The 72,089-nt window shown below is 42.4% G+C and overlaps 1 protein-coding gene, 1 non-coding gene and 1 pseudogene across 2 annotated transcripts; 2 read left to right on the top strand and 1 right to left on the bottom strand.

Annotated features, from left to right (window-relative positions):
- Nucleotides 1-37,754: 37,754 nt before the first annotated feature.
- On the top strand, nucleotides 37,755-38,182 carry LOC120248484 (annotated as a pseudogene).
- A 9,962-nt stretch (nucleotides 38,183-48,144) lies between these two features.
- Nucleotides 48,145-48,302, bottom strand: LOC120248494. The gene has a single exon (XR_005532586.1). It is a non-coding gene; the product is annotated as a U1 spliceosomal RNA (small nuclear RNA).
- A 4,344-nt stretch (nucleotides 48,303-52,646) lies between these two features.
- On the top strand, nucleotides 52,647-61,371 carry NRN1 (neuritin 1). The gene is made up of 3 exons (XM_039256861.1): nucleotides 52,647-52,880; nucleotides 56,970-57,114; nucleotides 60,316-61,371. The coding sequence occupies exons 1-3, from the start codon at nucleotides 52,826-52,828 to the stop codon at nucleotides 60,542-60,544; spliced, it is 429 nt and encodes a 142-aa protein (XP_039112792.1). The 5' UTR covers nucleotides 52,647-52,825; the 3' UTR covers nucleotides 60,545-61,371.
- Nucleotides 61,372-72,089: the final 10,718 nt, after the last annotated feature.

Genomic DNA, 72,089 nt, shown 5'->3' with positions numbered 1-72,089 from the left:
CCCAGGGAGGCCATGTGCTGTATCTTAGCTTTATAAATCAACCATCACATGAAAATGTTGACTGTCCTAAGAAGCTTGCGCCTGACCAAGGTCAAAGATGATGAGGTAACCTCCTTGGGCAGTGGTTCTCACTTTGTAATGAATATGGGGATCCCACTGGTAAGTCTATGGCAGGTCTCAAGTCCATGGCTGCTCAGAGACTCAGGTTCAGTGGGTCTGAAGATTGGCCCAAGAATCTGCATTTGAGCAAGTCCAGAGGACTCTGGTATAGGTAGTCCTTGGACCATATGTTAGAAAGATTGCCTGAGGAAGTGAAGAAACGTATTTAACCAAATACACTGACATCTTCAGAACTTCTCTTTATGAGCCTCCATCTTTTAATGAGATCCTCATGGAATAAGAAGTCCCTTGTACTCATTTTTGTCCTTATGTAAACAGTATTATAATTGCTATGGCTATTACTTTGAGGTTTAACCACATGACAGTATACATGACAGTGCAGACACTCCCTCCCCCTCCCCCTCAAGACACTTCTTGGGCCCAGGCTATTATCCTGCTGTGCTTTTTATTTTATATGCCGGCTGTAGGAATTGGGTATTCTGCTCCTCTTAAAACTGTCTTTGCCTATTCCTTCTGACCAGTCTTCTCCCTGTAGCACTGCAAAATAAGCCATCTCATTGCTTTTCCCCACCCATCCTTTCTCTTCAGAGGTACACGAGACATTCTGGGTTTTTCTTCGAGGTTTCTTACAAGCAACAATGAGGAAAAGACCAGGGGAAAATACATATGGACATAAAATTTTAAAGAAATCTCAGTCTCACATAAAAGTCACTCCCAAAATTCAGTTTTCTTTTTTAACAGCTATTGACTCTACAACAATGCCTGTTTTCTTCCTTCCATCTTCCTTTCCTTCTCTCCTTCCTTCTCTCCTCCCTCCCTTCCCCTCTCTCTTCCTACCTTCCTTCCTTTCTTCCTTCCCTTCTCCCTCCCTTTCCCCTCTTCCTCCCTCCTTCCCTTCCTCCTTTCCTTCCTCTCTTCCTCCTTTCTTTCCATCCTTCCTTCTCCCCTTCCTTCCCTCCTCCCTTCTTTCTTTCCTTCCTTCTTCCTTCCTTCTTTCCTCCCTTCCCTCCTCCCTTCCACCTTCCTTTCCTCCTTCATTCCTCCCTCCTTCCCTCCTTCCCTCTCTTCCTTCCTTCCTTCATTATTTTCTTCCTTTCTTTTGCCTCCTTTCTTCCCTCAGTCCCTTGCACAAACTTTCACTGAATGCCCACCATGTGTTAGGCACTCTGGGCTCGATGGCACAATCCATCTGTACTCCACAAGTGCCCCAAAATGCAATGAAAGCACCAAATAATGACAATTTCTGAATAAGGCTTCTCTAAGGGCTAACATGAGAAGAGCCTGGAAGACAAGAGAACTGACAGAGAAGATTGTGGAGCAAATTAATTCTCTTCACCAGAGAGAACAACCACCATACAAAGCCAAAGAGAAAAACAATATGTCATATTCTGAGAAGTCAATAGTTCAGTAGAGTTGGAACACAGGGGGTGTTGGAAGTTGCAGTGGAATCGTCAGAGGGGACAACTCATGAAGGGCCACATAGATCACGATAGTGAGCAGAGAGTTTATTTTATAAACCATTTATAAATGACCATATAGTGACCTTTGCAACCTACGAAGTTGGCAGTTTTATAAGTCTGTTAATTTAATATCCAAACCAAGTGGAGGGAAAAGAAAAGACAGGTCAAGTAATTATTATACCAGGATAGCAGACATAAACGTGAGCTGTCTGGGGCAACCCAGATGGCCACTTTACCCACAGGGTGTCCTGGCTCAAGCACAAAGACCCTTGAGTCATATCTTCCTCACATTGGTGAGAATGTCTTCATCTTAAGGGTTTTACCAACTTTAGTATCTAAATACCATTAGTAGATATACTTGGGGGAAAACCCGCATGCACTGCTGCCTTTAAATTCTTTTCTTTTCACAAAGGAAAGCTCTCCCAGGCATTTCCTCCATTTAAAAAATAGTGGCTTTTTAAAAGGAGGGATAGAATCTTCAGACATATTGTTAGTGATATTGACCACAATATGATTAGCGAATCAATCCTTCTTTTTCCAGTTCTTCAATAATAAACAATAAGGACTGAGTTTCTACATGATCTAAGAGATACAAGGTATGTGATTTCATAAGAACAACAAATTCTTCATTTCATATTAAATAAAAAATTCTATAATATATTACATTGGGGCTCTAATGGTTCTTACCTAATATCAATATCACCATGAAAGCCAATGGAAAAGTCAGTTCCTAGGTCTGCTGGTGAGGCTTCAGGGACCTGGGTCTGCTGGTGAGGCTTCAGGGACCTTGAGTCATTCTTGAACTAGAATGGCGCATGGGACCTTCCCGCTGCCATGTGGGCTCAGTCATTTTCCTACGTATGAACAACAACAAAATAACAAATTAAGCAAGTATTTGGTATTGCTTGAGGATTTAGAGTGAAATATCTTTATCCAAGGACTAAAAAGTCTCAGTAGCAGACATATTGTGATGTTTCCCTTTTGAAGCTCTTAATCCTTTTTGCCAGTCAGGCCAGATGTACACTAAATGAACGACATTAGCCAGATCCCACTCAGGGTCGTGTCAAGGAGGAGTTCAGCTCTGGTAATGAGAAAATACGACCTTCTCCAGCTCCCTCTACAGAGGTCATTTGGTCCTGCTTTAACAAATACTTTTTGTAAGGCTGATTATAAGAGGTGCTCCAGAACAGTGATTCACAAACTGGGGGTCTTGTTCATTTGCATTCATTAGGTCTGGGTTGGGACCTGAGATTCTATATTTGCCAGCAAGCTTCTAGGTGATGCCTATGCTGCAGGTCCACAGACCTGCACTGTTAGTACCAAGGTCCAGAACATATTCAGAAACTAAAACAGCAACGTTTCTGAGATATTTCAGTGGTGACAGAGATATCAAGCCAGAAAAATTAAGATGTTGAATCATTCCAGAATATCTGAGATGTGTAGTTATCTTCTGTGCACCCAGTAACTCTTAGAACCAGATGTGGATTACAGTCACAATTTCTTACACAATTGTTCAGGCTAATCTTATTTTGGATCCTCCCCAACGCTACTCATAAGGAAACTGATAACAAAAGTGGCTTATTTATAGAACTGTATGTGTTCATATTCTGTATACATTTTCCATTCCGTGGTACCCATTTTCCTTCTTCAATATCTCTTCCCCCCCATCCCACCTCGCCTTCATTTGAATTAAGTACATCTCAATCAAGTTTCCTAATCCTCCTCCCCATAAAAGCATTCTTTCAGAAGGAAAATCTGACTGACAGCTTAATGGGGTGTTAACCTCGGCCAAAAGAATGACCCTCCAGTGGTAGAATTTCAAATACAATTCAGAGGGGAGAAAACACTACTTGGGAGCATTAAGACCTTTCCAACAGTGGTCTGTGGCTGACCTTAAAGTCCATCCCAGCATAGCCGGAGTACACTTCCAGACCCTCCTCTAGCCTAGGATCCCTCACACCTACTCTAGTAGAAGCTTCTATCCCCAGAGTGGTCCTAGAAGCTAGCTTTGGGCCACCATAGTTTAAGCAAGTCCATGGGCAACACCTCAGGATTGGTTTTATGAAGGCATTTAATGCCCTGTTGGGTATTATATTCCTGTTCTTTAACTCAAATTATCTAAATGGGGATTTTCAATATCTCATTTCTTTTCTTATGTTTATAGAGGCAATAGATGGAGTTAGGGGAAAAAATCCCTCTGAGTTGAAATCTAACTGCTCTACAACATCAGATGTGCTGATTGAAAGGGGAGCCCTCTATTTATTCTTCATCTTCAGGTGTATTACATTTGTCAAATGCCTACAAATTGGGGGAAGCAGGAACAAAAGGAAAACCCCTGTTTCCTCACTTCTCTTCCCTTTCTGTGTCCTAAAGAACACTCCTCTGTCTCAGCTCAATGGAAAAGTACAAGGATTCTTGTATCACTCAGGCTGGGTTTCTTGGGTTAAATCGCTGGGGATGAGTCACTGGGGCCAAACTGAAGATGCTTGCTGCCATAGACTATCCGATCTGTCCACCATGTCATTTATGAAGTAAAGAAAATATTGAATTAGATTATAAGAGGACTGTGAATCCAGATGTCCAGCCGGTGGAAAGATGGGTAATGAGAAAACAGAGCTGACCTCCTTCAGCAAAGCTAGGAAATGGCAGGGGAATGGAAGAAGCAGCTGTTCACTTTTGGCAGCTGCAGTGAAGGGCAATGTTACGGAATGTCAAAAAAACAGCATATTTCATTGCAGCTTCTCTATTGCCCTTTAATGATTCAGGAGCAGAGCCATCTTTAACGACACTTGGCATGCTGTCTGCTTTAAAGGCAAATAAAATGTCCTCATTTCATCCGGCATTTCCAGAGAAGGAGCATTTGAAACACTGGAGAGGAAGAGATAATGGTCAAAATGTGTCTTTCTCGTGGACCACCTGAATAACGGTTTGTTACCTAAAAGGGCCACTTTGCCTGTGAAATAATTTCCTGGTTTACTTTGAGAACATCTGATAAGATATTTTTAGATCCCAATTCTACCATGGCATCTAAATACTCAAAATAATCTGGATCCTAATTTGAGCATATAATACCACGTTAAAGCTGAGAGAATTTTCATAGCCAATAGTGTTAACCAAGACTGTCTTAGTTGAACAGTGAACAAACTTTACTACTAACAATTGTAACATATTCGTTTAAAATGAGTTTTATTCTTAAAGGTTCCTCGCCACAAAATTCATTAAATGAGACATGCAAAGATGTTTTTTTATAGTTCAGCTTTGTGCACATAGCATGAATAAAGAAGACGACTTAGTGATTATCCAGTTGGCTCAAACTCCAAGAAAGCCAACTGATGAGTTTTGTTATATAAGGAGCAACTTTTGGTTAATTGTTGACTAGACTCAGGTTCAACAACAAAATCCCAAGGGTTGTTTAATTGATGGCATTTATGTCATTACGACACTAAATATAAAATGTAGGGTATGGGGGCACGTGAGTGGTTCAGTCAATTAAGTGGCTAACTCTTGGTTTCAGCTGAGGTCACAGTCTCATGGTTCATGGGATCAAGTCCCACGTTGGGCTCTGCACTGACAACATGAAGTCCGCTTTGGATTCTCTCTCTCTCCTTCTCTCTCTTTCCCCTCCCTCACTCATGTGCTCTCTCTTTCTCTTTCTCAAAATAAATATACTTCAAATAAATATATTTAAAATGATAAACAAATAAAGCGTGTTGTATGATATGCATTGTGATATATGAAATCATTGATTTTCACCCAAAATATGGTGACTTTGAGACTCCTGACTTGTCAATATCAATTCTGAGGTGCATCACACATCATTTGTGATATTTAATTATGAAAGTACTTGTGCTTTTAAATAATTTGCTTTTTATAGTGGTCACATTTATAAATTGTCATGTGTGGGTGAGTGGGAACAGATTCAAGATGACCCCTACATATTCCTTCTGAATTGTTGGAGAGAAAGAGAAAAGGGTGATATTAGAGAAATAACTGTTGAGTCAAAACTGAATGATAGTAAGCAAGCATTGTACATGCCATCAATAATTATGTTTAAATGGGCTCTTCTAATTACCCATTTCATTCATGAGGGACTCTCCCACCAGTCTGTTCCCAGCTGGTTTATCCCGAAGGAAAGCCAGCTGTGGAACTGCTTTCACAGCCCACCATGTCTGAGGGAGAGTCAGACAGTGGGCTCCAGAAGCTTCCAGCCACTGTAGAGCAGAGAGAGGAGAAAGAAGCCCACCAGGAATCCAGACAGTCATTCATATAATTATTGATGGGGACCATGCCATCTTCCAAAACTTACCAACCTAGATTTTAATTTTAAAAAGACAAACATAAAATATATGAGTCACCAAAACACCTGACTCCCACCAAAACTGAATTAAAGCAAAAAAAGACAGAACTTCTAAAATATTCCAGATTGGACACTTAGTGAGATTTGAGAGTTTGGGGAGACAAAACAAGATCATCAGAGGAACAATATGAGGACAAGAAAAAACCTCTTGGGAATACAAAATTTAAAAAAAAAAAAAAAAGATGGTATGGTTTTTCTACCTAGAAAAATCTATGAGGGCTGAAAGAACTTTTAAAGTCATTCATTTTGGCAAGTTGTTAAAAGATAATTATAGAACCCACCCCCTGCCCTGGCATTTAAAAAAAAAAAAAAAAAACAGAAAATAGAATTGAAAAACCAAAAAGCCACACGTAACATCTAGAACAAAACTAGGTAACATGATATTCCCAGGAACCTCAAGCAAGAACTGGCAAGAACAATTGGGGCCACAAGATTCATGTGTTATTAGCTACGGGTCAGGAAAGAGAGGGAGACAATAGGGTGTCCGTCAGCCTCAGAGCCCGACAACTGCCAAAAATTTTACATCAACTATACTGACCTTCACACACAAGCTGTTTTGGACATACAAGAACTCAGGGCATGTGTTCCCAGAAGCCCTTCCTGGAAATCCACAAGACAATGAGCTGTAATCCACTAAATGACTCAAGACCCAATGATAGCACTGGAAGGAACACAGGCAACAAAGGAACATAGTAAATGACACCATCGAATTCAAAAAGGAAAAAAAATCAGAGTATGAACAACAAAAGACATGAATTCATCAACAAAATAAAGGGGGATGGGGATAAACATACAGGTTAAAAGACACTTACATCAAATAATTACAGTGTGATGGAACTGATTTGTATCCTGATTTTTAAAAATGTTTTAAATAAAGACAATAGAGAAATGGAAACACTAGATAGTTAATGATGTTAAGAGATTGTTGTTCATGTTATTTACATACAATAATGGTATTATAGCTATACTTCTTTTTTAAAAGAGTCCATATCTTTTAGAAATCTATAGTGAAAACTGATGTCTGGTAGTTGCTTCCAAAGAGGCTGGAATTGGTGAGGAGCATGCGCATGCTACACACGCCTGGGGTTGGCTGACACAAGACGGCTATTGGCTCTGGGTGGGGAGAGTACGAGGATGTGTTGTATGTTGCCTTTGTTTGGTGTAGGTTTGGAATTTTCTATAGTAAAAACTAAAACAAATAAAAATAGATGAATTTATAAAAATCAGTGCAAGGGGCGCCTGGGTGATGCAGTCTGTTAAGTGTCCTACTCTTGAGCTCAGCTCAGATCACGATCACATGGTTTGTGAGTTTGAGCCCCACATTGGGGTCTTGCTGATGGTACAGATCCTGCTTAGGATTCTCTCTCGCTCCCTCTCTCTCTCTCTCTCTCTCTCTGCCCCCCCTCAAAATAACTAAATAAACAAGAAAAATAAAAATAAAAATCAGTGGCAAACTCTAATCTACAAATAACAGGTAATGTAATGCAAGAGGGAGACATCCTTCTAAACAACAATACAAAATGTACAAAATACCTAGAAATTCACTTATGAAATATAAAAGACTCTATAGAGAAAAAAGATAAATTACAAAACTTGACTGAAAGACATAGAAGAGTTTAATCGATAGACATTTTATGCTCCAAATGCCAACATTTAGAGATGTCAGTTTCCCACATATTTATCTATAAATTTAATGCAACACCAATCTTTCAACAAGATTTTTTTTTAACTTAACTAGTTATAAAGTTTCCCCAAATAAGAAAACATTAGAAAGCAATGAAGAAATTTTGGAGAAGAGATCAAAAGGGAGGATCCTTGCCTTCCCAGTTAACAAAACACACTGCAGTACTGGAGAAATTAGAACAGTGCTGTGCTGTTGTGGCCCAGACAAATCAATCAGTGAAACAGGATAGAGATTTTGGAAACAGATACAGGCATTTATAAGAATTTATTATAGGGTAAGATGGCATTTCAAATCAGTGGAGAAAGGATAGAGTACTCAATAAGCACCTGCTAGGACAATTGAATCTTTTTGGAAATAGAAACAATATTCAATTCAAACCTCGTGAAAATTTTTAGATGTTAAATATATAAATGTAAGAATTAAAGCTATAAAAATATAAGAAATACAAGAAATTATTTTTCTAATTTTGAAAGATGGAAAGCCTTTCTTAATCAGGACACAACCACTTTAATAGAGTGATAAAGTTGCTAGGTACTAGTAGGGAAGGAACTCCGTAAATGTAATGCAAAATTTTTTTAAAAAAGAAAAAAATAGATACAAACAGAAAGGAAGGGAGGCAAACCACAAGAGACTCTTAAATACAGAGAACAAACTGAAAGTGGACAGGGGGTGGGGGAGAGGAAAAATGGGTGATGGTCACTGAGGAGGGCACTTGTTGGGATGAACACTGGGTGTTATATGTAAACCAATTTGACAATAAATCATATTTTTGATTTATTATCATAATAAATAATAAATAAATAATACAGAATGGTGCCTATAACTTTCTACCTTTTGTATATAAAAGAAGGAAGAATAAACATCTACATTTGCAATTGTTTCTATACTCAAAAATGAACTCTGGAAAAATACACAGGGCACTAATAACAGAAGCACCTGTCACAGCTACAGAGCACGGGAACTGAATGGGGGTGGGGGGGGATGTAAAGCCCTAGAGTGAGAAGATTTTTCACTCCACAACTTTATTTTCTTTATTTTCTTTTAATTTTTTTTCATTTTCTTTAAGTTTTGAATTATGCAAATGTCTCTTGCACTTATTTCAAAAGTGAGAGAAATAAATACAATGAGGAACTAAGGCATTTTCACAACAGTATCATAAACAACCTGAATAGACAAGTACTCTCCACTTGAGCCGCCCCTGTTAAAGCTGCTAATAACTCTCATGCACTAAAATTCAGGACCACTTTTCAGTACATATCCTTCCGGCCACACCTTTCTGGCTTTAACATGCAGGACACCATGTTTCCATTTATTTATTCATTAAAAATATTTGCATACTGTGGCCTCTGGCTGGCTCAGTTGGTTCAGCGCCCCACTCTTGATTTCTGCTCAGGTCATGATCTTGAGGTTGGTGAGATTGAGCCCCTACATCAGGCACCATGTTGACAGCCTGAGACCTGCTTGGAGTTCTCTCTTCCTCTCTTTCTGCCCCTCCCCACTCACACATATGTGCACACTCCCTATCTCAAAATAAAGAAATAAACTTAAAAATTATTTACATATTTCTAGGACTTGTGAAGATCCCTAGAAATAAAAACGTGAGCCAAACGAGGGCACCTGGGTGGCTCAGTCAGTTAAGCATCTGACTTTGGCTCAGGTCATGATCTCACAGTTTGTGGGTTTGAGCCCCACATCAGGCTTTCTGCTCTCAGGACAGAGCCTGCTTCAGATCTATCTCTTTCTCTCTGTCCCTTCCCCACTCGCACTCTCTCCAGTTCAAAAGTAAACATTTAAAAAAATAATAAAATTAATTAATTTTTAAAAAGTGAGCCAAACCAAACCTGGCCCATAACCACAGGGAGCTTCCTATCTACATGCTTCCTCTGTGCCCTGGCTTCTTCTCAGCTGCCTACAGCAGCCTCCACCCAGCCTTTAAACCTATTTTTCTCTGGCCTAAGCCTTCTCTTCTCATCTACTGTCTCTGCTGGGGATGTCTACTTCCTTAGCATCCAGCATCCGTTCAACCTAATGCAGAAACCCCCTCTTCTTCCTGGTTTCACTTTCCAGTTTGTTACTGTCTCGCGCTGCAGTCCAGAAGCAGATGATTTTCAAGTCATCATGATATGTCAGAAGGTCAATACTAGCGTAACACTATGTCACATGCCTATGCCATTCCCCTCAATCCATGCCCTCACATGGGCCTTTTATCATCTCACAGAGTCACAAGGAGAAAGGTAAGAACAGTAGAGTAAGATATGTTGAGGAAGCGAGAGATCACATTCACATAACTTTCATCACCGTCTATTTTTCTATTTTATTATTTTATTCTTCTATTTTATTATTAGTGACTGTTGTTAATCTCTTATGCCTAATTATAAATTAAACTTCATCATAAATGTGTACGTATAGGAAAAAACATAGTATGTATAGACTCTGATCCTATCCATGGTCTCAGGCATCCTGTGGATAATGGGGGACTGCTGTACTCAAACCGCTTCTCTGTACTCGATTCATGGATTTTCACTCTGATGTTCCACAGGCACTGCAAATTTGACAGTCATAATGAACTCATGATTTACTGCCTCCTCCAGTGTGATCTGCCAATACTCCCTCGCTCAGCAAACAGAACTCCCTAAATTTAGCCCACCATGCCCGCCTCCAAGACATTCTCCACACCCGCCTCTTCCTCAAACCTATGATCAATCAAGACTCAGGTTGTTCCTACTCCGCCTTGTAAATGGATCTTGAATCCATCTACTTATTTCCTCCTCCACCACCGTCTCCCTGGTCTAAGGCACCATTATCCCCAGAGTGGAAATAGCAATAACCTTGCACCTTCCCAAGACTGTTCTTGTCCCTTTCCATCCATTCTTCACACCACAGCCACAGTGGTCTTTTGGAATGTAGATTTGATCATATCACTCCTCAGATTACATTCCTCCAATGGCTTCTCATTGCTCTTAAGGTAAAATCCAGACTTATTACCAGGCTCTGGAATAGCTGGACCTTGCCTGCCTCAGTGGCCTCCTCTCAAAACTACTCTTGAATGGCAATCATTGAAAGGATACAGTAGATTTATATGTATTGACATGAAGACTTATCTATGCTCTCTATGCTCACTATGCTCACCATGGTGGGCACTGCATAATGTATTGAATTGTCGAATCACTATGTTGTACAACTGAAACTAATATAACATTCTGCCAACTATATGTCAATAATAAACTATTTTAAAGTAGGTTACAGGCTGATCCTATTTTTTAATGTATATATGTATATAAATATATCTAAATATTATACATATGTATACATAGTTATGTATCTATATATAAACATATTTTTAAAATTTTTTTAAAGTCTCAGATTCTTCTTTTTTAATTTTTTTATTTGGGAGAGAGAGAGAGAGAGCACACATGAGTGATGGAGAGGGGCAGAGGGAGAAAGAGAGAGAATCTTAAGCAGGCTCCACATTCATCTCAGAGCCCAACACGGGCTCAATCCCATGACCCTGGGATCACAACATGAGCTGAAATCAAGAGTCGGGAGGCACCTAGGTGGCTCAGTTGGTTGAGCCTCTGACTTCAGCTCATGTCATAATCTCATGCCCCACTTTGGGCTCCATGCTGACAACTCCAGAGCCTGGAACCTGCTTCTGATTCTGTGTCTCCCTCTCTCTCTGCCCCTCCCACACTTGTGCTCTGTCTCTCTCGTTCTCAAAAATAAATAAAAACATTTTAAAAATTAAAAAAAAAGAAATCAAGAGTTGGACACTCAACCAACTGAGCCACACAGGTGTCCTTAAATGTGTACTTAGATACACACACACACACACACACACACACATATATATATATATATACATATCTATACATCTGGAATGACAGCCTCCAAACTTTTATTTGTAGTCTGTGCTTATGTAAAGGAGAAGTCAACTTTCATCATTATACACTTTGTCTTTAGATGATGCAGTACACATGTACTACTACTTCTAATAAAAACAAAACAATTCCACTTAAAAATTTACTTTGGAATTCTTAGTTGTGATTTTATAGTCCATTGTTTGTTTTATCTGTTGATCTGATTATCATTGCATATTTTACAGCAATAAGTAAAGAAACACAGTGGCAGGTGCATTTAGATCTTCTGGGCACGTGAGTGAGAGGAATGCTGTGAACATGCTCAGTAGTCACATGCCAACAGTCATTTCAGTTAAAGATAGACAAAATGATCATACAAATGAAATTAGCAATAATATTATTCATAGGAATAAGAGTCTGTTGAAAAATTGCTACATCTACATGTTGTAATTTTTGCATGAAATAATTTTGTTTGTTCTTATTCTGCAACAACACATACTTTCTAGCTTGTTAATATTACTTACAGAGTTACAACCTAGAAGCATCAAGCCTCTTTTTAGAAATTCAATTGTTTTTCCCAAATTAAGTAAGTCATATTTTCTTTGTAAAAGGACAAGTTTTGAGATCTCAAAAAGGCTGATTCATTATTCACATGCTTATACAATATATTTTATGAATCCCATAAAAATTGTAATGTTATTTGCTTTATTTCTCTGCCACATATGCTAGGGATACATCAAAATCCAGGAATATTCATGGAGTGTGTGGAGCCCATGAACACTAGGCATCACGTGAGCATAGTAAGAGATGGAGAGGGATTTAGGATGCTGCTGGTCTAACAGAGGTCAGAGCTATGCATTTGACATCTCAGCCTTAGTAGCCATGCAATCGCTGACTTCTGGAAAGCCAAAATTCTACAACCCCTTTCCCTACATCCAAATATGATTATAATGCCAACATTGCTACCTCAATAATCTTCAAAAAGAAGACATGTCAGGAAATTACCTACAGAGAGGTAGAAGAATTGTGCCCAGAAAGGGTCCCTGGATCCAACCTTAGTGAGGAACTTGGTGTCAGATAGCTCCCTATAGACAGGGTAGAAAAGGCATCATAAAGGTCTCATTCTCCAGATTCTGAGACAATTTGTCCTCCTGTTGGAACATCCACAATGATGACAATGATTGTCCTGATTGCCTATTATCATAAATCTTAAGTAATGTGATTTCAGAGGTTAGGAAGGGCACAGAGTTATTTTTTAAAATCTCTGCCTGCTGCTATTAAAAATACGTTTATGAAATAAAATAAATATTTAGCATGCATTTTCTCACAGCTGTCTATGTCATTCCTCAGCTAATATCCCATTCCTCCCAAAAATGTCATGGGCAATTGTTTTGTTACCAACACAATCTATTTCCTATCTCCTCCAGCTGCTTGTAACTCCTGAGAGAGAACAGCATAGGGAGAATATATTTTGTTTACTCATGTGTGTGTGTGTGTGTGTGTGTGTGTGTGTGTGTGTGTGTTGTTTTTTAAAATGAGGCCATTTCAAGCAGTGATGGTGTGTGGGGGGGGTTGTTTATTTGCTTGGTGGGCTATTCACTTATGGGTTACTCTTGTTCCTTCTGTCTCAGCTTGCCCTCAACATGTGTGATGTGTATGAACAGTTACCCCTTGTAGCTATCTCAAATCTGCTAATATATGGACTCCAGTCTGCAGCACCCTGTAACAAGTGCAAATAAGGGATTCCCAAAGTTAGGATTCGTGTTAGGTCTACACACAGTCCCATTCAAGACCTCATTTTTATCTTCCTCAGTCTCCACTCCCTATCTGGCTCAGCTCTCTTTTAATGACCTCTGAACATTCCAAAATATTTTGGTCATTGGAATGGGCCAGGCACAAGCAGGTCGGAGGAAGCGTGGCATGGTCTGATGCACAGTGCAGTGATGTTCCAGCCCCAGGGCTCTGCTCAGCACCCACCCACAGGGTCCTGTGAATCCCACCCAGCTACATCTCCCCACATCTTTAAGAAGACCTTTTCTCCAAATGGAGCCACTGGAGATATTCAGTCTCCTTGCACACAGACCCTTAAAAATCTTAATTCTGACCCTTTTCCACATCTCCTGACCTCTGAAATAATGATAGGTTCCTCTGAAACTGAAAGGAGGGGAAATTCTATCATCAGCATACCTTCCCACCATACCCTCATGGCAACAGCCAAAACACAAATCTCTCCCTTACTCCAGCATACTTTCAGCCTCCTATGGGCTGTCTGGACTAGCAGTGCCACAGCTATCTGAGCATATCTAGAACCAGCCCAAATCACAGCTCGCTTCCCCTCTCATGGCAACACAGAACAACTTGCTTCCCTTAAACTCCAGAAGATAGAGGAAAGCATTACCTCACAACCCTGGCTCATTTGTACCCTCACCAGTGCAGGACAACTCAGTAAGAGCCCCTTGCAACCTTTCCATCTGAAGGCTACAGTGAGAGAAGCTATTGCCTGGTTTTTTGTTCTTTGTTTTTTAAGTGTATAGCTTCAGCCACTCCATTTTCCAGTACTAAGTTTCTTCATCTGCAAAATAAAATAGGTGAATTAGAACGAATGCTTTAATATCATTTCCAGCACCAACCATACTGGAAGGTTCTGGGTTGAGGTATTGTATGTGGTGACAGGACCCATTTGAGGGAACCTATTGGCCATCATGTAACCTGATCAAGTCAACTCAGTTTCTGCATTGACTCCAAACTCTGTTATAACACTTTGTAATAAGTAAACAATTTCTATTGTTCAATGTTTTGCTACATATCTTTCATGCTAACAGATGTTCATAATTTCCAACCTGAAGCACTACAAAATCTTGGTATTGTCAGAGGGAAAAATACACTCAGTATAGTTTAATCAACTTGAATATAGTCTTTGGAAAATCTATGCCACTAGAATATCATATTCCAAGCATTATGGAAAACAGATCATTTACCACATTTAAGTTAAACCTGTACTTCGTCGGTGATACAGTTAGAACATTCTGGGCTTATGTTTTTAAGGATATTTTTTGTTAATATTCTTTTCTTTAGTCGAATGTCAGGAATGATTAAGCATTCATGAGAAACTCATTTTGATCCTTATAAACTGATAAGTCTTGATAAGTCTAATAACATCCAAATCTAAAATACTAAAATATGACCTGTCTTTTCCAAATGTGAACAAAGTACAAAAAGCAAGGGAATAATACCTGCCGAAGGTTACAATGGATCTGAAGACTCATGTCGGTTGGGGCCCTTATAAGAAGAGCTCTGCAGAGAGGCCTTGGTTTTGTCCCATATGTGGGCATTGATCATGTTCATATTCATATTCTGGTCAATAATGGCCTCATAATTGACCAGGTCCACCATACTATCTGCCTGACTTGGTTTTAGTATAAGTCTAGTCCCAGAGGGGACAGGGATTTTTGTACCTGTATCAGTCAGTCATCAACGGCAGAAGGTTATCTAGCAGGGAGGGCAGGTATAACCTGCCAACATCTATGGACAAGTGGCTCCTGTTAATGAAGAGGAAAGCTTCAGAAAAAGCTGCAGCTGTGTGCTGTTAGCAGACAACAGGAGTTGGAGGCACCAGCCCAAGTAGAGATGGTGTGGGCAGAGCACCACCTGCATCTACTCCACAGATGCAGCCAACCACTACCTCTGGTGCTGGGAGAATAAAGGGACAGTTATTCCCAAAGCCAAATCAAACATTGTATGTGGCATCATGGGAGAGTTGGAATACTTCATAGTTTGGCATTTTTGGAGGGAATGTTTTGAATGTAGGGAGACTGAGTAACAATAAATTGTCACCCTTATAAAATGTCTAATTCTTCCTTTGGTTTGCTGATTTGGAAAATGGGTATTGAATGCTTAATATTTGCTAAGCTAGACTTTGGAATTATTTAGATGAATGTATCTTGCCCCTGCCCTTAGGTTGCTCACCATCTAGTGATAGGATATGCTTGATTTTTATAACTCCTGATGAATTCTCAAGTCCCTGCTTCTGACTACCCCAAGTGCATTGCCCATCAAACTGGGAGGCAGAGAGAAGAAGTAGGAAAATAATCTTCTAATAATTTAACCTATAAATTCCAAATTTAGAGAGTCAACTGGGAAGAGAAAATTGGATGATTTCTGGGACTGAGTACAATGAACATCATTTTTTTCCCACATTCTAAGCAATTGGTATATTTTATGAGTAATCTCATGAACTGCTACACTATGGTTTTGAAGAAGAAAAATAAGATCATATGCCAACTTGATATGTCTTATCTGCTGAAGCAAGGTAAAACTCTTATCTATATTTTTTCTTTAAAATAAGAGAGATGTATTATCACTATGGCTATCAAAGTGTCTGTGAATGCAGAAATGCTCATTATTTATATAGCAACATAAATGCATGCAGCAATTGACTATACATAGCACCTGCTGAACAAACAACTCCCTTCCCCAAACTGCTGAGAAGAGTACAATACAATGCAGGGAAAACATAATCTAGAAAACAGAAAGTAGTTTGTGGTCTTTATGGGCAGAAAGCTTCATAGAACAAATATCATTCTTTGTTTAAAATATTCAGTGATGAGACCCTATGCATTGTATTTGTAAAATATGCATTTGTCTGATCAGATCTATCATTTTTATGGACCTCAGGAAACCAATGAAACTATGTTTCATAATAAAATCATTAAGAATCAAAGTCGAAGAAATGGCAGTGGTTTAGGGAAATGTCATTGAGTTATGGATAAAAAAGAAAAAATGTGAAAAAGCTAAAATAAACTAGTGGGACTATGTCAAACCAAAGAGCTTCTGTAGAGCAAAGGAAATCATCAACAAAACAAAAAAGCAACTTGCTGAATGAGGGAAAATATTTGCAAAGCATACATCTGATAGGTTACTATTCAAAATATATAAAGAACTTACATAACTTAATAAAAAAAAAAAACAGCCAAGTTAAAAAATGCAGAGGACTTGAGTAGAGATTTTTCAAATGAAGCCTTACAGATGGCCAATGAATACATGAAAAAGGTGCTCAACATCACTGATTATCAGAGAAATACAAATCAAAACCACAATTAGATATCACCTCACACCTGGCAGATTGGCTGTTATCAAATACACACACTCAAAAAAACAAATGGTGGTGTAGCAAAAAAGGAACCTTCATTATTGGTGGGAAGGTAAATTGGTGCACCCACTATAGAAAACAGTATGGAGGTTCTCAAAAATTTTTAAATAGAACTACCATACAATTCAGCAACTCCACTTCTGGGTATTTATCTGAAGGAAACAAAAACACCAACTCAAAGAGATATATGCACCCTTATGTTCATTGCATTATTTACAATAGCTAAGATATAGAAGCAATGTAAGTGTCCATCAATAGATAAATGGATATCATATACAATAGAATATTACTCAGCCATAAAAAATGAAATCTTGCCATTTGTGACAATATGGATGGACCTAGAGAGTATTATGCTAAGTGAAGTAAGTCAGACAGAAAAAGACAAATACCATATGATTTCACTTATATGTGGAATCTAAAAAACAAAATAAACAAAACACAAACAGACTAAGAGAACAAACTGTTGGTTACCAAAGGGGATATGGGGGCACAGTGAAGCAGGTATAAGGGATTAAGAAGTACAAATCTCCAGTTATAAAATAAATAAGTCATGGGGATATAATGTACAGCATAGGAAATACAGCCAACTATATCATAATAATCTTGTATAGTGACAGATGGTAACTAGACATCGTGGGGATCACTTCATAGTGTTTAAAAATATGAAGTCACTATGATGTACACCTGAAAATAATAGGACATTGTATATTAATTATACTTCAAAAAAAGAATAATGTATCAACACTGCTCTAGCAATTGTGACAACTGAACCATACTAATAAAGGATGTTAATAATAGGGAATCATGACCAAAGGCATGTGGGAACTTTCTGTACCATTTTCACAATTTTTCTGCAAATCTAAAACTATTCTAAAATCAAAAGTTTATATTTAAAAAAAAGACAAAACGGGATGTAGAAGTTAATGTCATGATTAATAGATATGATTTAGAAACATTTTGCATAAGAGGTTAGAGAAGGTCTGTCTCATAGAAATGTGTGGATTGAGCAATGGATTGGATTAAGGTCAATATGGCTTGATGCAAGTTACTTAGTTTTATCTGGGGCCACATATTCAATCTCCATGGTTTACAAAAGCAAGTCACAAATGTGGGTTGTGGATCACAAGAGGAAGTAGCCCAAATTGTGGCTTGAGGGTTAGAGGTCATCACCATTCTGGAAAAGTCATTCAAATTAGCTATTGCAGTGATAATAATAAATCAAATTAACTCTTATTGGGAAGTTATTTTTAAACTGATAGCACTAAAGTTAGGTAATATATATTATTTTAAATGGTGTCAATGTATCATCAAAATACCCATTGGCCAATAAATCATACAACTTATTGTCTAAGCCAGGACACTTTTGACATTAAGAAGAGGTACTATTAATAATCCAGTACAATATGGGCAAACCATGACTGTTTCAGGCAAACCTAGAGCCAGGTACAAAATGAGGAAATGGCCGGGTTGCCAAGAAAAAATGTGCAAAACTTAAATCCTCTTTATTCATCTTCAGTCTTCAAGAAAGTCAGTTAGCCTCCAGGAAGTATTATAAATACAAGACTACATTCCACAGAGTCTCCTGGATAGCAGCCAGAGTTAGTTTTCAAACAAGTTCGAACAGTAAGTTTGTCCTTATCACCTACTGCATTTCTTAACCAGTTTTACTGGCTTCAAAGGAGCTTTGAAGAAAAAAGAAGAAATCTTTAATATGTGTGTGAAAACTACAACATAAAGGGCATATTCAGCAGTATTTCTAACTCATAGCTTAGGAAAATACTACCCAGTGAATGTGTGACAACCTATATCCATCCAGCAACTCTCTCCACTCTTTCATAAAGAAGTCATTGGATTTGTGAAACTATACACCGAGATTTCTCAACTTCACCGCTACTAACATTTGGCGCCAGATAATTCTTTGTTGTGGAGGGCTGATCTGTGCATTGTAGGATGCTTAACAGCATTCTTGCCCTTGCTCCTAGAAGTCAACACCACTATCCCTCTAGTTTTGGCGACCAAAATGTCTCCAGACATTGCCAAGTGTTCCCCAGGGGACAAAATCACCCATATTTGAGATCCACTGGTTTAGACCATGACCTTTTTTCTTTGCCATTACACTTGCTACAAGTTGGATCATGCTCTGGAGATCTACAAATCTTTGCAACTTTCAGCTGAAAAGGATCTCAGAGAAAATAAATCCTCTCTTCCACATATTTGTTACCATATGTTTGCACATATAGGTGGATTAGAAGGAACTTAACGGAGGACCATGGGGGAGAAGAAGGGGAAAAATAGTGGGGGAGAGGGAGAGAGGCAAACCATGAGAGACTCTTGAATGTTGAGAACAAACTGAGGGCTGATGGGGTTGGGGGAGAGAGGAATCGGGGTGATGGGCATGGAGGAGGGCACTTGTGGGGATGAGCACTGGGTGTTATATGGAAAACAACTTGACAATACATTATTTAAGGGAAAAAAAGCTTCTATAACATCCTGGCACATAATCACCAAGATTCTGGTTGGCTCTGCCAGCATCAGGGAGCTCATTTCCTCATGAAATAATCTATTTAATGCTTAGGCAGTTTGAATATGAGGAAGTGTATTAATGCTGAGCCAAAATCAGCTTGCCTGTGATTACCTCTCTCATCCTAACTTTACCCAAGGGAACCCCATAGAAGGTGTCTCTTCCCTCTTCCTCTCCTTCCTCCTCCCTCTCCACACAGCCCTTCTTTTCTTCCCAGAGAAGTTTTTCTATTAAATACTTCCCTTAAACAACTCACCAGTTTATCTCTCTGCCTCAAGACTTTCCAAACAATCAAGATGATATGAGAATAAGGATAATAATTATGGTGTTGATGATGAGGATGAAGATGATGATGGTGGTGGTAGTGGTAAAGATAATGATGATAGTAATAGTAATGTTGATGGTGACGGTAGCGGCAGTTGTGGTGGTGATGATGGTGGTGGCAGTAAGGATATGGTGGTGACGATGATGATGATGGGGATGATGGGGATGGTGATGATGGTGGTGGTGGTAATGATAGTTGTAGTGATGATAGTGGTGGCAGTAATGAGGATGATGGTGATAGTGGTGGTGATGATGGTGGGAGTGATGATCTTGGTCATAATTTGTTGAGCTCCTTCTATGTACTATATGCTCTTTATCCATCACAATGCAATCCAATATACCAAGCATACTAACTACCCATAGTTGGCAAATTAATCTAAAATATAACTTCACAACACCTGGGTGGCTCAGTCAGGCAACTCTTGATTTTGGCTCAGGTCACCATCTCATGGTTTGTGGGATTGAGCCCCGTTTTGGGCTTGTGATGACAGCACGGAGCCTGCTTTGGATTTTCTCTCTCTCCCTCTCTCCCTCTCTTTCTACTCCTCCCCTACTTGCACATGCATACATTCTCTCTCTCTCTCTCTCTCTCTCTCTCTCTGTCTCCCTCTCTCTTTCTCTCTCTCTCTCTCTCAAAAATAAATGAACCTGTAAAATAAATAAATAAATAAAATAAAATAAAATAAAATAAAATAAAATAAAATAAAATAAAATAAAAAACTATGACATCTACCAGCTCACTCACTACTTCAGGAACTTACCTTGGCTTTTTACTACACAGTTCTCTCCCAGACTTCCAGAGCACTTGTTGAGCTGTCTCTCTTGTTAAATGGCAATAAAATTCTTCTCCCTTTCCCACTGAGAGGCTCCAATGCCATTTCTCTAGTCTTCTTCACAGCCCACCACACACATATAAACTCAGAACTACCCACACACTGATTCTTATTTCCATGGGATGTCCTACTACTGCCTCTACACCTACTCAAATATCATTATTCCTTCAAGGCTAAATTAAAATCCCCTTTGATTCACTTCCATTCACTCACATTTTTTAATACATTTTGGTGCCAAGCATTGTGCTGCCCACAACGATGCAGAACTCCCAGCCTGAATCTCAGGTACCTTGTGACAGACATTAGATTTAGTGATGAAAGTTAGTTTTGTTTGAAAAGCTTTAGAGCAACCACTGCTATCAGGAGCACTTAGGGATGAGGGGAATAGACTACTAAAGAATATCACTGAAGGTTATGATGTAGATCACCTTTCATGTTCTTCCTGAGATACAGAAATATTTTTAATTATTTTTAGTTACTAGATTATGCTTATTTGAGTGCAAAAGCATAAAAAAATCCTGGGCCATGTGGTCCTCAGTTAATATTTGAATTATATTTATAATCTAAACTGTGACTCAAGAGCAAAAATAAACTGTTGGGACCTCATCAAGATTAAAAGCTTCTGCACAGCAAAGGAAAGAATCCATAAAACTAATAGGCAACCAACGGAATAGGCAAAGATAGTTGCAAATGACATATCAGATAAAGGGTTAATATCCAAAATCTAAAGGAACTCACCAAATTCCACACCTGAAAAACAAACAACCCAGCGAAGAAATGGGCAGAAGATATGAACAGACACTTCTCCAAAGAGGGCATCCAGATGGCCAACAGACACATGAAACGATGCTCAGCATCCCTCCTCATCAGGAAAATACAAATCAAAATCACACTGAGATACCACCTCACGCCAGTCAGAGTAGCTAAAATGAGCAAATCAGAGAGCTCTAGATGCTGGCGAGGATGTGGAGAAACGGGCACCCTACTACACTGTTGGTGGGAATGTAAACTGGTGCAGCCACTCTGGAAAACAGTGTGGAGGCTCCTCAAAAAGTTAACAATAGAACTCCCCTATGACCCAGCAATAGCACTGCTAGGAATTTACCCAAGGGATACAGAAATGCTGATGAATGCCCATTACACTGACCACAACCTTCCTCCCTCCACCCACATCTGCTGCTCCAACAGATCTTGAGTAAACAACTTCAAATGCTCTTTTGCAACTAATAGTCAAGGTTCAAGAAAAAAAAATGGCTGATATCTCTTGTTCACTTTAATTCAGTGTGATGAAGAACACAAGACAGACTTGAGATACAAGCAAATTTCTGGCAGACGGGGGAGCACTTTGCTGCAAAGTCATCTCTTTGGGCTCTCCCCAGTACAGATGGCATCGGAGGATATTGAAAAAACCTGACAAAGCATGTTGTTGTGAAGGTCTGGACTCAGACAGGAATGCCACAGGCCGGGAAGGGAACCTAGGCTGACCAACGTGGGTCTTTGGATATGAATGTCAGGCTAACATTGACTTTTTGCTGATGAGTACAAAAATGTTCTCTCACCTGCCTGACCTGAAGTGGCACCTCACTGCCTGGTCAGCTCCATTATAAAATTGTTTCTTAGGCACCCAATTTCATGACATATTATCTAAGATATATTTCTAGGACATAACCAGTTTTCTTCAGACTAATGGCTATTTATTCATCTATGTATATAATAAGACTCAAACATCATATTAAAAAAGGAAGGGAGGAAAAGAAGATGTTTCCTTACCACCAATCCCAGGCTGACGGAGCATAGTCAACAATTCATTGGATGCCACAGAATGACAAAAACTTGGATAAACTCTGGTCAATCATGTCATGCCCACCTTCTTTCTATTCCTTTAGAAACATATTTTCCAATAAGACAGACCCTATTTTCCAATGCCAATATCATTAAGGAGTTCTACTTTAAACCAATAAAATATATATATTAATAAAACCACCTTCCTATTTTTCCATTAAAATACCATCACTACCATCATTTAATGGGGACTATAAATGTCACTCCAACTTCGGGTTCAATTCAAGGCAGATTATAACAAGGAACAGTCTGTCACAAGGTTTTGGTACATTTTATCCTATTTTGTGACAAAACACCAAACAATTAGGCCACAGGGTACAGGATGTAAAGCTCAATAAAGTTATAGGAGTCTAAAGAGTAGTCTGTCTTTTTAGTTTGCTGCTAATAAATATTTTATTGTTGTTTGGAGAACACGTAAGTGGAAATAGCAATTTCCTTTCTGTGACTATCCTAGAAATGGTATTTACTTCTTGATGAGCAGAGAAAGAATTTCCTTTTAGGGACTTGTCTATAAATAAAACTTCGCTTAACTATGCATCCAGTATGCTCCTAAAAGACTGGGTAAGAGATGATCTCACACTAGCTACTTTGGTCATATATCTAAAGAAATAAATATTATACTGGACAGCCTTTGGGAAGAAAATATTGGTTTCCATAGCTAAAGTTTTCTGCAATTTATGGGTTCTCATAGTGTTATAATTTAGAGATCAGTTCATGGGGAAAATACTCAAATCAATTTTTAAAGGCACTTATAATTACTCAGATGCCTTGTCTTTCCAACAATATGAGGAAATACAGTATTCTACGATTATTAACTTCCCTGAAAATAAGAGTTGAACACAAGCTTTGTTTTTTTAGGATTTCATTATATTTGTGAAAATACCTTTAAAAAATATTAAACCAGGGCCCCTGACTGGCTCAGTTGGTTGAGTGTCCAACTCAGGCTGAGGCCATGATCTCACAGTTCAGTTTGTGAGTTTGAGACCCGCATTGGGCCCTTTGTTGTCAGCACAGAGCCCACTTCGGGTCCTCTGCCCTCTCTCTCTCTCTGCCCCTCTCCAACTTTTGCATGTGTGTGGACATATTCTCTCTCAAAATAAAAAAAAGAAACTTAAAAAATGTATTATACATTTGCCTCCTTTCTCAAACAGAATACGATGAGCATAAACAACAGTCCCTAGTTGGAAAGGCTGCCATGACTGATTCTATGTAGTTCCAGGGGGAATGGCTAAAATCAGAAGCAAGAGACATATTGAGTTCAGTAGTTTAATTGTTATGTGTGCATCACTCAAACCAAATGTGGGATGTGCCATACTTCTTCCAGTTCAAGTTAATAAATCTATGCAGAAAAAGAATCCCAAATACTCAAGGACCTGCCCACTGCTACACAAGCTCACAAGAGAAATATGCAGTCACCCAAAGCAGAACCACTCTGTTTATTATAATTAGGCAGAGGGGCAAACTCAAGCCCCACAGGAGCTATGTAGGTAACATTAAATAAGAGAAGTACATTGGATGTAGATCAAAACGCAGTCATAGACTGAGACACTTGGAGAGCACATTGTCTGTCTAGAGGGGGAAGATGTTACTCAACTCTAGCTCATTGAACCAAACAAGATTATAGGTCTCGTTGTCATCTTTCCAGACTGCAAGAGCAGCTAGGAATCTAGATTTTTATGTCACTATGTAGAATACACAAAAGCTATCTCAAGTCAAATGTAACCTGAGAGCCATCTTTTGTCAATACCTAGTAAAAGGCATTGGATTAAAGCTTTATGTGGATACTACTTAATTCATAAAAATTAAACTGCTGAACAGAGTTAAGCAATGTGCAAGGCCATAGAAATTCACTGTGTGCCTCTGGATCAAGACCTATATTAGAAATCAATCTATCCAGGGGCACTTAGGTGGCTCAGTCAGTTGAGCATCCAACTTCGGCTCAGGTCTTGATCTTGCAGTTCAAGAGTTCCAGCCCTGCGTTGGGCTCTGGGCTGACAGCTCAGAGCCTAATGCCTGCTTCAAATTCTGTGTCTCCCTCTCTCTCTGCCTCTCCCCTGTTTGCACTCTGTCTCTCTGTCTCTGTCTCTCTCAAAAATAAATAAACATTAAAAAAAAGAAAGAAAGAAAGAAATCAGTCTATCCTAATCAGTCCTGTTGATTCAGTCTCTTAATGTCTCAGGTACGCATTTACTTCTTTCTATATCCAAAGCCACCATTGTCCTTTCTTATCTGCCACTTCAATAGTTCCTGCATGGCCTCCTTGCCTCCTCCTTGGCCCCACTCAATCCATGCCCCATAGAGATTCAGTGCTACAGCCAGATCAGATCAGATCAGATCATGTCTCTACCCTCACATAACACTGTCTTCTTTTGGAACCTTTAAGTAGCATCCCATAGCCCTTAGAATAAAATCCAGATTCCTTAAGGGACCTGCAAGGCCCTGACTGATCAGACCCCAGCCACTGTCCAAATTCACCTGGTACCACTGTCCCCTTCACTATACTCCACCTTCATGGGCCAGGCTGTTTTAGACTCTCACACATGCAAGCTCCTTCCCTCAAGTAATAGACAGACCTTAAGTTTACAGGTTTAATTTTTTTTTTCCTGGAACAATCTTCCCCTGGCTCTTTGCCCACCTGTCTCATTTTTTCTTTAAGGTCCCAACTTAAGTGTCACCTCTTAGAAGAAAATATCCACAATCACTAGAGTGGGTTGAATTTTGTCCCTCCCAAGGAGTATGTTCATGTCTTAACCCCAGATACCTGTGAATGTGACCTTATTTGGAAATAGGGCCTTTGCAGATGTAATCAAGTTAAGGTGAGGTCATGTTGAAGTAGGGTGGGCCCTAAACCCAATGACCAGTGCCATAAGGAGAGAGAGATTTGAAGACACAGACACACTCACAGAGGAAACATGGTCACGTGAGACAGGCTGATGTTGAAGCAACTACAGACCAGAGAAGGCCAGGGATAGCCAGGTAACTACCAGAAGCTGGGAGAGAGGCAAGGAAGGAGTCATCTCGAAAGCCATCAGAGGAAGCATGGCTGTAGGAAACCCTGATTTTAGGCTTCCAGCCTCCAGAACAGTGGGACAATGAGTTTCTGTTGTGTTAAGCCACCCAGTTTGCCATATGTCTGTTTGTTACAGCCCTGAGAAAACTGATACAATCCCCTAATGTCACATAGGTTCCAGGTTCTTCCTTCTTATGCTTTGAGAAGCTGAGACCACCTTTCACAGATCAGAATCATTCATTGATGTGTTTACACGTGTCTCTCCCACTAGACCATAGGAGGCATGAGGTCAGAATCCGGGTGTATTTTGTTCACCTCCATATACCATACACCTCCAGATGGCACCTGTCTTCTAGAAGTTGCTCAATGAAGGCTTCTTTAGTTCTACACATGACGCTTTAATATTTTACAGTCTCTTGGGCTCTTGAGATACGTGGGGTGGACTGTCCTAAAACTAAATAGTCCCATATTGCCAGACTGATCCCTACTGTTCCAGAATCATGGATTTGTGCTGGAAACAATCTTAGTAATCCACCAGCTCCCCTCCACCAGTGGCCTCACTGGTTTTTCAGATGTGAAAACTGTGCCTTCTGCAGATGCTATCAGCTGTCACTTCTTACAGCTGTCGTCAGTCTACCCCTGCTTCTGAAAAGCAGCACTAGATTGCCGGCAACTGCCTCTCCTGAGGGTCCCAAAGTGGTTTTCCCTCACCTGAAGAAGAAAGCCTGTGGCGTGTGACAGCTCTTCACTGTTTGGTAACATTTTTGTTTAATTGGAATAATAGAAATTTAAGCCTGGAAGCATTCTCTTGACACATCATCGGAGCCACACCATCCCCTCATTTAATTGACTACGCCTCGATTATATACATTGTTAAATGCAGCAAGGTTTATTGCTGTGAATTATCAGTTAACCACTCACAAAAAGTTCCCCTGGGTATTCCTGAGCATTTCCCTAAGGGCTACCTCAAATGGACCACAACCATGGCCCTCAGATTTCCCCCCTTGCTCACACACAACTCCGGGGCCTCTTCTTTTGCTTTCTGTTGAACCCCTGTCTACTTCATCCCAAATGTGGGGCACCATTTCTCACACTATAGCAGATTCTGTGCTATTAAGTTTCAGTGAGACTTTTTGAAAAGAAGTAATGGAGTAATGGAAGGAAAATGCCATATCCAATCCAGAAAACAATATACAACTACAGCCTCAACTCACAACTCCAGATTGCCTTCTGTGGTCTGAGGAGCATATGAGTTTCTACCATAAGTGGAAGCAGCTCTGGCTTCACCAGGCCTCAGAGCAAAGACTCAGGGGCCCTGTGGCCACAGGGAAGGTGAGAAGCCCTTCCTTCAGTTCAGTTCCCTGGTCACCTCACTTCTTGCACCAAGACTGATTCCCTTTAGTGAAGAATCACCTTCAGCAGCACCTTCTGTCCCTTGTACCAGTTGAGAGAGCTTCCATAACAAAATGCCACAAACTGGGTGTCTTCAGAGACAGAAATTTGTTGGGGCATCTGGGTGGCTCAGTGGGTTAAGCATCCAACTCTTGATTTCAGCTCAGGTCATGATCTCATGGCTCATGAGTTCAAGCCCCATATCTGGCTTTGCACTGACAGAGCAGAGCCTGCTTGGGATTTTCTCTCTGCCCCTCCCTCCCTCACACACTTGCACGAATGCTCTCTCTCTCTCTCTCTCTCAAAATAAATAAAACTTTAACAGAAAAGTCAGAAATATATTGTCTCCAAGTTTTGAAGGCTGTAAGTACAAGATCAAGATGTCAGTGGGTTGATTCCCTCTGAGTGCTATGAGGGATAATCTGTCTCAGGCCTCTGTCCTAGCTTCTGGTGGTTTACCAGCAAGCTCTTGTAACAGGGGGAAACTGAGCATGTCTGATTCCATGTTTGCTTCTATGGTTGCTGTGGGAAAAGTAGCTTAGGAACTTCTGCTTAGCCTGGCACATAGGCATGTTAATCATCAAAAGAATTTTGCTTACAGCTAAGATTTGTCAAAAACTGCTTTTTCACCCAAAATCTACCCCACTCAAGGAAGGAGATAAGGCTCTGAGCAGAATATGCACAGAAGCTCAAAGCTGATGGAAAACAGAGAAGAGAAGAGCTTCGTTAATCTGGGCAAAAGCTAGACAACTCATAGCAAAGTGCTAATAAAAACTGGAATAAAAAGATAGCTTAATTTGAGGCCTAATTGGGCTTCCTACTAACAACTCCAAATTTAGACCTTAGGGCCAGTGTACCATACCTACCTGTCTCTAGAAGGAGGGATATGGAAGCTGCAGAGAAGATTCCAAGTTCATGAACATAAGCAGGTTGTCCAGAGTTGGACTACAGGCCAACCCTGTCAGAGGCTCCTGGAAACAGAAAAAGGACCATCACCCAGCATCAGAACTGAGCCATAGCACAGTGGCCTGTCCCACACTGGAGAGGTGACCCAAAAAAAACAAAACAAAACAAAATAAAAAAACCACCCCACAGACTCCAAGGAACCAGGAATCAAGACAGAGAGACCAAAAGTGTTGTACTAATGCTCCCCTGACTGAGGAGGGTAAGAAGCCTCCATGGTCTGAAAATAGAAGCCTAAAAGGCAGAGAAGTTTGCTACCTTCCCAATTCTACACCCTCTAGAGAGATTTTCAAATCTAACACCATGATTTTCCTTCTCAACAATTCCCATAGGGAAAATATTGTGATGCCCAATTTAGAGATGAGGAAACTGAAGTCTGGAGAAGTGAGCAATTTGACCGTGCTTTTGTAGCAAATAACTTTAAGGAGGAAGCCAGAACTGAAATCTCACGTCAGTCTGTCTGACTCCAAGCTGTGGCTTAGGGTATGACCATTTCCATTCTGTGTTAATAAATGATTTATGGGCAGCAGGAATTTATTGGTTGTAACTGGGGAGGCTGGGTTTACTGTTTTGCCAGGGCTAGGTGGAGTGACTCCCCAAAGTTTGTTACCAAGAGCCTCTTTATACTCACAAACAGAAAAGAAGTCTATGCAAAAAGTTCTCTTAAAGATTGTCCTGGAGGGGAGCCTGGGAAGCCATCAGTTGAGCATCTGACTTTGGCTCAGGTTACAATCTCATAGTTCATGATTTCTACTCCCACTAGCTACTGTCAGCACAGAGCCCTCTTTGGAGCCTCTGTTCCCCTCTCTCTGCCCCTCCCTTGCTCACACTCTCTCTATCAAAAATAAATAAACATTTAAAAAAATAAAGATTGTCCTGGAGCCCAGCCTCACACCAGGACAGAGAATTCTCTTGTGGCTGCTGTGCTGCTGGCCAAACTCACCTCTCAGCATCTTTGCAAAATAATTAGTGACATTTGTGACCAGTCTGGCCTCCATATTAGGACTGTCTCCATATCAGAGCACCATATATTCTCGAAAATATAAACACATTTTTTCAAAATTATAGTTGGAAGATATACATCTGATAAGATGACACTTCAAACAGATGTATCAGCTGAGCTGCTTAAAAAGTTACAGAATCCTTCAGGAGCAGGAAGACAATATGCAGTGCTGGAAGAAATGGATCCTTTTTCCTGTGTGGTCACAGGTCTCTGATGGGCAGGCAAAGTTTTCACCCCTGCTGAAAGTCAGTATCTAAGTATCCCTTTTACCCCTTTTAGGTGTAAAAGAAAATGGTGGAATCAACCTATATGCCATTGAAATAAATAACAAAAAGCTTCCAAATGTAATAAGTTCTCCAAAAACAGCCAATTATGGTCACATAGCAGGCAAAATAACTAGCGAAGGTGAATGTTGACACCTCAAGTCCTCATCACTACAAATGGGGAGCTGCAGCTTGGGGTGGGATCAGTACCTGCAATGGGATGTAGTGAAACAAACCACAGTGAAGGTTGACGAAGTTAAATGCTAACTGCCGACCTGAAAAACAGCACAGTACACTGTGGACCAAAAATGAAGCAAAAATGTAAAACTTTGGTAGCAGTATAATGTTTCATAATTCAACAGTGGCCGAATGTCTAAGAAATCATTGTGAACAATTCATTGAAAGCAAAAAGGCTCCCTCTACGTCTAAAGGTATGTAAAGTAATCTACAATACTTTCAACCCTCCAGAGGCAGTCCTCGAGAAGGAGAAGTTATTTAGATCTGAGCTTAAGAAAAGTCCACTTATTTGTTTTGTTATTTTTCGTTAAATCTTATTCCAAATGCTTTCTATTTAAATCTTATTCCAGGGGCACTTGGGTGCCTCAGTTGGTTAAGTGTCCAACTCTTGATTTTAGCTCATGATCTCACAGCGGTGAGATTGAGCCCCACATCTGGCTTTGAGCTGAGAGTGAAGCCTGCTTGGGATTCTCTCTGCCCCTCCACTGCTCATGTGCTTGCTGTCTCTCTCACTCACTCTCTTAAGATAGATAAATAAATAAATAAATAAATAAAATGAAAGAAACAAAAAGAAATCGTATCCATATACATAAAAGTAAATATTTCTCATTTAATGAATATTTACTTTATTAGGGCAATGCTTTATTTCTTAATTTAAAACAAAAGTCCTACTAGGGGCACCTGGGAGGCTCAGTCAGTTAAGCATCCAACCTTGGCTCAGGTCATGATCTCTCAGCTCATGAGTTCATCAGGCTATGTGCCTACTTCAGATTCCTATGTCTCCCTCTCTCTCTACCCCACCACCACATGCTCTGTCTTTCTCTCTCTCTCAAAAACAAAAAAAGAGTCCTACTTAAAAGACTGCACTATGAGCGCAACTATATTTTAATTCTTCATGCTAGAAAGCTTGATTGCAGAGGAGAGGCCCCACTAGCAGATCCATGATGCACTGAGAAACCATACAACCCATGGTGAATGTGCCCTGTGATCTCACAGTTATATCAATGACATAAATGTCACATTCCCATTGATCACTGAAATATGCTGCTTATAATTTTCTTACAACATAGGCAATACTTGTTTCTTCAAGTTCAAGGAAAGTTGAATGGAAGAGAAAATAGCATCCTCAGAGAATCTGAGGTCAGAGATCTTGAGATCTCAAGCCAGATTTCATGCAAGCTTGTGGCCAGAATTCACATTCCCTTAGAGTTGGGTGCCAGGCCTCCTCTGTTGGTGGGAATGCAAACCAGTCAGAGTGGCTAAAATGAGCAAATCAGAGAACTCTAGATGCTGGCGAGGATGTGGAGAAACGGGCACCCTCCTACACTGTGGGTGGGAATGTAAACTGGTACAGCCCCTCTGGAAAACAGTGTGGAGGTTCCTCAGGAAACTAAGAATAGAACTCCCCTATGACCCAGCAATAGCACTGCTAGGAATTTACCCAAGGGATACAGAAATGCTGAGGCATAGGAGCACATGTACCCCAATGTTCATAGCAGCACTCTCCACAATAGCTAAAACATGGAAAGAGCCTAAGTGTCCATCAATGGACGAATGGATCAAGAAGATGTGGTTTATCTATACGATGGAGTACTACATGGCAATGAGAAACAATGAAATCTGGCCACGTGTAGCAACCTGGATGGACCTTGAGGGTGTTATGCTGAGTGAAATAAGTCAGGCAGAGAAGGACAAATACCATATGTTTGCATGTATAGGAGGATTACAAGGAACTTAACGGAGGACCGTGGGGGAGAAGAAGGGGGAAATGGTGGGGGAGAGGGAGGGAGACAAACCATGAGAGACTCTTGAATGCTGAGAACAAACTGAGGGCTGTTGGGTATGGGGGGGAGAGGGAGTGATGGACGTGGAGGAGGGCACTTGTGGGGATGAGCACTGGGTGTTATATGGAAACCAACTTGACAATAAACTATTTATAAAAAAAAAAAGTTGGAGTGCCAGGCTGACTCAGTCAGTGAAACATGTGACTCTTGATTTGGGTGGCTCTATGTTGGGTGTGGAGCCTACTTAAAATAAAATTTAAAAAGTGGCCCCAGGTTGGTTGTACCCTGTCTGACTAGAAGAAACAAGACAAGTACCTTCTGGGTGAAGTCACCTTCCTTATAGCATCAAAGATTACAAGCACACAAAAACTTAAATATTAAAATACTAAACTATGCTCAAACTTCTTTTAGGTAACATGTATTTCTGGAGTGATTCATAGAACAAAATCCTGCCTCTATGATAACTGTACATGGACCAAACATGCTCTGATATCTTCATTATTCAGACATGGTCGGAATCATAGCGGGGGGGCGGGGGGAGACCATTAGATGGTCAAGCAAAGATGGAGAAAAGTATAATATAGCCCACACTAAATGTGTCTCTATTAGGACTTATTGACTGTATGATCAGCAAAACGCAAAGCAGCAAAAAGGGAGAGATGCTGTGTCTTCCGTAGAATCAGGTCAGCTTTAGAAAAGAGAGCCAGTGGGGCGCCTGGGTGGCTCAGTTGGTTGAGTGTCCGACTTCAGTTCAGGTCGTGATCTCCCGGTTCGGTTCGTGGGTTCGAGCCCCGTGTTGGGCTCTGTGCTGACAGCTAGCTCAGAGCCTGGAGCCTGCTTCAGTTTGTGTCTACCTCTCAATCTGAACCTCCCCTGCTCACGCTGTCTCTCTCTTTCTCTCTGTCTCTCATAAATAAATAAAACATTAAAAATTAAAAAAAAAAAAAAAAAAAGAAGAAGAAGAAGAAGAAAAGAGAACCAAGATGACAATTCTTAACTTTCAAATAAGTGGATGGCAGGATAAAAACTTCCTGAGTAAGCATAGCTGCTATTAGTAATCATGTCAGATACAAATCCATTTTCAATGCTAAAAAATTAATAGTTTCATAAGCTATAGTGGGGAGGTTATTTATAAGAAATAAAAAATCCAGGAGTCAAATGTGAACATATGGACAAACCTGAGTACTTGAAAATTATAGACTTCTCATAGTAGAAGACATCACAGAGAAAGTAAAAAAATAAAATAATAGTTATGAGGAAATATTTGAAATATGTACAGAAAAGACAAAATTTATATCCCAAGTGCATTTGCTTAGTGAAGACCAGGTCTACTGGTCCCTCCTGGAGAGTACATCCAGGTGGTCAGGTATTTAGTCTCATGTAATAAATCACCTCTAATACACACACCTCCTTGAGACTTCTGATTCCTTCCATGCTGCTTAGTCAAGGCAGTTCAGGCATCTCCAACCAGATTGATTAGATCAGCATTGTGTGTAAGCTTCATAAAGTCACCCCAGTGCATTTCAGCACCAGCTCTGGGACTCTTTGCTAGGATCTTAAATCCCAGTTGCAAGAGTCCCGTGGAAGTAAAGTCACGCTCATTGACTTTACTCCACCCTCACTCATCTATCACTTTCAATACCTACTTCCACTTGTGTATTGCCAGTTCACACTGTTATATATTTGCCAGATCTTGTAATTCCTTAGGTGAGTGTATTTTTTGCCCTAGAGTAGGAACTATATTCCCTACTGAGGTTCTATGCACCTTGACCCTAATTTATTATTCCAAAGGCAGTGGGGGTGAGGAAGGTCTAAAGGTTGAGAATAATACACCTGCCCTGGATGTGGTTTTTGCAGACTCTCTAAGGTTTTCAAAGGGAGGCTTCCTGGGGAAAGGAAATATTTCTGCTGGCCTGGAGGGTTCTGGATAATTTCAAGTTAAATATTATTGGACTCATCTACCTAAATGTCTCATCTCAGGTGAAAGTCACCATTCTTTCCCTGCCAAGGTCCTAACTTTCACATATGAGATTACTCAAGCCTATGTATTCACTCTGGTAGCTCTGATATCCTTAAAATTAAATTCTTGGTTCCATTTTTAGCACATTCTTAAATAAGATTGCTGAATAAAAGGTTCTCTTTAAATATTCAACTATCCAGTATAATAGTCATTAGTCACAAGTATCTAATGAAGACTTGATATGTGCCTATTACAAACTGAGATATGTCAGAAGTGTAAAATAAATATTTGATTTTGAAAACTTAGTACAAAAAAATGTGGGGGCGCCTGGGTGGCTTAGTCGGTTAAGTGTCCGACTTTCGCTTAGGTCATGATCTCTCGGTTCGTGGGTTCGAGCCCCGCGTCGGGCTCTGTGCTGACTGCCAGCTCAGATGCTGGAGCCTGTTTCAGAGTCTGTGACTCCCTCTCTCTGACCCTCCCTTGCTCATGCTGTCTCTCTCTCTCTCCTAGAAATAAATAAAACATTAAAAAATTAAAAAAAAAGTAAAGTAGCTAATTTTATATGTACATGTTGAAATTACAATATTTTGGATACATTTGGTTAAATAAAATTAATTATTACTGAAATTAATTTCACCTGTTTCTATTTTTAAATTTTTGGCTACTAGAAGATATAAAATTACATATGTAGTTCATGTTATATTTCTATGGTACAGAATGATTCCATAGAGGCTCTCAGGCTTTCACAGTGATCCCTGAGTTGAGAATTAGCTAACTGAGCTTATTCTTTTCATAAGAATTGTAAAGCTGCACAAAAGTCAATCCATTTCAATTTTCATTTGTCAAAATGCATAGAACTTTACAGTACAAAAAGTGAGCCTTAATGTGTACAAATTTTTTTGAAAATCATTTATGGGATACCTGGCTGCTCAGTTAGTGAAACATACAACTCTTGATTTCAGGGTTGTGAGTTACAGCCCCATGTTGGGTATAGAGATTATGTAAAAATAAAGTCTTTTAAAAAAAATCATTTAGGAAGTTGAGGAATCCAAGATGGAATGCAGAAGATAAGAAAAGAATCTAACTGTATTAAAAATCTATGAAATAATTTCACTGAAGGGAATGGTGCGAAAAGATGTTGATCTCAGTAACTGAGTGGAGTCTGTGAGACTAAAAGCAATAGGAACTCTACATAAGCACAGTACTCAGGGTGTTTCCCATGGGAGTACAGATTAACATTTCTTTTTCTTTTTCTTTCTTTTTAAGAGAGAGAGAGAATCTCAAGCAGGTTCTATGCTCAACATGGAGCCCAACACAGGGTTCAATCCTATGACCCTGGGATCATGACCTGAACCAAAATTAAGAGTCAGACACTCAACTAACTGAGCCACCCATGTGTCCCTAAAGAAAGCTCTGATTTTTTTAAGTAGACCCACTCCCAACATGGAGCCCACTATGGGGCTTGAACTCTGACCCTGAGATCAAGACCTGAGCTGAGATCAAGAGTCAGATGCTTAACCAACTGAGCCACCCAAGCTCCCCTACAAGTTGACAATTCTGAGAGCAATATACGTGTATATTAGAACTGAACAATTAAGTAACTTGGTTACAAATGGTAAGAGCCATGTTTCTCATTGTTGGAGTGAGAGGCTACAGAGAAGCATGGGGAGGAGGTTAGAAAGATATATATGGTAATGGATTAGAGTTGGAGACATTAGTATGAACTCACATTTGACTTAATATAGACATAGATGGTTACATAGCCAAATATTTTTACATCTGTGCACATACACATTATTTTATATGTATGTCCTTGCTAAATCAGATGGAAGAGAGTGGAAGAATTGGCACTTCAGTAGCAGCAAGCACACAAACTGTTTAGATTTTGGTTTCTAATACCATTCTACAATAAAAGGACCCAGAATTCCCTAAAGAAATGCTGATTCTAGGACAGGGGTGGAAAATAGATTAAGATGAGCCTGGAACATTTGTGTGCCAGAAAGCAAAGAAGTGTTTCAATAAAAGAAAAAAAGCCAACAATTATAGGGTATGTTAAACGGACACAAGACCTAACTGAAACAGTTCACAGCAGCCAAAGCTGGGACAATTTAAACAATAAAATAAGTAAAGTAGTATTTAAAACTGTGAAATCATAAGTTAAATATCAATGAGTCCACACTGATGAGGAAAAAACTTGCATTAGTAAATAAGTGATGGGGAAAAGACAAATACTCGATGCAGAAGAATTCCAAATAATTTATGTAGATACTCTCAAAGTGGTCAAGCATAATCCACACTCCTCAAGTGTGAGCTGTGCATAATGACTTCTTGCCAAAGAGTATAGTAGGGAAAAGGATACAAAAGAAGTCACTTTATAGTGGAGAAACCTAAAAAACACTACCTCTGCCAGATGATCAAGGTTAACATGGACAGTGATTAAATCAATGTCTTAGTTCAGGCTTCCATAACAAAATACCATAGACCAGTAACTTAAAACAACAGAAATTTATTTCTCAAAGTTATGGATGTTGGTAAGTCCAAGGTCAAGATACCAGAAAGGTAGATTTCATCCTGAGTTCTTTTCTCTTATCTTGTAGGTGGCTGCTTTCTTACTGAGTCCTCATTTTACTCATTCTTTCTCCTCAAGTGTTTGTGCACAGTTGGGGAGAACAAAAGAGTAAAATCTCTGGTGTCTCTTTATTAAGACACCAATCCTATCATGAGTATCTTTCCCTCTTGATCTCATCTAACCCTAATTGTTTCCCAAAAGTCCCATCTCTAAATACCATCACATTGGGAATTAGAGTTTTGACATTTGAGGGAGTCACAAACATTCAGTCCATTGCATACATGTTGATAGTGAGCGATAAGAATGGCACCTTACCTCCCATGGTCTTATTCTCAAAACCTCTTAACTACAGACTAGTCATAAGGAAAACAAAAGAAAAATCTCAATTCAAGGATAGTATACAAAATACCTGACCGGTAATCTTCAAAACTGTCACTGTCATCAAAAACAAAGAAAGACTGAGAAACAGCCATAGACATGGTGATCCAAAGAGATATAACAACTAAACGTAATGTGGTATCCTAAGTGGGATTCTGGAACAGCAAAAGAACATGAGGTAAAGACAAAGGAAACCTGAATAAAATATGAACTTTAATAATTATAAGAAACATACCATATTTATGTAAGATGTTAACAATAGGAGAAACTAGGTGTAGGATATACGGTAACTCTCTGTACTACCTGCACAATTTTTCTGTAAATTTGTTCAAAACTGAAACATTTCTAAAGTAAAAGTTTTATGAAGAGGGAGCTAGAATGTATTATGCAAAGTAAAATAAGTCAATCAGAGAAAGACAAATATGCCAGAGTCCAGCTCCAGCAGGTCCAGGGTCCCTGAAGGAAGGACGGTGTCAGCGAGAGAGGGATGAGAGAGCCCCAAGATTCTTTCTGATCACCAGCCAGACGTCTCTGCACTGTTTGAGACTCAACTTTATTTAGAATTAAGTGTTTTGGGGGAACGGCACAAAAGTGGCATTCTGATGATAAATCTTTTGATCAGTAAAAACTTTCCAGAACATTGATATACACAGGTGTATAGGGAACAGCCCAGAAGTGGCATTCAAATATAAACAGGATGTTTTTAGCATAGTAAAGGCAAAAGTTAGTTCTTTGTGAGCAGGGGTCAGTAGCAGGGGTCAGTAGCCTCTCATTGTTTAATGGGAGGTATTAAGAAAAACAGGTTTTTCAGGAACACAGTGTTGCTCCCAAAATCACAAAAGAAGTTCCTACAGTAGGTTCCTTCACAAAGTGCAATCAGCATATCAAAACCAGAATGAGTCACTCTGAATACCAATCAACAAGGTGCCTTGGGGGCGGTGGGATGCTTTGCTCAAGCAGAAAAAATTGAGTGGAGCTGGATATCAGTCACTATCTGACAGCAAGAGCCTTGCAAGCTTGCCTTAACCTCATGAGGAGTTTTCTCAACTAGTAGTTCAGAAATGGCTCCCAACACAAACACTATATGATTTTATTCATATGTGTAATTTAAGAAACAAAACAGATGAACATATGGGAAGAGGGGAGAGAGAAGAGAGGGAAACCACAAAAGACTTTTAATTGTAGAGAACAAACAATGGGCTGATGGAGAGAGGTGGGTGGGAATTGGGCTAGATAGATGATGGGTACTAAGGAGGGCACTTGCTGCGATGAGCATCAGGTTTTGTATGTAAGTGATGAATCACTGAACTCTACTCCTGAAACTAATATTGCACTGTATGTTAACTAACTAAAATTTAAATTTAAAAAAAAAGGAAAAGAATAAGATAAAAATAAAAGTTTGTTAAAAAGAAAACCCTTCTAGAAATTCTTCTACAATTGTTTTTAAGAATAATGATGGGTGGCTCAGTTGGTTAAGCATCCAACTCTTGATTCCTGCTCAAGTCATGATCTCACAGTTCATGGGGTCAAGCCCCAAGTTGGGTTCTGTGCTGACAGCATGGAGCCTGCTTGGGATTCTTCCTCTCCCTCTCTCTCTCTTCTTCTCCCCTGCTTGTGCTCTTTCTCTAAATAAATAAATAAACTTTAAAAAAAAAAAGCATAATGATCAAAATTAAAAACTTCCTGGATCAGTTAACAACAATATAGATACAGATAAAGAGAGAATTTATGAAATGGAAAATAGAAGAAAATATGTAAAATGAGACATGGTAAAACAAAAAGATGAAAGATAGAGTAAGACATATACAACATATGGGGGAGCTACTATATGAATACTTGGAAAAGAAGTAATAATTGAATAGATAGTGACATTAAAATACAGATGTCTTAAGGAACCCAAGCAGAATAGTTTAAAAATTCATAAGATGGTGGGCTTGCAGTGAGTGGCTGTCAGGGATGAAAATAGGTATGTCTGGAAGCAGATTTTAAAAGTACTTTCTCTTCAAATCATCTTCTTTCATCCCACCTGATAAGCATCTTGATTCACCATGGCATTAACACCAGTAAAATGGATGAGAGCAAACAGAACTATCTAGAAACATTTATTTCCAATTCAAAACAGAGCTTTATATTATGTTTGTCATAAATCTACATATTCTCCTTTTCCAGATGACTATAATTGCAAAGTAGAGCTTGCTTTGACATTTGATGGTAGGACAATAGAATGATACCACCCTTCTGTGGACATTCCATACAAACTTACAAAACCTATCCCTTGCCCAGATCCTGTGCATAATAATGAAGAAACACATGATCAAGTGCTGAAAACCAGATTAGAAGAAAAAATGAACACTTTGAGCAAAGACCTATGATAGAACAACTTACTAAAATGTTCTTCACTACTAAGCACCATTGATCTCCTCATGGACTATATCATAGATGTCATATGAAACTGGATCCTCCAAAAGACAGATGATATTGAGGTTTTCAGGAATCAAAAAGATGCTATCTTGTATCTAATTTGCCATTTGAGAAAATGCAACTGTGTTCACTGTTATAGAGCAAGACAATAATGAAATGTCTCTTCATAAATAAATAAACAAATATTTATACCAAAGTGCATCATGATAAAAATCCAAAAAAACAAAGAAAAAATGGCTAAAGCAGCTAGAAAATAAATACTAATGATGATCAAAAGAATAACAGTTAAGAATGATGACTTCTCAACAGAAACAAGTCAGCAGATAATGAGGTATCTGTAAAACTCTGAAATAAACTGACAAGCTAGAATTGTATACTGGAGAAAAATATACTTCAAGAATAAAAGTAAAATGGAGGTGCCTGAATAGCTGTCAGTTAAGCATCTGACTTCATCTCAGGTCATGACAGTTTGTGGGTTCAAGCCCTGCATCCCGATCTGTGCTGACAGCTCAGAGCCTCAAGCTTGCTTCGGATTCTGTGTCTCCCTCTCTCTCTCTGCCCCTCCCCTGCTCGTGCTTGCTCTCTCTCTCTCTCAAAAATACACATGAAAAAAAAGAATAAAAGTGAAATAAAGCCACTTTCAGAAAAACAAAATTTGAAATAATTTGTCATTTGAAGACTTGCACTAAACAAAAATTATCCCAGATGGAAAGTCTGACATGCAGGAAGGAATGAAGAACAATGAAAATGGTAAATATGTGGATAAATATGAATAAATGTTGGATGTATAAAACAATAATAAAGTCTTATTAAGTTTTAAACATAAAGAGAATTAAAATGCACAAAAATGATGTTACTTAAGTTGAGATAGGCAGCAATTCAGTTAAAGTTTTAAAAATATTTTTGTTATCAAACAGCGTAATTTATATGAGACTTGGATAAGTTTACCAGGCATTTGGTAATTTCTAGGGGATCTAGAGCCATAATAAATAGTATATAACTTACAAGATAATAAAGGGAGAAAATGAAATAATGAAGCATAATCTATCCAAAAGAAGGCAACAGAAGAGATTAAAAAAAAAAAAAAAAGAACATGGCACATATGAGATAAGTAGAAAGTCTATAAGGAGATGGTAGATTTAAACCCAAATATATTGGTATTTGTGTTACATGTAAATTAACTAAATGCTCCAATTCAAAGGTGAAGATTGTCAGACTGAACTTTTTCAAAGGATGTGTTGTTTACAAGAGAAATCTAAAATGAAAAGATACAAGTAACTTGAAAATAAAAGGATAGAAAAAAATGGATATGGAAACATTTTCCTAAAAAAATGTTAGATAGCTATCTTGATATTGGGAAATGTAGGCTATAAGGCAAAAACATTTTAATAAAGATAGAAACTTAACAATAATAAAAGTTTCAAATTACTAGGAAGATATTAAAAATCAAATTTGTAGGTATCTAATAGCATAGTCTTCTACAAAGCAAAAGCTGACTGAATTAAAAGGAAAAATAAGGGATGCCTGTGTGGCTCAGTCAGTTTAGCATCAGACTTTCGGTTTTGGCTCAGGTTATGATCTCATGGTTCGTGGGTTGAAGCCCCAAATCAGGCTCCACACTGACAGCTTGGAATTTTCTCTCTCCCTCTCTCTCTACCCTTCCCCTGCTCCTGCTCTCTCTCTCTCTCTCTCTCTCTCTCTCTCTCTCTCTCTCTCTGTCTGTCTCTCAAAATCAATAAACTAAAAAAAGAAAAGAAAAGAAAACAAACTGAAAATCATCATTATTTCCAACAAATCTCTCTTGGCAACTGAAAAAAATGAACACATAAAAAGTCAGTATGTATATAAAATATTTGAGCAGCACAATAAAAAAACTTAGCCTAATGGACATTTACAAAACACTGAAATCAATCATTATATGTGTGTGTGTGTGTGTGTGTGTTTTAAGTACACATAGGAAATTTCTCAAAAAATGATTGAAATCATGCGGCATAGTCTCTAACTATATTGTAGTTCAGCTGTAAATCGATACTCAAAAGGTAACCAGAATATCCCAGTCCTGAAAAAATGCTGTTGGCAAGGCTGTTGGTTCCCAGCCTCAAGGTCAACTTTGAGGAAATTAGAGAGAAAACTTGGAGAAACCTTGAGGTGACAAGGATTGTTCTGAATGCATGATGATTAAGTGGTGGCTGTGTCCAGTGGACCAGAAATCCTGACAAGGCTGAGGAAGAATGAAATCAAAAAGAAACTATTGGCATTCTGGTCTTGCTTTTCCCTTGCTCTCCCTGGAGGAAAAAACGTATCTTCCCTGTGTCCCGTTGTGACTCAGACTTCTGGTCCAGGTGTCCACAGTAGCAAAGTAAAGGTAGGATAGAGCCCTATAGTAGAGAGTAGCTAGAAAAATAAATAGGGACCAAATAACCAAGGATATTCATTTTTCCATCTTTCCACCTCCAAATCCCCAAGGCTGGTAAGTTAAAATCTAAAAGTGATCTCTAGTATCCAGATAACACGCGATCTAAAAAGAGAGGTATAGTTTAAATGGAGTGAAGGAAATGGAGATAAATTTCCTGGAACTAAAAAATTAGGAAAGAAAGATTTTGGATTGAAAAAGGTGCTAGAGAAGAGCAATAAGGAAAATGTTCAACTAAACATATTTTAGTGAAATTTGAGAATATTAAGGTCAAGGAAAAAATTCTTTATTAAAAAATTTTATTGTTAATTTATTGAGAGAGAGACAGAGTGTGAATCGGGGGGAGGGGGTCAGAGAAGGGGGGAACACAACTCAAAGCAGACTCCAGGCTCTGCTCTGTCAGCACAGAGCCCCACACAGGGCTCGAACTCATGAACTGTGAGATTATGACCTGAGCTAAAACCAAGAGTCAGAAGCTTAACCAACTGAGCCACCCAAATGTCCCAGAAAAAATTCTTAAATTGTATACAGAATACAGCAGTTTATATACAAAGGAGCAAGAGGTAGATAGACACTAGATTTTCCAACAGCAATTCTGGATTCAAGCAAACAGCGGAGTTACATTTTTAAAATATTGAAGGAAAAGCATCATTGTCATTCAAATTTGAAAACTACTGAAATATACAAAGTATCAAAAAGTGTCACTAAGACGCATAGTGAAAAGAGTCTTGGATGAATAATTTAAATAAAGGAAAGATCACTCAAATAATGCTCAAAACATAGGTAAATTAAGGGTTATTTAATTGTGCTATTTTAAAATAACAAAACAAAAGGTAAGGCTAAAGTAAAAGAAAATAATACATCCATTATAATCAAAACTCAAAATTCTATTTTTAAAGTCTATATAATATCTAAATGTAAAACTGTAAAATTCTTAGAGAGAGCATAACAGAAATTGTTTGGGACCTAGGGTTCAGTGAATAGTTCTTGTACATAATCCCAAAACCATTATCCATAAAAGAAAAAAAAAAATAAGGGTGGGGGATAAGTTGTATTTCATAAAAATTAAAAATTTTTGTTTTGCAAATGATAGTGTCCAGAGGATAAAAATAAAAGGCACCAGTGGAAGAAAATGTTTGCAAATTACAAATACAACAAAGGATTCATCCAAGGAAATTCATATGCAAAGAAATCTCTAAACTCAACAGCAAGAAAATAAGCAATCCAAGGAGAAAATGGGGAAATGACTTTAACAGACACTTCATCAAATCAGAAATGGGCATGGCAAAGAAACACATGAAAACATGTTCACCATCACTAGATATGAGAAGAATGCAAATGAAAACTTGACATATCACTACACATCTATCAGAACAGCTAAAATTAAAAGGACTGATGACACCATGTTGGTAAGAATGCAAATAAATAATATCTTTCACACATGCTGCTGGGAATGTAAAATAGTACAGCACTTCTTGAAATCAGTCTGGCCATTTCTTTAAAGGTCAGACACAGACTTGCCATACAATCTAGTAATTACTTACCTAGGCATTTATTCTAGAGAAATGAAAATTTATGCTTACATGAAAATCTGTACAAAAATGTTCAAAACAGCTTTATTTGTAATAAAGTTCCCCAAACTGGAAACTACCCAAATGTCCTTCCATATGTGAATAGTTAAACAAATTTTGGTACATCCATAGCATGGAATACTATTCAGCAATTTTTTTAATGAGTTATTGGTACAACAGCTTAGGTGGTTCTTAAGAGGATTGTACTGAGATACCTGGGTGGCTCAGTTGGTTTAGCATCCAGCTCTTGATTTCTGCTCAGGTCATGATCCCTGCCTACATCAAGTTCTGTGCTGAGCATGCAGCCTGCTTAAGATTCTGTTTCTTGGGGCACCTGGGTGGCTCAGTCCAATTTTGGCTCAGGCCATGATCTCACAGTTTGTGAGTTCAAGCCCTGAGTTGGGCTCTGTGCTGACAATTCAGAACCTGAAGCCTGCTTCAGATTCTGTGTCTTCCTCTCCTCTCTCTCTGCCCCTCCCCTGCTTGTGCTCTTTAGATAGATAGATAGATAGATAGATAGATAGATAGATATAGATATAGATCTATATACAGATCTATATCTATCTATATATATATATATAGAGAGAGAGAGAGAGTAAACATTTTTAAAAATAAAAAAAAGATTCTGTCTCTCTGACCCACTCCCTCACTTGCTCTCTCTCTCTCTCTCTCTCACACTCTCTCTCTCAAAAACATAAAAAAGAGGATTGAACTGAATGAAAAAAGCCAATCCATTTATATGACATTCTGGAAAAAAGAAAATTATAGAAATGAAAAACAGATAAATTGCCCAAGTTAAGGGAGGAGGATAGGAGGTTAGGTTATTTTTTTTTTTTTAATGGGGCAGTCCAAGGTAGTTGCTTTGCAATAACAACTTTACTTGAATTTTTGTGATGGTGGTATACAAATCTGTACATGTGATAAAACGTCATAGATTATATACACATATACATATAAAAAACGAGTACCTATAAAACCACTGGAGAAATCTGAATAAGACCTTTAGCTACTTTTACCATGTCAATTAATATTCTGGTTTTCATAATGTAGTATAATTATATAAGATGTCACCCTTAGGGGAAACTGGGTGAGGGTATATGAGAACTCTCTGTACAGGATTATCTGGGTGGCTCAGTTAGATGAGCATAGGACTTTGGTTCAGGTCATGATCTCACAGTTCACGAGCTCCAGCCCCACATCAGGCTCGCTGCTGTCAGCCTCTCAGTGCAGAACCTGCTTCAGATCCTCTGTCCTCTCTCTCTCTGACCCTCCCCCACTTGCACTCTCCCAAAAATAAAAAAATAATAATAAAAATAAAGAACTCTCTGTACTATTTTTGGAACTTTTCATGAACTGAAAAATAAAATATTTTTAAAAGCCTATATAGTATCAATATAATAGTGTTAGGAATGAGAGAAAACCAAAGGATCAGAGAATGGACTAAATGTCTTGCTTTATTTGGAGAACATATCTATGTCAATTCAGAATATTAAAGAAATAACTAAAAAGAAATATAATTTGAAAATGAGATAAACTGAAATATAAAAATAGTACAAACCTAAAGATGTCACTAATTACAATTAATGTATTGGATGAAACACACTAGTTAAAAGATAAATATTGTGAAGTTAGGCTTTAAAAAATCTATTTAGGGATATCTGGCTGGCTCAGTCTGTTGAGTAGGCCGACTTCAGCACAAGTCATGATCTCACAGTCCATGAGCTCCAACTCTACATGGGGCTCTCTACTGTCAGCATCTAGTGGCTTTGGATCCCTCTCTGCCCCTCCCCTCCTTGTTCTCTCTCTTTCTCTCTCAAAAATAAACAAACATTTAAAAAATTAATAAGACTCTATATAACCAGAGGGAAGGTGGGTAGAGGGATGGATGAAATAGGTGATGGTGATGGTGATGGACACTTGTGATGAGCACCAGGTGTTGTATGGATGTGTTGAATCACTACACTGTACACCTGAAAATAATATAGCAGTACATGTTAACTAAATGGAATTCAAATTAAAACGTAGTAAGAAAAAGAGAGAGAGAGAGATACACCTAAAACATAAGAACAAGCCAAGGTTAAAAGTAAAACATGAAGAAAATGACATATCTTGAAAAAATAAATCTGGCATAATTATATTGATATCCTATAAAACAGACTTGAAACAAAAAGATTATTAGATATAGAGGGGATTGTTATATAATGATGTAAATATTCAACTCATCAAAGAGAAATAATAATTCTAAACAAGTATCCACTTAATAAAATACTCTAAAATGGCCATGATTAACCAAGATACTTCTGAAAAAGAATGGCAGAAAGGAATGCTTGCCTATCCAATATCAGGACTTTTCCTGAAGGAATAGTTATTAAACAGTGTGGTGCTGACCTTGGAATAGACATACAGACAAGTGAAAGAGTAGAGAACCAGATCCTTCCCTGTGCAGAACTCAGGTATGTGCAGAGACCAGTTAGAATAGCACTGGGAGGGAAAAGGCTTGTCAATAAGTGAAGCTGGTGGCAAATATGACTCACAATATGGAAAAACATGAAATTAGATCTCTTCCTCAACACATATAAAATCAAGGCAGCCCATCTTCTTTTCACTTTCCTTCCCAGCATGGAGAAATCACACGTGGTGGAGAACATGGGACAATAGACCTGAGGAGCCACAAAGAGGTGCTGGCCCAAAGCCTAGAGGATGAACGCATGGACCCATGTGAGGAAGCAAGGGGCCTGGCGCATGCGCTGACAGGGCTTCCTGCTGAGAATGAGGGGCTGAACAGTGGGGAACCACTGAGGACATGGGGCAATGGGAGCAGGCAGAGGGAGGAGATAGACGATGTGGTTAAAGATTGGTTAGACTGAACAACTGAGTAAATTGAGCAACAAAATAACATGCTGAGGATAATGGGAGTCCAGATTCTCTGTTTACTTACACATATGTGAAACCACACCCCATTGGGTGAATGAGATTAAAATTCACCAGCAACACTCCACTGACCTTCCCTTCTTCATAGGAATGCTAACCTTATCTTTTAGAAGAAAACAGCAGGATGCTTTCCATGTGGCCTAAACCAGTTTGAGCTTCACCATCATTTCAGGCCTGCACAGATGGACCACGGAGTGTTGGACAGTTATGCCTCATTATAATGTTAAGATCTCCACCCAAGGAGGTCAAACCTCATTAACATAACATACAATGCATGTATAAGCATGTTTCCTAAGTAGGCAAGGGTGACCTTATGCCCACTTCTACATGTGATGACAGAACTCCCTTTTCTGAATATGTATCCTAGACCTAAATACAAGAAACCTACTCAGGCCACCCCAACTGGGGAGTTATGGCTTTGGAAGTTACTCCCTGTGATCTCCTATTTATTGTAAATACAGTTTCCTTTGTGTGACAGTCCCACCTGGGGTAGTCTATCTGTAGCTCATTAGGGAGTGAACTCACATTAGTTCCGTTACATATGGAAAGTGTATTGGATTAATATTGGAAGTATCAATATAAACTCATAGTTCTATATCATAGTTATGTAATATGTTTGTACAGACTATACATATATAGAAATAGAAATGTGTGTGTGTGGTATGTATGTGGAGATAGAGTACACACACATATTCCTCACTTCAATCTTCTCAGAGAAACTTAGAAGCAACCACACTCTAGCAACAACAACTACTACCAGCGCCTAGATCTCATTTTGAAATTTTAAAAAAAGCAAACTTTTGGAAAAACTGACAGATTCCAGGGCTAGGTGAGGACATGACAAGCCTAGAATACCTTTTTGTCTCAGAACATAAGAATTCTCAATGAATGATTAGGATACACTGAAAAGACACAAAAATCAGCTTGAAATGGCTCCCACTGGCTAACAAGGGAACAATTTGGGCATTAAAATAAGAAGAAGGAATTATAGCACATCAAATAAAATAGGAATCCATGAGTTCACACTGATTTAAAGGAAGGAAGGAAGGAAGGAAGGAAGGAAGGAAGGAAGGAAGGAAGGAAGGAAGGAAGGAAGGAAGGAAGAAAAGAGAGATAGGAAAAAAGAAAACTCTTTTTACAGTAGAATGCCAAATAAATTTAGAAGAAATGACAAAGAGAAGCACCATTTGGCAACCACCATAGAGATGCATGATTTAGACAGGAGAGCCAATGGATGCGAAGACCATTGTGTGGAGGTATGACAAGGACTAGGAAATAAACATAATCTTAAAATACTTCCCTACAAAATGTTAATCAGTTACAAAGGAGGACTTGGAAATGGTGGATTTCAGGAAGTAAAACCTGGCAGACACCAACACAACCAGGTAATCCAGACTAACATCAACTATGATGGAATGGTGTTAACTCCTAATGAGGTGCGTTGAGAAGAACACAACTTGTTTCTGAAGTGGTACTATGGTGATTTTATGGTATGGGTGTGGTCATCAGAAACATGAGATTCACCACAGTTAGATGGGCCTGTAATCTTTCAAACCCTCAGGACTGGAAAGATGTGGAGACACTGAGATTTTTCAAAGTTAAACGAGTTTGCTTGCATTCCTGGAATAAATCACATATGCTTCCTCATCTATGAAATGCTTCTTCATGTATTTTGCCCATTTTCATTTTAGAGATTGTGTGTGTGTGCCTGTGTATGTGTACATAACACACTTTTAAAAATTTGGTTTGAGTCCTTTAGTTCTTGATACTCATGTTTTCTGACAGTTTATAATTTGCTCTTTTATTTATTTAAAGTGTTAATTTATGAATAAAAGTTTCATTTATTATGCTCAAATTTATCAACCTTTTCCAGTTCATGCTTTTCATACTTTTCATACTTTTCATACTTTTATTTAAGGTTTTAAAATATCTACATATTTCACTTACTGTTTTAAGACTTTGTTTTCAACATTTAAGTCCTCAATTCACCTGAAATAGATTTTTTTGGTAAATAATTATTTTGAAATGACTAACTTAAAGAAAAATTGAGAAGACAGTACAAAGAACTCCAGTACCCCTTCACCCAAAGATTCCCAGTTACTAACATTTTACTGTGTTTGTTCCATTGCTTTTATCTCTCTCCATTTTTGCCATTCCTTTTCTGAGGCTTTTGAAAACAGACTGCAGCTATAATGTCTCATTACCCCTCAATACTCCAGTGTATGTTCTCCTCACTCAAGAAAAAACCCCAAAACCAACCAATCAACAAACAAAAACCAATGACATCCTTCTCTATAATCAGCATACAACTCTACAATCAGGTAATCAACATTGGTACAAACTAATGTCTAATTCACAGACCACAATGAAATTTTGTTAACTGTCCAACAATTCCCTGGCCTTTTTAGAATCTTATCTAAAAAAAGGTTGCATTTAGTTGGCATATCTGTTCTGACTGTTTCAATGTGAGTGGGAACCACATAAACGTTAACTGTGTGATAAATCAATTCCCTGGGCATCTTTGGTCTGTGCATTGTTCTGTGTGTATATTTCATAACAATGTTAATTTTTTAATGAAATATTTAGTTTTAAATAGAAAGCTAATCACATCAATATATTTCAAATCTAGTATTTGGTCCCAGAATTCAAATTTCTGCATAAATCATTTGTCAGTCACCAATATATGTAAAAGCCAGAAGTTTAAACTAATTTTGAAGCAGTGCTTACAGAATGAAAACCTGTAAGTTAGTTAAGCAGTTAGTTAAGCAACCAACTCTTGATCCCGGCTCAGGTCATGACCTCACAGGTAGTGGGATGAGCCTTGTATTGGCTCTGCACTGAGCAGGGGGTCTGCTTGTGATTCTCTCCCCTTCTCTCTCTGCCCCTCCCCTACTGGTGTCCTCTCTCTCTCAAAATAAATAAATAAACTTAAAGAAAAAGAGTGAAAAATCACCTTACCAAGTGCCAGAGAGAGATCCAAAACTCCCAAAATGGATTTTTATTGGAACCTCTACCTACGTAGCTCTACAAAAAATCCATTCCCCTCCTAATTTATATGACTGCTTAAACATGGTACAGTTCTCATTTTCTCTTTTTATTTTCCAAGGGAAAAACAAACACAGTCCCCCACTACCACAGATTATGCAGTTTTGCACATCTGGGGACGTTGCAGGGGTCAGCACATCCAGAGTGCAATGGATAAGTCTCACCTTAGGAAAACCATCTTCATGATCATGCTGTCTCCCTGGCCAGGTAAGCATTAGTTGTTCTCACTTAAATTTTTTTTTAATGTTTTTTTTATTTTTGAGAGAAAGAGAGAGACATACAAACTGTGATGTGGGAAGGGCAGAGAGAGAAGGAGACACAGAATCTGAAGCAGGCTCCAGGCTCTGAGGTGTCAGCAGAGAGCTGGACTAGAGGCTCAAACTCACGGATCATGACCTGAGCTGAAGTCGGAAGCTTAACTGACTGAACTACTCAGGATCCCCTAATTGTTCTCATTTTAAAAAAAAGAGCTATATACTTTACATCAAAGGGTTTAGTTGAAGGTGTTAGAAAACAAAATTCAACTGAGTACATTTGAAGATCTAATTGGCTTTATGATCATGCAATGAATAAAGCATGAATCAAGTAGCATCCCATCTAGCTAGTTTAGGGATGCTCTGAGGAGTTGTATAAAATTGAAGGATTATAGAGGAAGGAGGGTGGGGCAAGAAGTTATTAGCAAAAAGAAAAGCAAGGATTGTTTCTGGCAAATTCCCCTTCCCTTTACAGAGGGAAGGGCAGGGGTCTTATCATGCAGATTACCTCCTCAGCCTTTGGTGGTGTAGTGCAGGGAAGGATGGAGAGGACCCAAGCGATAGATTACCTAATTGTTGCTGACCAGAAAATTCCAGATTGATTTACTTTAAAATTCCACTCCTAGAGAGATTGAATTGCAATTAAGTCTTGGTTTGCTGTCCTGGGGGTTAGTAACTGCGCTTTGGATCTGCAGTCTTCTTTTTAACAAAAGTATAAAAAATGACAGACTACATTAATGAGAGAGAGGTAATGCCAGTCCAATCCATTTTAATATAGTAGTGGATTCTTTCTGACCAAAAAGAGGTAGAATTTTCTAGTGGCCCTGACAACTGCTTCTTGCAGATAATTTCCAAAGGATGTTTATTGAAACGGCAGCTTCTGGAAAGTCCACTTATGATGGACTTTATGGTGGAGAGAGTTGGGGGATGGACTGACTCAATGCTTTGCCCTGTTGCCAATGCGGAAACATGGAGCACAGGGTCTGGTGTGTGTGTGTGTGTGTGTGTGTGTGTGTGTGTGTGTAACATATGCATGCCCACTTGCTGAGGCTGGGGCGGCAGCAAACTTGAACCGAGGGAGGAAGTTGATGCCAACCAGGCTTAAAATTAGACATGGTCTCTTTCTGGCAGTTTTAGGGATAAAAAGTTTTACATATTTATGCCTTAATTATGCAACCTACTTTCAGGGGTACCTTTGGCTCAATTTGAGACGCAGACCCGAACAGCACCAATGGCTTTCTCCCGCCCATCCTTCACAGTATTTGTTTCTTTAGCTTTAAAAGAAATTGCTTATCTAACGGAAACATGCCCTTTGCCAGAAGCTGGCCTAAAACAAGCACACTTGCATGGACTTTATTCTTTGTATGCACCTCCCCACTCCCAACCCCATCAACGGTATTCTAGAAAATCTCTGGTTCACATAAGTCAAAGGTGAAAAACATCTTGGAGATCACGTCCCATGTTCGTTTTTCAGATCAGGAAACTGACATCTAGAGAATCGTGGGGAGAGATCACGGTCATGCCAACACCCACAACACAAGGCCTGGGTTTCCCTGCTCTCCTTCGCTGTTCCTTCACCTCAAAGCTGATGTGGGGTGGACTGATCGGATTAAAGAAAGAAATGTTGTCCAGTGCCGCCTTCAACCGCAGTATTGTCCCCAACGTTCCCAAATAGCTTGCACTGGCAACCGCGGAACCTCGCACAGAGCCCTAACTGCAAAACGATCTGCAATTTTAAAAGCGTTTAAAAACAAAAACAAAAAACACCGTTAGCATCTGCTGTCAACGTTTTTATGTAGTACTGACTCTACTCCCTCACTTCTTCACTTTCAAAGCGACCCACGCGTGCGAGGGAGGCCGGAACTCGAGGGAAGGAAAGCGGAGAGGGGAAGGCCAGCGGGGGTTCAGGGGTGGCGCCGCGCCGCGCGGCGGGTGACACCGCCGAGGGCCTGCCCCCGAGCCCCTACGCGGGCAGCTGTGCGCACGCGCGCGGGTCGGCGGGCTGCGCCTCTCCTGCACCCCGCTTCACTCTGCATTATTTAGCCCTTTAACGCTGCCTCCTCTCACACCCCCAACGCCCCAAGTTCGGGCTGACTAGAGGCTGGGACGGGGTAAATCCCAGGCATCGTCAGAAAACGAGGTTTTGGAAGATCCGGGATGGGTGGGTAAGCAGGAGTAAGGCAAGAACGTTAAGGACAAAAATCTCAAACGGCCCCCAGCAGCGTCTCTGCAAAAGTCTGAGAGAGACGCCGGCGCCTCAGGAGCAGCGGGCGGGAGAGCGAGACTGGGCAGGCTGAGCGCGGGACCCCGAGGGGCGGGGCGGATTGTGGGCAGGGCCTGCTGCCTCTCCCCCGAGGCCCCGCCCCTCGTACCAACCTCCCACCCTGCTATTGGAGGGCTCCGGGGGCGGGTCCGAAGGACACCCCCCTCTCGCCACCGGCCCCCGCCCCGCCCTCTGCCTGCCTAAGCTTTCGGCCCTTTCAGGATCCTCTGAGCACCAGGAAAGGAAACACCGGGGCTGCCTCAGAGCCCCTGAACGCTGGAAAGGCGGGCCCCCCGGTGGTGGCGTCTCCGGGGTGGAGCTACGCGGCTCCGCCCCCCGGGCCGGGGCCCGTGCCCACACCTCTGAGTCTGCGGCTCCCGCGGGACGCCGGGACTCAGCCACCCTGTGCAAAGGCACCGTGTCACAAAGTACTGCCTGCAGGACCCCCGCGCTCCCCTTCAGCCCCTCACTCTCCATAGCATGCCCCACCCCTCTGCTTTTGCCCATTTTTCTGACTCTGCTCCTTCAAATGGCTGAGCGAGTGTGGGGACCGGGAGATGGGAGCGCAAATGGCACGCTGCCTGATGGAAGTAAATTTGATTTGATATCTCCTTAATCCGTTTGCATTTCTACTGTTTATTTAATATCTTGATCTTTTCTCGTGTATTTTTTTAAAGATTTCGGGGGGAAGTTTTCCTTTTTTTTTTTTTTCCACCCTATCTTCGGGGACTTAAAGTTGGCTTTAGCTTTTGATTTAAAAAACTGGGATTTAGTCATCTTTTCGGGCAGAAGCGAAAGAAACCAAAGCCTAACGGCCTTCAGAAAAGAAACAGCCCTATTTTTCATGAACTCAAGCTGTCGTCGTTAGCACCTTGCACCGAGCACAGACGCAGCTACAGAACCACTTCGTTGCAGAGTAGGATGCGTCTACACAGGATTTGTGCCCGAGCATCAAAAGACAGTGCAGGTGTATGTGGATGCGGGTGTGCGTGTGCGTACGTGATCTACGTGTGTGCGTATGTGTACGTGTGTGTGTGGCCCAAGAAATAACCCCCAGAAGCGCATCAGGATCAGAAAGAACTCCTCATACTATCGATGGCCTAGGAAATTTCCTAAAGCTCTGTTTAAAACTAAACTGAGTTAGCAAAATCTCTAGTATCCGAAAATCATCTTTGCAGAGGCTCGTTTCTCCGTGCTCTCCTGTCCCCCGAAACAGGTGTCGCTGTGCCTCCTGAACCCATCTCTCGCCGGCTGGGGCGTCCGAAGTGGTGAAATTCACAGAGGGGACACGGTGTAGATTGCAGCGGCCCCACGTGTGCAGACTAGACCCCCGCGGCCTGGGTGTGCGCGCGCGCTCCCGTGCGGTGTGAGCAGGCGGGCAAGGGGGCGCTCGGCTCGTGGGAGTGAGCGTGTGTGTGCGTGAGTGTGTGCTCACGCGCTCTAGGCTGCGCCCAGAGCTCAGCTGCTGGGTTGGAGAGAAAGAGGGTAGGCAAGTGCAGGGGACAGGACGCTGGGGGGGGGGGGGTCGAATTAATAGAGCTGCTTTAGCTGTTTTCCCTTTCCCTTGCTCGCTCCTTTAAACCCCACTGCAACGTAGGGAGAGGGGGCTGGATTCTCCGTTGAGCTGATGGAGGAGGGGGAGCAAGTTGAAACAATCGAGTGGGCGCGCCAGGACTCCCCGGCTCCAGGCGGGGAGGGGAGAGGGAGCCCCTGTTCTGCGCCAGGAGGGGGCGGGGTTGGGGGGGCCCAGGAACCGCGAAGAGGCGGGGGTGGCTGCAGGGACGGGGAAGTGGTCACCCCTGGGAGGCAAGAATTCGTTTGGATTGCACATTAATCGCAGTTATCTGATTAATTCCAGCTTCTGATGACTATAAATGGCGATCTCTACCAAGGTGTCTTTATTTAAAAAAAAAAAAAATCATTCCGTGTCATCCCCCACGTCAGGCCTGCTCGTGGGCGTGAGGCTGTACTTCCTCCGCCCCCTCCTAATGGAGTGAACCATTCCCAGCTCTTCCCCCCCTCTCTCTCTCTCAGCCTCTCTCTCTTTCTCTCTCTCTCTTCCTAGCTCCCTCTCTTTCTCTCCTCCCTCTGCCTTCCCCGTGCATAAAGTCTCCGTCGCTCTTGGAACTTGTTGGCAATGCCTATTTTTCAGCTTTCCCCCGCGTTCTCTAAACTAACTATTTAAAGGTCTGCGGTCGCAAATGGTTTGACTAAACGTAGGATGGGACTTAAGTTGAACGGCAGATATATTTCACTGATCCTCGCGGTGCAAATAGGTAAGTGGCCGCCCGGTCAGGCTGGCGGCTGGCGGCAGGCAGTAGCCGGCCGGCCGGAGGCGCGGAGGGGCACCGACTGGCCCGCGGCTGCCCGGGGGTGCGGAGAAGCCGGCAAACCCCAAGGGTGGGGGCAGAGGCTCCTAGGGACTCGGGCGTCCCGGGTTGGTTTTTCTTAAAAAGAGAGGAGAGAGAGAGAGAGAGAGACTCCAAACGTTCGCCAGGATATGTATGCAGCTGGCCGCTTTCAAGGGGGGGTTCCCCCCTTTTTTTATTCCAAAGCGCACGTCCATTTTTGCTTCTCTTTCTCGGGTTAGAGCAGGTTTCAGGAGCTCTGGGGCAATGCATTGGCCCCTGCGATACTGCAAGGTATTATTTTGAAGGGTCGAAAGGTGAGTGCAGGGACAAGATGGCTAGGCAGCTAGAACGGAAAGTTTATGTGCAGAAAGCAAAGATATTTCGGGGCTCAGACTGCTGCATTTAGAACTTTGTCATTCGCCCGCCCCCCTACCCCCATATCCTAGCTGCAGCGTTTGTACCGGGCACCGCAGACCTGGCTGTGGAGCAAATTGAGAACGATAGGGAACCCCGAAGTACATATTTTAATAGGCTTATCATTGAGGAGGTTGAATTCAGCCAAATATACGTGGATATACTATTCTATGAATATTTGCCTGTTCCTTCCCACATAGGTATCTGTATTTTATATAAAGGAAAGGGTTAAGAAGTGTTTGCAATATGCCATATGGGGGGTTTGTTATTTTTGTTTGGGGGTAATTATGACGGATTTATTTAGTCCTCATTTTATGTTAAGGAATGTTGAGTCGTAGTTACACTGTTTGGGGGCTTTTAAAAGTTCACATTTTCCATCCAGAATGAGGAAGATGTGTTGGAAGGCAGCACTAGAAAACCCACTTCTTCAATGCAGGTTGGAGCACTAATTAACCTGACCTAAAAGTGAAAGTGAAGTAGATTATTAATAGAATGGACAAGAGAAAAAAATAGAAACTCTTCAAAGGGTTTTCTGGAGACTGAGGGAATTGTTGCCTCCTACCATTTCAGACCGTAGCATTCTTTACAGACAAACCCTTGCAGTATTTGGGTAGGAGGGTGCTTTAGGGAATGGGGCAACAGAAAATGTATATTTTTCTTCATGAGAAATGTGGAAGAAACAGGGTTTGGAGTTATCTATTAAAAATGGATTCTCTGCAGTGGGTTTTTATGCATTTAACATGATTTTGTGTATTTTTTTGCATGAACATTACAGGGATTTTAGACTATGTGCAAGATGTTGGCGTTTTCCTTTAATTCTAAGCAATGACTTGATATTTGTGGTTCTTTTGAATCTTTGACATTAGTGCAAAGACACTCAACAAATTAAAAATGCTAATTGCAGCAAATCCCTTAAATGTTGGAAATAAGTGAATGTGGCATTTTGCAATCAAGTCTGCAAATTTTTAGAGAGCAGGAGACAGTGGTTATTTTTGATATAGGGATTTTCATTGGAGCAGGTTTGGGGTTCTGTTTTCCTGGAGGGATATAACCTTACTTTGGAGGGGTTAAAAAAAATACCGTTTGTGCTTGCGGGATACGCTTGGAACACATTAACCTCGGCCGGAAAATGACCAATTTGTTGGCTGTGGGATTGAAATTGAGCATATTTGTTCCCGAATGTCTGCCCTTTCCCGAACCAGAGCCTCAATCTTTAATTCATGGCTGGGAGCCGTCCCAAATCATTGACATTTGGCAACAAAAGTGGGGGTTGGGAAGGGACGGGGAGATGGAGAGGGTGGTGAACACAAATGAAGACACGCGGGAGGAAGTTTGAAATGAATGAGAGGTCGAACGAATGAATGAACGGATGGAAAAGGCACAGGACGCGGACACCGGAGAGGACAGGGAGGGAGCCCGGGTCGCCCGCCCGAGCCTCGCTGAAGCCGGGTTCAGGGAGGACAGCGAGGGTCGCGCGGGCTGTGACCTGCTCAGACGCATGAGCCTCAAAACGTGTCCCGCGCGCCAGCCCCGGTCCTCCCACAGCGAACTAGAGATGAAGCAGTTACAGTTGGGAAAAAAAAAAAACAGAAAATTTCACGACTTCTTATTTTACACACGCACACACTCACACATGCGCGGTGTGGAGGGTCTTCTCTTCCAGCTTCTCCCGAAAAGATAACGTGACGGAGTGCTTCCCGCCCCCAGCGAGCCCCGATTCCCCTTTAAAATATAGTCAGTGCATCTTAGGGGCTACTTTTTCGCCACTGAGTTTTGGGGGTGGAGGTAAAGGGTAAGGAGAGACGGGAGTTGGGTGGGAGAAGGTAGGATGGACTGTATTTTATCCCGTTTCGAGGCTGCAAAACAGCATTTGTGGCAAGCATTACAGAGGAGGACGTGATGGGTTCATTTCACTGGGACTGCTTTCTAGTGGAACAAAGATTCGTTTATTCCATCTCAGTAGTGCATTAGATATTGCAGTCGCAAGGCCTTTTAGTATTTCTCGGGGGTGGAGGGAGGGAGATTTATGAAGGTTTACGTCTCTGCCCGAGCGGAGGTCGAAGTTAACCTTAGTCCCTTCCCTTCCCCGGCGCTTCCCGTTCCGGATTAGAAAGCGCAAGGCCCGCCTCGCTCTTCCTGCAGCAATTTGCAAACGGGGCGCTCTCGGAGGCTGCTGCAGGTTCGGTCACCTTCCTCTGGGCTGCGTCTGGCCCGGCTCTCAGGGCCCAGCGGCTGGGGAGGCGGGGGGCAGTGAGGTATAAAGTCCTCTCCGGAGACATCCCCACGCAATCCGTGGCGCCCAGAACACTGCCCAGGAAGAGGGCCGGCGGTCAGGGTCGTGGGCACTGGAGGCCGATTTCGATTCTAAGATTCGCCCTTTCCCTCTGCTCCCCCAGACCCAGCCGCGCGGATCAACGCTTTGGCGCCCCTCCTGGCCCCCGGCGCGCTTCTGGCCAAGAGCCACAGAACGTTTAGCCATTTCGTCGGCTTTGGGGTGGAGAGAAATGGCCTTGGCAATGGCAGTCCGGCGCCTTGGGGATTGACCGCCCGGAGGCCAGGAGCCAGGGCTTAGGTGCTGCTTGGGTTACCTCCTCGCTCTCCTCCTCTCCTCCCAAGGCTCAGGCAGCTACCCCGGCTCCCCCCGCTCCGGAGGGAACCCAGAACTAGAGGCCTGGAGCCCGGGGCGACTGCCACCTGTGTCCCTCAGGGTTGGGGCCTTGATAGAAAAGGTCCCACCCGCTGCTAGTGGGAGCGGTGGCCGGTTTTCCCGGGGGTGTGAGGAGCTCAGCCGCAGACAGAGGCTTGTGGATTTGGCCTCGGCGGAGATCATTCGGGGTCACCCGCGCAAACACCCGGGCCCTGACTGCCCGGACCACTCGCCATCCCCGCCAAGTCTCCGGACCCCGAGGCTGCTCCCTCTCCAGTGGGGTTGGGAGGGTGCGTTCGAGGATCTCCCTCGGAACACACATTCTACGGAAGGCCATCAGTTTTATAATGAAACAGTCCACTTCGGTGGCTGCTGCTGGCTTCCAGGGACTTTAGTTATTTACTCAGCAGTGTTTGCTGAGCACCCACCAAGAACCGCGCGCTTTCTCCAACGTAGTGGCCTGGGATGCAGCGGCGTGGCCCTACGCGCCGCCGCCTCACCACCCCTTCCTCGCCCCCCGAACTGCGCTGTCGTGACCCCCTGTGCCGCCTCAGAAATGCAAGATTGCACTGCAAGAGCCAGGACGGACTTGCTGGGGAAGTGTTGGGAAAAGAAGGAGGGAGTGAGGAGAAGGGAGAAATAAAAAAGACGGGGGAGGTGAGAAGAGGGGGCGAGGGAAACAGAAAAAGATGCAGAGTGAGATGCGGGAGGGAGCCACAGGAAAGGAATGGACTCACCGCCCCCTTCCGAACACGCTCACCCTCCTGACGGTAGGCACCGGACTGTAGTTGGGGGCGGGTCAGTCATTCTTGGGCCACATCTTTCATTCACCTTTAACACAGGCGTCCCACGAGGCTGGGCGCTAGTGGACGCGGCTCGACGGGGCTGGTGGGCCTCGAGGCTTTAGGGGCAGGGTCTCGGCGATGCTGACCGGTGTCCCCTCCTCCCCGCAGCGTACCTGGTGCAGGCCGTGAGAGCAGCGGGCAAGTGCGATGCGGTCTTTAAGGGCTTTTCGGACTGTTTGCTCAAGCTGGGCGACAGCATGGCCAACTACCCGCAGGGCCTGGACGACAAGACGAACATCAAGACTGTGTGCACGTAAGTGTTCTCTTTGGCCTACTAGGTTTCGGTTCTGGGGGGCGCTGCTGAGGTCGGAGAGGGCCTCGCCTCCCGGCCTGAGCCCTGAATTCCCCGCCAGCGCGAATCCGTGCTGGCTCGTCCTCAGACCTTGGCCAGGGTCTGCACTACCCAACGGGATCCCCTGGCCTGAGATGGGCAGAAGATGAGATGGCCAGTCTCAGCCCTGCGCAGCCCCACCAGCTCCCACAGAGCCGCGCAGCGCTCAACGCGCTGGAACCCAGAGCAAGGAGCCTGGAGAGCTGCTAGCAGTTCCTAGCTCTACTTTGAGGCAGCCTTCGACATTCTTTTTTTCTGCGTGCATGAGTGGACTGCTGGGTACTCTCCGAAAAACAGTTGGTTTTGGTTTGAGGAACTTTTTAGGAAATACTAGGTTTGCATAAAGGAAAAGTCACTCTCTTGTTTTGTCCATTTCCCCTGATAAAACCCCCTTCCAGTACACACCAAGATCATTGGGATGTAGGCAAGGGAGTGTGGACCTCTCTTCCTCTTTAGAGAGAGACTGAAAGAATATTTTCTTTTGTGACAATGATTTTGCCCAAGGAAAGTAAGTCCTGGGCATCCGGTGACCATATCTGCTTAGTTTATGGCAGATTAGAGGTTTAGGATAGCCATCCTCCTTGACCATCCCCTTCCTTTCTGCATCTGCGTGGTATCCCCAGGCCAAGGCAGCTAAGGGCTAGGAAGGAGTTCATGGCCAGGTACGGTGGGTGGCTTTTCCCAGATCTTGACTGGAAAGCACAGCTCCCACTGGCAAAGGAAGTTACTAGCAGAGAGCCCTGCAGTGGTAGAGCAGCAACATTTTACCTGCTGCAGTCCTTAGAAGTACCTCCATCCTCTGCAACACATACAAACATAAACTCACACACACATTTTATTTTACTTTATTTTTCAGAAAGAGCTGTAACTCCCACCCTTCACCCAATAATGGTCCTTCCAAAAAAGCCAAGACAAGAGGTGTTCCCTGTTCCCTATAGGTTGGAGAAACCATTTTCTGTACCATCTTTTTTTATACTGTAAAGTCTTTGTCCTCTCTCTAATTCCTGGGGAGGGGAGGTGTTTATTTGTTTAAATTCTGAGTAATTAAATGGGGGTCAATTTTGCCACACACTTTCCTAAATACCCTGGTGTCCCCCAACAGTCACAGCTGCTAGGTGGCTTGTACTTCCTATCCAAAAAGAGACAAAAGGTGGGATATGGGTTACATGCCCACCTACTTTAGTCTTGAATGCCTGATGATAGTTAAGAGTATATCTATAAATCTGGATGAAAGGTTAAATATAGATCAGTTCCTCAGTCTTCCATTATTTGCCAGAATTTGGTTATTCCAAGCCATTTTAATTTTTTAGCAGGACTTGGTCTGGGAGAATGGAAGTGAGAAGGATCCGTGCTGGGGTCTGGTCTCACTTCATTAGTGGCACTGGTTGTTCAACACTCTGATGAAGCCCACCACCTCTCAGTTCCATGTGGATATTTGCCACTGGATCCACCATATTCCTCTTCCAAGAGGGTCCTGTCCCCATCTGGGCATACATAAAGAAAGGAGAGATTTAAATATCCTTTGGGACATGCAATTACAGCAGAGAGCTGTCCTTGCTCCTCTTAGTTTCTCTAAATCTTGCTATTTATTACGAACTGAGGGACCTGGAAGCCCTGTGGTCCAGGCTCCGCAGTCCTCATAAATTAAGAGACTCATAAAGGTCATTAGGAAAGAGCCAGAGCTCAAGGCAATCCAACAAGCATTGATATCTTTGCTATTAGCCAGGGGATGGAGTGGGAGTGGAAACACGGAAAAATCAAACATGGTGCTTGCCTTCAACATACTTACAGTCCAGGCTAGCGAGCAGAAGGGAGAGACAGGAGAAAATACAACCCCATTGCGCAGAGGGCGGTCGCTAGTGACCTGGCGCTAAAGGCCAGGGCCAAGTGGGAGCCAGGCCGGAGTTAACCGAGACGCACAGATCGACCCAGCACCGAAAGGAGACAGCGCCCCAGGAATCGATCACGGGTTGGAATTATATTTAGTCTCGGGATCTATTTTGGGTTTCCAGAAGAAAGGGGGACAATTAAAAAGGACAGGTTGGTTGAAGGTTGTGGGGGCGGGGCTAGGAGCTGAGCCCTTGAGGAGGAGGAAGCGGCGAGGAAGAAGGCGCCGGGCTCGGGGAAGAAGCGGGTAGCGAGCACCGGGAGCGGGGTCCCAGGAAGGGTGGCCGCGGCGGGCACCGCGGCGGCACCGGAGTCCCGGCCTGGGGGGCTGTGGCTACACCGGAGGCCGTAGGAAGGAGATTCGTGGGGTCCAAGCCCATGAAAGGCTCCGGAGCGGGGGAAGAGGAGGACCCGAGCGCTCGGGGCCGGGCGCCTCGGGGTTTGCGAAAGCAGGAGGCGGCTGCGGACTGGCCCCAGGGTACTGACACTCACCGACCCGGGGAGGGGAGAGGCAGGCAGGCGTCTCCGAACCGAATCGGAGCCGGAGGACTGTGGAGAGCAAGGCCAGGGGTCACGGAGGGCCGGGGAGGAAGGGGAAGAGGCAGAGGAAGAGGAAGTGAGGAGCTGAATAGAGGAAAACCGAGGGGAGGGAAAAGGAGGAAGACAAAGAAGGAAGGAAGGATGGGAAAATCGGAGAACGGGAAACAAAAGGAAGGGAGGGGGGAGAGTGAGGGCGAAGGCGAGAGAGTACCGCAGCATGGGGGGGGGAGCCAGAAGGGACGAGGGGGAGGAGAGAGTGAGAAGCCAAGAGGGGAGGGCTGCGCTCAGAGCAAGTAACCCATCTTGCGAGCTAAGAGGCATTAATGGGCGGCAGCTTGCACGGCTTAGCACTGTTTTCCTAGCTTTCCCCGAGGAGGACGAGCAATCTGTTTGCGCAGGCCGAGGTGCCAGCGCGGCGCAGCCGGTGCTCGCCGGCTCCCGGGTCCCCCCGCCGGGGAGCGGGAGCGGGAAACCAGACGCCGAAGGGGGCGGCCTCCGTCCCCGGACGGCGGCTTCCTGGGCGGGCCGAGGTCCGGCGAGGGCCCCCCTCGCGCAACTCGGGCGCCGGGGCGGTGGAGAGGAGGTGGGGGAGGGGCGGTGGCGAGGCCGCGACGCGCGTGGCGCAGGGGCGCAGGCCCGGGTCCCCCCCAACCCAAAGTCAACCTGCCTCTTCCGTCTTGTTCTGTTCCTCGCCAGGTACTGGGAGGATTTCCACAGCTGCACGGTCACAGCCCTTACGGATTGCCAAGAAGGGGCGAAAGATATGTGGGATAAACTGAGAAAAGAATCCAAAAACCTCAACATCCAAGGCAGCTTATTCGAACTCTGCGGCAGCGGCAACGGGGCGGCGGGGTCCCCACTCCCGGCGCTGCCCGTGCTCCTGGTCTCTCTCTCGGCAGCTTTAGCGACTTGGCTTTCCTTCTGAGCGCGGGCCGCCTCCCCCCGCGCGCCCACCCACACTCACTCCATGCTCCCGGACATCGAGAGGAAGATCCATTCGTTCTTTGGGGACTTTGTGATTCTCTGTGATGCTGAAAACACTCATATAGGATTGTGGGAAATCCCGATTCTCCTTTTGATTTCGTTCGATTTCTTGTGTTTTATTTGCCAAATGTTACCAATCAGTGAGCAAGCAAGCACAGCCAAAATCGGACCTCAGCTTTAGTCCGTCTTCACCCAAAAAAATAAGGAAAACGGCCAACCCACCCCATTTTTTTTTAATTTTTATTTTTTGGCACAAGAATCTCAGGAACGGCCCTGGGCCACCTACTATATTAATCATGTTAATACATGACAAATGATGGGCTCCTCCTACTAGGAAAGAGAGGAGAGGAGAAGGCCAGGGGAATGAATTCAAGAGAGATGTCCACGAGGAAGGCATATGGTGAATAACTCACGCTCACGTCTTTCTTCCACAGTATCTTGTTTTGATCATTTCCACTGCACATTTCTCCTCGAGGAAAGTGAAAGGACAGATCGTTGACTTCGTGTTTTAAGGATAGGAGGGAGAGAGGGAAAGGATTGAGGAAATCTCGGGTGTATAGGTAACGGCTGCCAGAAGAATCGTTGCTAAAGTCACTGAGAGGTTAAGCTTTACCTGCTGTTGTCGATGCATCTTTCCAAGTCCACTGCCTTTATTTTCCCTCTTGTTTTAGCTGTTACACATACAGTAATACCTGAATATCCAACGGTATAGATCACAAGGGGGGGGGATGTTAAATGTTAATCTAAAATATAGTTAAAAAAGATTTTGACATAAAAGAGCCTTGATTTTAAAACAAAGAGAGAGATGTAATTTAAAAAGTTTATTATAAATTAAATTCAGCAAAAAAAAAAAAGATTTGCTACAAAGTATAGAGAAGTATAAAATAAAAGTTATTGTTTGAAACGGGGGTGTCGTTTGTTTCCTGCCCCAAGCCTGCTTTCTTGGTCTAGTTCTCGGGGTTCCCTGCAGGGACACGGGATGCCAGATGATAAATGCACCTGTTCACAAGCCAGTTGATAACCTACTGCCTTCAAGTAGACCCGCCTCAACGAAGTCATTTTGTCACTTTTCCGAAATTCCGTTTACTTAAAGAAGAGAAAGTTTTATTTTTGATAAGGAAAAACGCAAGAGATCTTTTCTAGGTGAGGTTTGGGGGGAACTGGGCCTGCGCGAGACAACACAGGCCGACCCCGCCCCAGGCGGGTCGAGCCCTAACCACCGCCCGGGCAGGCCGAGCCCTGACCACGATTCGCCTTTTCCTCTGCGGTGGCCGGAGGCAGCTTGCGAACGAACCGCCATTAAGGGCTCCAGCAAAGGGGCCGGGAGGCTGTGGTCCCTGGCAGGGAGCAGGTGAATCCTTTCATAATTAATAAGACAGCTCAGCTGAAATGGCGAGGAGACGGGGCCCTATTGATCGGCAGTAGAGCTGCTTCCACCTTTCCTATTTATAGGCCCCGCATGGCCTTACTGAGAAGTAAACATTCCAGAGTAAACACGCGCAGAGGAGACCGGGGTCCAAGGCCGCAGAAGCTGGAGCAGACTGGGGGGAGGGAGACCCCAATGTTCGTCTCTGGGTTCAAGGAAATCAAATCTGATTTCTAAGAGAAGGTGAGGGTGGGAGTGAGCTGCGGGGGGCGGGTGGGAGCGGGCAGGTGGAGGGAGGCCTTGGAGGCTGCGGGTTCCCGCGCCAGCCGAGCGAGCCGGCCGCCGCCCGGAGGGTGCGCGGGGGCTCCGAAATGCAATGTGTAAACAATCGCTAGAGTAACAGTTCATAAATCAAACCCAGTAGGTCGCAGCCCAATCTGCATTCCCCCCACGGATTGAATTCCGGCAACACATGCGTCCCGGCGCCCCGAGCGCTGAAAGCTGCCCGGATTCTTAATGGCAGCATATATTACCGCGGCCAGTTCACGCACGCGCGCGCGCTCCTGGGAGTAGTTTCACCCGCCACCCCCTAAGCAGCCCCTCCTCCGTGGATCCCCCGTTCTCGTCCAAAAGCAAAGGAGATCCTCGCTGCCCGCGCAGAGTGGTCACCCACAGGGAACGGTGGTTGTTTTGGAAAATAGCGTTTGGTTTTGATCATTTCGTTTCAGTGGTTATTTTCGGTCCAAGTGTAAGTAGGATGATGCTAACCCGAGCTCAATCCCTGGAATTCAAATTAAAATGTCTCAGCCTATTTTAAATACGAATCTATTTAATGAGGGGGAGGAGAACTAGAGATAGAGGGAGGGTCTTCTGTTGTTTCTGGCCTGGAGAGCTCGCCGCCTCCTATCCGTACCTTTCCCAAGGAAAACTGGGGGCGAACTGGTGCACACAGCTGGGCCCCTTGCTAGCCAAAGGGAAACGCACACACCGTGCTCCCCAGTCTCTGCCGGGAGGGGGACTCCCGCGACACTTGGAGGATGCCCCTCCCCTAGCAGCGAGGGTGCCCCACCTAGACTGCAGTCTCCGCCGAGAACTGGGAGGAGGCGACGCCGAGGGAGGGGACAGAGGCGACGGGGCGGGGAGCATTGGGAACGCGACTCGCTAGCTCTTCCTACGAGATTCTTTCCAAAGAACGCGGTTCTCCTGCGGCTCCAACTGCCTCCCTAGAGAGAGCCCCCCTCCCCCACCGCCACATCCTTCCTCGCCTCGACTCCGCCCTGCCCCTGATTGTCCCGGAGGTGCCTCGAGAAAGCTTGGTGCCGTGTCGGGGGCTCCTCCGCCCTGTCCGGGGCTGGGCACCGCGAGCACGTGCGCGTGGAGGGGGCCCCAGGAACGCTCCGACGCCAGTTTCGGAAGCCCAGGCTGCTGCATCTGGCTCGTTAGAAAACATTTCTTCTTGTTGTAGTGATTGTTTAGATTATTATCGTGCCGTCTTCGACTATAATTTGCTGTTTAATCATGATGACATCTCCGTATGTTAGTTGATGTTGTTTTTAAGCAGCAACGCAGTAAGTCCGGTTTCCAACTCCGGGAGATCCTAGCCAGGGTGCGCGCACTCCTTGCCCAGATGGGGCCGGTGGACAGGCTTGGTTTCGGGCACCAAGGAGATCGTCAGACCAACCTCCACCTCAGCCAGCAGCATCTCCAGCTCCTGCGCAGCCCACTGCCACGTGGCCCACCGGCGCCGGCTCTTGAGCCTTTGAGAACTCGTTGGGCTTGCAGAAGCTCCCTCTTCTGCACTGCCTGCCCAAGTAGATTCAAGACACAGCATTTCAGCTCCAGAGCCCTTAGGAGGGGGAATTCGAGGGAACAAGGACCTGAAAAATGGGGACGCGGAGAAAAATGGGAAAACATGCAGAAATAGAGTCAGCGGAGGGGAGACAGAGGCGATCATCTTAAACACGGAAGGAGATGATGAAGAAACTTCAAGCTGGAGGTGGTAGACTTTCAGAGGAGGGGTGGAGGATAGAGAAGAAATTGGGACTGGTTTTCATTCAGGACTCTCAGAGTCGCAGACCAGTGAAGGCTATCTCCTTTTCCCCTTCCTTAAACTCCTTCAGATCTTGTCAGAGCTGCTTCTGGGAAAGTCTCCAACCTCTCCCACTCCCCTGCACACGTAAGGCTCTGCACCCTTGGCAGCTCCAGGCTGGGGGTGGTCCTGGAGGTGTCCGCTCTCGCCAACAGGCTGCTGCCTGGTCCCATGGGACCGGAGAAAATGTTCCCTCTGCTCCAAAGCATTGCTTCCGTAGTCCCTTGTTCCTACTGTGAAAATAAAGTGGCGGGGGGTGGGGGACAGTGAGGGTGCCAGCTGTGTGGCTGCAGCAAGACCCAGGGTTCATCTCCTGGAAAGTCTTGCCCCCTCAAGTCACTGCAGGCGAGGCATCAGGGAACTTCGTAATGCTATATGCTGTCGCCTCTCTCTCAAGGAGAATAGCGTCTCCCAGGCACCTTTCCTTGATGCTGAGGCCCCGGCAATCTCAGCTGAAATCCCCAGTGCTAGAATAATGAAACCCAGCCCAGCCCTGCCCAGCCTGGGCTCTGGCAGTCTCCCCACTTGCACCTCATGGGGTGAAAAGGAGGTTAACATTCCCATCCAGATTCTTACCCTGGAAGGGCATGGCCTTTAGAGTGAGGACTAAGGAGCCAAAAGACCTGTTTACCAGCTGCATGACCATAGGTGGGTTACTTAACCCCTCGATCACCCTGTTTCCTCCTCTGTAAAAATGGAGATAATTCTACCTACCTCATTGGGTTGCATTTTGTATAAAATGAAATAACACGGATAAAGCGTTTTCTGCTACATGCCTCTTACTAGCTATTATTTTTGTTTCTTCCCGCCTCTCAACCAGCTTAATCCAATCAGTCTTGCTGAATTCTTCAAAATAACCTCTAGCAGAAAACCTCATTATGGCCTGCAATACTTTGGGGAAGTTTTTCTTCATAGTCTAGCAGCTTAAACTCCTCTTTCTGCAGGCTACTTAACACTCCACCCCACCACTGGTCTTCTCATAGGATGTTCTAGAGAAGCTCCTTAAATTAAGTCAGCTGCTTCACGTTGATTATGCCCCCAGACCCTGCAGCCGCACCCCTCCAGCTCGGGCTTTCATTCCCCAATGTGAAATCCCTAGGTTATTCCAAAACTGACCAGATTCACCTTGGAGATTTCTCAGCAGTTTCCTATTCTCCCTCTTTATATCATATTAATTTTTAATAAATTAATATTTATATTAAATTCCTCTCCCCAAATTAAAACATAAAGTGTTTATTGTAATCATCAAAGCAATATATTGATACACAGAACAAAACAAATGAAGCCACCTTCACTGTTAACAGACTAATGTGTATCCTTCCATACTTTTCCCCATGATCTGAAAATATATTGACATGAACCCATACAGAGGGTGGAGGTTTTTTTTTTTCATTTGAGCAAAATTATGATATATATTTCTCTTGTACCAAATCCTTTTAAATCAATAATTAAACAAATATCTCCTGCTTGTAAGTAGTTACACAGTATTTCTTAGATGGCCATACTACAGTTTAATTCTTTACCTACTGATGGACATTTAGGTTTTCCCAGTTTTTTGTTTTCCTATAAGTATTGTTATAATAAGTATTCTTGTTCAAACAATGTTATGTGTTAGTATTTTGTTTCTTCAATAGAATAGATTCTGTCAAAGTTGGATTGCTGGACAAAAAGATATGTATGTGCATTTATTTTTTATTTTAAAAATATACATCTGTTTTTCATTTAAAAAAATGCTATCAGATTATTTTCCCAAACTGTATAGAGTGCTTATTTCCCTGCATCATTATCGACACTGTATGTTAAAACATTTTTGGTTTTTGTCAACACAGTAGGTAACCTAGTGGTTTTCAGGAAGGCCAGCCTTTCTGGGCACAGACATTGGGCTGCCTGGGCCCCTCTGGAGCCTTGATAACCATCAGAACTCTGGCCAGAAATGCAGCCAGACTTTGAGTCCTCCTCTCCTGGGTAGCCATGTGGCCCTGCAAGTAGCAACTTTCATGCAAAGTCAGGTGTCATTAGTCCTGGAAAATTCTGACTCTCTCTTGCTAATCTAACCCACAGGCCTGGGGAGATGAGGGCAAAGGTGCTTCCAGCTCCAGGTCAGCCCTGGATCCTCCCACTCCCCCACAGCTCCTGCCACTTACAGTAGGAGCTATTCTCCTGGCCAAACTGCCTCTGTGGGTCAGTACTAAGTCTTCACCCACCTGGCCCATCCGCAGTGGAAGGTGAGTGATGGAAAAAGGCAGCAAAGGCAAAGAAAATTGCAGCCCTCAGAAAGGACAGCAAAGATGACAGCTGAACTTTTCTTTTCCTTCCCCAGTGAGATGAGAGGGTTCGACAGCCGGGACCAACTTGGAGCCATTGGGAGGAGGACTGACCCATCAGTAGAAATTCGGTGTGCAGAGACCCTGCTTATATGCTGTCCCTTCTCTGCCCGCATCCCAGCCAAACTTTAAAAAAATTAGTTTACTTTTATTAAGCATAGTACAGGCTAAGCATTATGCTAAAGCTTTGCAAACATTATCCCATTTCTGCATTCATTTCTGTAGGAGACTGTATTATTTTACCGATAAGAAACAGGTTTACAGAAGAGGTTAGTAACTTGCCCCAAATCAACAAGTAATAAGAGGCTGGAAAAAAATTTGAGCAGTAATCTGTTTTGGAAACCTATTTTAGGACTTCACTTTGCATATTTGTTACTAATTTGAGCCGAGAGAGAGAAAGAGAGAGAGAGAGAGAGAGAGAGCACAAGTTTCAAAATAACAACCACAAAACTTAAGTCCTGTAATAGAATAATCTCCTCCTGAAGATGCTTTGCCCTAATCCTGGGAAACTGCACGTGCTATTTACATGGCAAAGGGGAAGTAAGGCTGCAGGTGGAAAGAGGTGGCTAATGGGCTGATTTTAATAAAACAATCAAGGATATTATCCTGGATCTCCCTGGGGACCCAGTGTAATCACAGGGGTCCTTAAAAGAGGAAGGGGGAAGCAGAAGAGATCAGAGTAAGTGGATGCTGGGAGGACTGGACTCACCATCGTTGGCTTTGATGAAAGAAAGGGCCCCAAAGCCAAGGAATTCTGGCAGTCTTTAGGAGCTAGAAAAGGCAAGGAAAGGATTCTTCCCTAGTCTCCAGAAAGGAATGCAGCCCAGTGACTGCAGCCCAGTGAAACTTGTGTCAGACTTCTGACCTGTAGAACTAACTGTAAGAAAATAAATATGCATTGTTGAAGTCACCAAGTGTGTGGTAATTTGTTACAGTTGTGAATAGAGAAATAATCCAAATCCTAATTTGCATCGTACCCATTAGGTGATACATTTACATATATCCAGAGAGCCTGAGTGTTTACTATGTATGTTTGCTGGGATCGGCTCACAGAACCCTCTTTGTCCGAATGAGGTTTTTCAGAGGAAGTGGGCTGGGGAAAGGATGGCAGCTTCAATTCAGCCTAGGGCAAAAATATATGAGAGAAAGAAGACATTAGGGAATGAATTTGAAAGGACAAACAACAAAAAAATTATGTTGATGTTTTACAATGCATTGGCATAAAACCGTTTTCATTATTTTCTCCCCCATTTTGTGCCACCTTTTACCTGCTAGAGCCTCTTACTTGCTTCCTTGACCTCCAGCAATTTAATAGACATGCAGGCAAGTTCCTTGGTTCTGTATCAGTCACAGGCCTCCTCAGATATGAAAAGTTCATCGTCACATTGATAGATGGTTTGGCGGTACATTTGTGAGATGTATCACCAGGTAGTTATGCTCTTGATAAATCACGGCAGCTAATATTAACTGCACACCTTATCACCTGGACAAATTATGTGTTAAGTAGATTTTTAATGGTGGTGGCATTTCTGACTTTGTACATTACCCGAACAGAGCACAGAAGGAAGTGGATCCAATCCCCTTGGATTGCCTGGAATGAATCCCTCACTATGGATGTTACAGGAAACGAGGTGGGTAATAGAAACACAGGAAAAAGCAAAGCCAGGTCAACCACCGGCGAGCACTGCCTTCCACATGGAGAGAACTCCTTAAAATAGTCCAAACGTGGTAAAGAAGTGAAGGGAGAAAAGGACACACTTGTCCATCTGGGTTAATCAAGCCACAAATTGCTTTGTTTACATTAAGACACCACTGGAAGAGTCTCTTTCTGATTAAGGCAGAAGCAAGACTGAGCAAGCAGACTAGCCTAGCGGGAGAGAGCAAGCAGGGATAATTAGCTTTAGCTGGACTGAAGGAACGAGCTGCTGCAGATTCCTGTGCCTGGTCTGGCTTCTGTCTTTCCGGTTCCTCAGAGGGGTCTGTTGATCGCAGGGGAGTCACTGTGAAAACTGTCTCTGGGATCTCATGTTCTCCAGTCACCTCCTCAGGCTTTTGCCTGAAACATGGCCAAGCAAAGTGGTTCATAAAACTCTGGCCAAACACAAAGTCTTCAAAACAGGCAGCTTTGAAGGGGATAAAGAACATCAGGATGTGTGGGAGGCACACCCATCAATACCAAGTTCGGAGCTGTGCCAGTCTGGGTCCTTGCACCAGCTAAGGGCCACGAGTCTTTATATCTGCTTAGTGCATAAAGCTGTCGTGTCGTACCCTGCATTCCTACCACCTTTTACAGAGCAGCCTCTTGGCAGTGTATTTTCCTGTGTAATCATTCTTCTGCCCCTTATCTTGCAGTACTTTCTCTTCTTCTGAACAGAATGAGGGTGGTGGGGAGACAAACTGCATTTCCTCAGTTGCTTTTTATATGGGATTTTTTAGTATAATTTTTCCTTTTTCTGAACGAACACATACCCACTTATATAGATACTCACAATTACATACTATTTCATATATTCTCCTAAGATACACACACACACACACACACACACACACACACACACACATACTGCAACTGCACCTGTGACCTTGAACTTATTCCCTCTGATTTGCTCTTGGATCCTGTCTCTCATCTACTAAATTGTCTTTGCTATCTTGTGTTTCATCATTCCATCGTTTCATCACCTCCGCTTACAAATACACTCAAGGCTCTTATAGCATGAAAGATAATCCTCTTCCCTGTCCATTCCACCTCCCACTGACCCATTTCTCTATCAGGCTCTTGCAGTAGTGCCCAGGCCAGGACAGGCACTCAGTAAGTTTGAAAGGACACATGAATGAACTTTTCTCCTTCCCTGCTCTGCCACTTTTCGCCTTATTGCCCCAACCCTGGTCTCAGGACCCCCTGGAGACCCAAGTTCTTTCCTACCGACTGCGGACATTCACCCTCATTGGCTTCCTCCATTCTCCCAATTTATGATTTCTATTTTACCATATAGAAATTATTTTATGTATTTTATTTTGCACCAATAATCCACACTCACTGTAGGAAAATTAGCAACCAAAGGTGATGACCCAAAAAGGGGAAAATTTAAATAGTCCTAAATTCTTCAGCCAGCAGTATTTGTTTTGGTCTCTGTGTCTCTTGTATTAATTCTCTCCTTCCTACATGGGTGTGATAATGTCATTTCCCTTTTCAAAAAGCTTCCATTCCTTCCCATTGCTGAATCATTGCTGAGTGATTCAGGCTCCCTGCGTGGCTCTGATGACTCTCCAGGACCTGGTCCCCCTCGCCTTGCGAGACTCCCCACCCTGACCCCATCCACAGTCCTCAAGGCCCCACATACACTGCAGCCACGCTTTTACTGTCACTTTCTCTCCCCTAATCCACATCTTTGCTCACGTAGCTCTTCCACTCTGAAATACACTGTTACTTCTTTCTACTCTCTTCCCTCCACCTGGGAATACCCTACTCCTTCCTCAAGACTCTGTTAAGGCTCCATCTTTCATGAGTCCTTCTCTGATACCCGAGTCAGAATTACTGAGTTGCCCCTGGTTGTTCTTAATTTTGTATTATAATTAGCTGTCTATTGGTCAGTTTTGTCTTAAAAGCATGACTTCCTTCAGGTCAGGAAGTGTGCCTCATTAATCTCTGCATCTCTCACAATGCCTAGCACTATGCCCACACAGATGTTTATGGAATGAAGAACATCTCCAGCCTCTCTTGCCTCACACATATGTAATTGTTCATTCTAATTTTGGGGGGAAAGGGAGTAGTATTGCTGATGTTAACGCTGCCTTTTCTCCCTCAAAAACTCCTCCCTGGCGGCCTGTGTGTTTACCCCCAGGAGAGAGGAGGCATAAAATTGTTGGATGCAAGCCACAGCGTACTGTGCCTTCCAGTGGTTAGAAGCAAAGGAATGGACATGCCCATAGCACTGTGGGTTAAAAGGAATTAATGAATGGCAGCTACAACAAGAGGGTGGAAGAGAAGCAACTCCTTGGTACACCCTTTCTGTGTCTCTCAGAACAACTTACTCAACATTTCATTAGCTTGTTGTCTTTTTCATAGGCTACCAGGAAATCTGGAAGACCTTCATTGCCTCTTATCTAAGAGGGTGCCTGGGTGGCTTAGTTGGTTAAAGCATCCAATTTGATTTCAGCTCAGGTGATGATCTCAGGGTTTGTGAGTTCGAGCCTTGCATCAGGCTCTGCACTGTCAGTGTAGGGATCCTCTCTCTCTCTCTCTCTCTCTCTCCCCCACACACCTCTTTTTCAAAATAAGTAAACTTTTAAAAAATAAAGAACTCTTGAAATTGACCACTTTTATGCTCTCCTGTTTGAAGAAGAGAACTTTCCATGCCTCATCTTCACTTGGATTATACACTTAGCACCTCACATATACACAAGGACTATGCATGTGGTAGCCAGGCTCCAAGATGGCCTCCAGTGATCCTTGACTCCTGTCTAAAGGCCTGTGTGAAGTCACTTTGCACAACAAACCAGAGTTGGCCCTGTGTGACCAATAGAATACAAATGAAGTAATGATGTGTACTTTCAAAGCTAGGTCATAGAAGGTATTGCAGCTTCCTCTTTAGTTTCTTAGATTACTTTTTTTGGTGGGGAGCCAGTTTCCCAGCCATAGGATGCTTTAACATCCTTGTGGAGAAATTCACACAGAAAGGAACTGCATCCATCTGCCAGTAGCCACACTGACCTCCCAGCCATGTGAGCAAGCCGCCTTGAAAGGTAGATTCTCTAACCATAGTTAGAACCTCAGATGATATCTGACTATAACCTCACAGAGACACAAAGCCAGGACCATGCAGTCAAGCTGCTCTAAATTCCTTCTGCACAGAAACCAGGAAAGATAACAGATGATTACTGTTGTCAAGCCAATGTTTGAGGATGCACTAGATGGCCAATAAAATGCATCTGGTATTTCCTTTCATTTTATTATTCAGTGTTTGCTCATTTGTCCATATGTCCAAATGAATTTTGAAACACGTTTTTTTGGTGGGACCCCAAAAAGAAAGGACATTATCTATTGAACCATTGTATACTGAATAGGAACATACTTTGGGGGGGGGGGGTTGAGTATCTAAATACTTCAAATAGTGATTCTTGGCATAGTGACCATGGTACCAGAAAGCAGTTTGGGAATGTATCCAGAAATGTCCAAATAGGAAAACATAAAACAATCTAGTTATCTCAAACAGAGGTGACTTAATATAAAAGATGAGTTAAAATGTGTTACAAAGACTGAAAGAGTCGGCATGCCTGGGTGACTCAGTGGGTTAAGCGTCTGACTTCGGCTCAGGTCATGATCTCACCGTGAGTTCAAGCCCCGTGTCAGATTCTGTGCAGACAGCCCAGAGCTTGGAGCATGCTTCGGATTCTGTGTCTCCCTCTCTCTCTGTCCCTCCCTCACTTGTGCTATCTCTCTCTCTCAAAATGAATAACATTAAAAATTTTTTTTCTAAAAATAAATAAACGTTTAAAATTTTTTAATTAAAAAAAAAAGACTTAAAGAGTAAAAAGGAGTCATGCTACCCAAAGATTAGTAGTAGAAAACCACCACAACACTTAGGTCTGAAGGAATAAAAGGGGAAATGGCATTATGTGGAGCCCATGGCTACTTCAACATTGAGGCTGATGTTGCACAAGCGGAGGAGACACCCCAGAAGTTAGAGGGGAAAAGCTTGTTTCAACT

Source organism: Hyaena hyaena, unplaced genomic scaffold (genome assembly GCF_003009895.1).
Source record: "Hyaena hyaena isolate Hyena2069 unplaced genomic scaffold, ASM300989v1 scaffold_588, whole genome shotgun sequence".
In the NCBI taxonomy this organism is placed as follows: domain Eukaryota; kingdom Metazoa; phylum Chordata; class Mammalia; order Carnivora; family Hyaenidae; genus Hyaena; species Hyaena hyaena.
The sequence above is the reverse complement of the archived record's forward strand: the minus strand, read 5'-3'. Positions and strand labels throughout refer to the sequence as shown.

Excerpts from the sequence above, each read along its gene's own strand:
- NRN1 (XM_039256861.1), top strand. The coding sequence starts at position 52,826 with ATGGGACTTAAGTTGAACGGCAGATATATTTCACTGATCCTCGCGGTG. Across the intron at positions 52,881-56,969 it reads GATCCTCGCGGTGCAAATAG|CGTACCTGGTGCAGGCCGTG; the intron begins GTAAGTGGCCGC and ends TCCTCCCCGCAG. Across the intron at positions 57,115-60,315 it reads AACATCAAGACTGTGTGCAC|GTACTGGGAGGATTTCCACA; the intron begins GTAAGTGTTCTC and ends GTTCCTCGCCAG.